We start from the raw sequence: 66,969 nt of genomic DNA on the forward strand, positions 1-66,969 counted from the left end.
ATTAATAATTAATGTATTGCACTAAGGTATTACATACCCGACGTGAGCCTTCATCCTATGGCATGAGAAGGAGGGGTTAGTCACAGAAATATTATCACCAGACACTGCCTTTGAAGAGCTACTGACCTGACAGAGGCATCAAAATCTGTAAGCATTCATTTTCTCCTTTAAGAGACTTGATAGATTAAAAGAAAACAATAAGGCTGAGCGAGGTGGTAAAAGAAAACAATAAGGCTGGGCGAGGTGGCTCACGCCTATGATCCCAGCACTTTGGGAGGCTGAGGCAGGCGGATCACTTGAGGTCACAAGTTCAATACAAGCCTGGCCAACATGGTTAAACCTGGTATCTACTAAAAATACAAAAATTGGCCAGATGTGGTGGCGCACACCTCTTTTCTCAGCTACTTGGAAGAATGAGGCATGAGAATCACTTGAACCTGGGAGGCAGAGGTTACAGTGAGCCAAGATTATGACACTGCACTTCAGCCTGGGCCACAGAGCAAGACTCTTTCTCAAAAAAGAAAACAATAAGATGAATATATCTTGTCATTAAAAATATCTTAATTTTGTATTACACACAATAATTACATGAAAAAATAAAGGCTAGAGTAGAGCTCTTTAAAAAATAGTTTGGTTGGAGATTCACAGTGAGTTTGCTCAAGAAATGATGCTTACCAAATTATAGTATGCATTGTTTAATCTTGAATACAAAGCTATTTAACTTTTGCATCAGTTTTATGGTTGAGGGACTAGAGCACATGATTAAATTTACAGATAATAGCAAATTAGAATAAATGGTTATTACTTGGGAGGACAGGATTAGAATTCTAAATGACTTTGTAAAGCTGCAGAAGGAGGCATATAGACTAATGAGCAACAGCATTGAGAAATGTATGGGGAAGTATACTTAGGATTTTTTTTAAAGCTACACAAACAAAATATAGCAAATTCCTGAACAAACTTTTTTTTAATTAATTAATTTTTGAGGTAGGGTCTCACTCTGTCGTCCAAGCTGGAGTGCAGTGGTGTGACCTCAGCTCGTTGCAACCTCTGCCTCCTGGGTTCAAGTGATTCTCGTGCCTCAGCCTCCCGAGTAGCTGGAATAACAGGTGCACACCACCATGCCTGGCTAATCTCTGTATTTTTAGGAGAGACAGGGTTTCGCCATTATGGCAGGCTAGTCTAGAACTTCTGGCCTCAGGTGATCTGCCCACCTTGACCTATCAAAGTACTGGGATTACAGGCATGAGCCACAGTGCCCAGCTGAACAAACTTTTTTTTAATGTGGAAACTGCCATTCATCACAAATTGAACACACATCAGAATGTATGACAATTATGTTTAAAAAAAAGTTTTACTTTGGACATGGTTTAACAGTGTAATTGGAAGGAAACAGAAAGCAATATGTTTTTCTGCTACATCTGGTGCCATGCAATCTCTCTGGGATCCAGGTTCACTCTAAGTTAGGAGCAGTGGTTCTCTGAGGACATTTGAATACAGAACTAGTAAATCTGATACATTTCTCCACTGAGTGAAAGTAATGACACAGAAGCCATCACCACACACACAGAGAGAGACACACACACACACACACACATCTCTAAAACTGGGGTCTAAGTCAATGCAGTACTTACAAAACATTTATGCTGGGTGCAGTGGCTCAAGTCTATAATCGCAGCTATTCAGGAGGCTGAGGCTAGAGGATTGCTTGAGCCCAAGAGTTAGCCCAGGCAACGTAGCAAGACACCATGTCTATAAAAAATAATAATAAAAATTGTCACCAGGCACAGTGGCTCATGCCTGTAACCCCAGCACTTTGGGAGGCCGAGGCAGGTGGATCACCTGAGGTCAAGAGTTCGAGACCAGCCTGGCCAACATGGTGAAACCCCGTCTTTACTAAAAATACAAAAACTAGCTGGGTGTGGTGGCACACATCTGTAATCCCAGCTACTCTGGAGGCTGAGGCAGGAGAATTGCTTGAACTCAGGAGGCGGAGGTTGCAGTGAGCCAAGATCACATCATTGCACTCCAGCCTGGGCAGCAAGAGTGAAACTCCTTCACAAAATAATAATAATAATAATTGTAAGAATATTTACATATAAAACATTGCACCAAGTACAGTATTTTAGGTAATAAAATACATAGGGTGTGGTCCCTGTGGATGAAGAAAGATTTAGAAGGATTAAAAACACAGTAATAGGACAGGCACAGTGGCTCACGCCTGTAATTCCAGCATTTTGGGAGGCCAAGGAGGGCAAATCACTTGAGGCCAGGAGTTTGAGACTAGCCTGGCCAACATGGTGAAACCCCGTTTCTACTAAAAATACAAAAAATTAGCCAGGCATAGTGGCATGCTTGTAATCCCAGCTACTCGACTTGGGTGCCTGAGGCACGAGAATCACTTGAACAGGGAGGCAGAGGTTGCAGTGACCCGAGATTGCACCACTGCACTCCAGCCTAGGCAACAGAGCAAGACTCTGTCTTAAAAGAAAAAAAAAGCAATAATATGCATTTCCCTCCTTAATTAAATGGTGAATAAGCTTCATTTATTCTATAACTAAAATTAGTGGCATTTGCCAGTTGTACATATGTGTCATATGATTCTTTCAGGGATAATATGAGGTATTGAATGTTAATAAATGTAGAAATATTTATAAAAAGCAATGTAATACTTACAGCAACATCAAACACATTTATAGTAGTTTTGATGAGTTAGTCACAAGGATTGTGCCTTTGTGATATCAAAGGATCACAAAGCTGACAGCCTTCCAGAAGATTATGGCTAGTTAAAAATCAATAACTATATTTAGGCTGGCCACGATGGCTCATGACTATAAGTCCAGCACTTTTTTATTTTTTGAGACAGAGTCTCACTCTTGTCAACCAGGCTGCGATTCTCCTGCCTCAGTAGCTGGGATTACAGGCATGCGCCACCATGCACAGCTAATTTCTGTATTTTTTGTAGAGATGGTGTTTCACTATGTTGGCCAGGGTGGCCTCGAACTCGTGACATCAGCTGATCCACCCACCTTGGCCTCCCAAAGTACTGGGCTTACAGGCGTGAGCCACCACTCCCAGTCTGTAATCCTAGCACTTTGGGAGGCCGAGGCCGGTGCATCACCTGAGGCCAACAGTTCCAGACCAGCCTGGCCAACAAGATGAAACCACGTCTCTACCAAAATACAAAAATTAGCTGGTCGTGGTGGCAGGCGCCGGTAGTCCCAGCTACTCAGAGGCTGAGGCAGGAGAATCGCTCGAACCCGGGAGGCGGAGGTTGCAGTGAGCTGAAATCCTGCCACTGCACTCCAGCCTGGGCAACAAAAGCTAGATTCTGTCTCAAAAAAAAGGAAAAGGAAAAAGAAAAAACAATAGCGATATTTAATTTTGGCACCGGTCATTTTATCACTCTGCTTTACTGGTATTTGAAAACCAATCACAAAAGTTTAAGGATATCCCATTAATTTCCCTGAGACAGTGAATTATATAACAAGATTAGATTAAAACAGTGGTATTCAAAAACATCTGAACTCAGGAATTTTCACGGGGAACAAATCACCATTTATATTTTATCCATATAATTTTATCCTGTTTTAAAATTGATGTATGACTTTACAATATTTTTCCACTGTAACATTTGTGTCAGTTGTGATAACTGTGTTTTATCTGCAAGGATAATAAATACTCTAAAGAATTTCTTTATAGTATTTCCTACTTTACAGAAAATAAGTATCACTACAAGAAAATGCAGTCTTAATTTTTATTAGAAAAGGTTTTATTATATTATTTATGTAAATAATGATAAATACAACATTTAAACTATAACATATTTGATAGTCTTAGCAGCATAGAGTCTTTTTGTAACATAGGGTCCCCCTAAAGCATTCCAATTTAAAATTTTCCTCAAAGCAAAAAGCTCTATGACTTAATTCTGAGGACTGGCACTTCAACTGGGTAACATGTCAAATGAATTAGAGAAAGTGGGAAAAGAGAGAATAAGAGTAGTGATTGGGAATTAAGGTTAAATATTTTTAAAATTAAAATTAAATATTTGTTAAATTAAAATTACATTAAATATTTTTAAAAACTAAAATGAAAGGGGCGTCCATGGATTCATGATGATAATGTGAATGAATTAAAGAGAATAATGTTCTTAACCATTCTTAAGTTTACAAGTATTTTTAAGAGGGTGGGGAGAGTAGAAGTATTTCCTGGTCGAGGCAAAACTCATCTAACCATGGTTTTCAAGTTTTCACTAGAGCAGTGATTCTCAAAATGTGGTTCCTGGACCAATAGCATCAACGTCCCCTGGGAATCGTTAGAATGCAAATCATCAGGCCCTATTCCAGACCTAGTGAACCAGAAACTGTGCAGTGGAGCCAGGAATCCTGATTTAACAAGCTCTACAGGTGATTCTAAAGCAGGATAAAGATGAAGAACCATATTAGTAGCACCTGGGAGATTTCAACACTACCAATGCCCAGGCCCAGGCTCAGACCAATTAAATCAGAATTTCTGGAAACAGGGTTTTGGCATCAATATGGTTCTCAACGCTCCCAGTAGAGAACCATTGCCTTAGAGAGTAACTTTTCACCCCAGAGAAAAAAGCCAACTGGCTGAGTGCCAAAACTAACCCTCACTCAATGGATTAGTTGAATTCTGCATTTGTTTGTTTTACTTCTTTTTACAATGAAAGTTTTTCCTAAAAGAAGTGTGAAACCACAAGCTGAGTACAATCAGTCAAGGTTGATTAATTCCACTTAAACCATTAACACCCTTGTCAGCAGATCAGAACCCTGAGGAAACAGGGACCCTACAGTTTAATTTGTGTTTATATGGCAAGGGGGAAGGAGGGTGACTATCCTAACCCGTAGGGCACAATGAGGACACCTCAACCGCCAAGAATCTGGAGAAAGGGCCACGGCCCTAGTGAGAGAGAAGTTGGGGAGAATACTACCAGTGGAATATGGGCAGGCCCAGACAGGAGTTTAAAAGAACAAAAAAGCGGATGTGGTGTCACAGACAAATTTTACTTGCATCAGTCAGAGTTTACCTGAGGCCAGTCTTGTATAGCCAAATGGAGATTAGCAAGAAAGAAAGATAAATTATCTCTGAAATTATTTTGCAAAATAGTGGGAACATTTTTTAAATTTGCTGACATTAAATGTACATGCAAATTTTTAGAGGTTTATCTTAGCGAGGTTTATCTTAGCAAAGTTGTGCCTAATCACCACCATGAAAACTTCTTTGGAATATGAGCCTTGGTGTTTACCAGTAGGGAAATGACAGGTTGTTCAAAAGGAAATGTTTCCCAAGTTCTGGTTGGAAGCTGGCATCAGAGAAAGAGGGAAATCTAGAACTGTTCTTAGTTTCTCTAGCAACAAGATTTCAAAAAATTGTACTGAAAGTTCAGTACAATTTCCACTCTTCATAAAAAGAATAAACTTGCAAAAACTGAGACTGAATGATTTAGTAATTGAATTATAAAAGATCAATGTTGGATATTCTGTGTTTTAAAACATAATAAAAATTAGATTAGTTTAATTTGAATTCAAGACACTTAGTGATAAAGTTACATGTTCAGTATTTGAAGCTGTAGCTTTGCATAAGCAATAAATAATTAATAGGATTTTGAAACTTGGTCCAAGCATATAAAATAGTGCAAATACCAAGAAATTGCATGCAAAAAGAAAAAAAGAAGTTGAGATTGCAAAAGAGATTTTCTTATTTTTTAAGATAGCATGAAAATGTGCTTTAGTTTTTCCCTACAATAGTTCAAAACATTTAGCTGTCCCACAATCACACGGAAGGCTTGTTAAAACACAGATTGATGGGCCCCACCTCCAAAGTTCTGATTCCAGAGGTCTGAAGTCCAAGCCAATTTTGCATTTCTAACAAGTTCTCTGGTGATGCTGATGATACTAGGTGTGGGAACCGAATTTTGAGAAGTAATAATTTTTATTAATTTTTTTTATTTTTATTTTTATTTTTGAGATGGAGTCTCACTCTGTCACCCAGGCTGCAGTGCAGTGGTGCAATCTCAGCTCACTGTAACCTCCTCCTCTTTGGTTGAAGCAATTCTCCTGCCTCAGCCTACCACGTAGCTGGGATTACAGGTGTACGCCACCATACTCGGCTAATTTGTGTTTTTTTAGTAGAGTAGAGGTTTCACCATGTTGGCCACGCTGATCTTGAACTCCTGACCTAAGGTGGTCCACCCACCTTGGCCTCCCAAAGTACTGGGATTACAGTCATGAGCCACCGTGCCTGGCCTGAAAAGTACTGATTTAGAATAATGAATACATTCTAACCTGTAGAATTTGTTTAAAATTACATAACATGTAATATTAACAAAGAGATAAAGAGTAATTCAATAAGTATACTTGACCTATCACCTAACCTGAAGGATTAAACATTACAATGCAGTTAAAATCCTCTGTATCTCCCTCCAGGATTCCATCCTACTTCCAACCTCAACCATAAGGGTAATCACTATGCTTCATGTTTAATCATTATTCTTTATGGTTTGCAAATCAACAAGGAACAGGAAATCTAAAAGAAAATAGGCAAAGGATGGCCAGGTGTGTTGGCTCACTCCTGTAATCTCAGCACTTTGGGAGGCTGAGGCGGGCAGACCACGAGGTCAGGAGTTTGAGACCATCCTGGCCAACATGGTGAAACCCCGTCTCTACTAAAATGCAAAAAATATTAGCCAGGCTGTGCCTGTAGTCCCAGCTACTCGGGAGGCTGAGGCAGGGGAATTGCTTGAACCTGGGAGAGGGAGGTTGCAGTGAGCTGAGATCGTACCACTGCTCTCCAGCCTGGCAACAGAGCGAGACTCTGTCTCAAAAAAAAAAAAAAAAATTGGCAAAGGATATGAATAGGCAATCCTCAGAAAAAAAACTCAAAAGTTTGGCAAATGTATGAAGATATGTTTAAACTTAATAATCAGAGGTATACACATTTTAAAAAAAATAATACTATGACATAACCCTTTAGATCCATTGATGGACAAACATTGGAAAGTTGGATAATGCCAAGTGTTGGAGGGTTTGGGGGTGGGGGTAATAGGAATGTTCATGACTGTTGGTGGACACTGATACAGCCTTCCAGAAGACAATCTAGAGTTTCTTGGTCAAATCAATATACCTATGCACCATGCTTCTGCACTTTAGCTCCTGGGTATCCATCCCTAAGACATTTTGAACATCCAAAGGGAGACATGTTTGAGGATGATGATGGAATCTGGTGTACATGATTGGGGAGTGAATAAACAAAATGTGGTAGATGCACTTACTGCTTGAACAACCTACCACCCAGCCATTAGAAAAAGCAGGAGCCCAGATGTGTATAGAATCATAGTTAGATCTTAAAATCCAGTCCTTAAAATCCAGATGTGTATAGAATCATAGATTGATCTTAAAATCCAGGCACAATGGGTCACACCTGTAATCCCAGCACTTTGGGAGGCTGAGGCAGGCAGATTGCTTGAGGTCAGGAGTTTGAGACCAGCCTGACCAATATGGTGAAACCCCGTGTCTACTGAAAGTACAAAAATTAGCCGGGCATGGTGGTGCATGCCTATAATCCCAGCTACTCAAGAGGCTGAGGCAGGAGAATCACTTGAACCCAGGAGGCGGAGGTTGCAGTAAGCCAAGATTGCTCCATTCACTGCACTCCAGCCTGAGTGACAGATAGAGACCCTGTCTCACAAATGAAAAAAGAAAAGAAAAAAGTCAGATGCAAATGAGATTTCTATCACAATACCATTTATGTAAGTTAAAATGCATGCACACAAAACAGGATGCACATTAAACACTTCAGAATGGTTATGAGGGTGGCAGGGAGATGTAGAAATAGCAAATAGGACCCCGTCTCTACTAGGACCAAAATGGTGAAACCCCATCTCTGCTAAAAATTCAAAAAAAATAGCAGGTCTTGGTGGCAGTCACCTATAATCCCAACTACTCGGGAGGCTGAGGTAGGAGAATCGCTAGAACCCTGGGGGTGGAGGTTGCAGTGAGCCAAGATCACGCCAGTGCACTCCAGCCTGGGTGACAGAGCGAGACTGTCAAAAAAAAGAAAGGAAGGAAGGAAGGAAGGAGAGAAAAAAGAAATCCTCACAGGATGAATAGTGTGCCATAAACTAAGGAGTATAATTAACTCAACATGAGTTCTATATAGTTTAAAAGAAATTTGCATCTCATCCTAGAAGAGAGAAAACAATCAAAGCAGGTTTTCTTCTTCCATTACTACTATCAGTATCTCCCATTGCCTCCCTCTTAGCCAGGTATCTTAGCTAGATTCCCATTCTCTTTGGATAATTTTGCTAAGGAAAGGTTTGGGAGGCCAAGGCGGGTGGATCATGAGGTCAGGAGTTCAAGACCAGCCTGGCCAACATAGTGAAACCCCTCTCTACTAAAAATACAAAAAAATAGCCAGGCATAGTGGCCAGTGCCTGTAATTCCAGCTACTTGGGAGGCTGAGACAGGAAAATCGCTTGAACCCGGGAGGCAGAGGTTGCAGTGAGCCAAGACCTTGCCATTGCACTCCAGCCTGGGCGACCTTGTCTCAAGAAAAACAATTTAAGTCTGAAAGGAATCTAGCACTAATAAAGGAATATCAGATTTTAGGACTGATATTTCCAATCTCTTTGCATTCATATATCACTCCTTGACTGATGAACTTACCATATATTTCACCAAGCAATTAGAAGCAATCAGAAGGGCAAGCCCCTACTGTCTCCATCCAACTCCATGAAAAAAGATGCATTTATTAATAGATTTACCATCTCTTCCTACTACTGTGAAATGTCACTACTGCCTTCTGAAAGCCAACCTCCTTACACCCTTAATGGCTTCACCCCTGTTTCTCTTTCACATCATCAATGTTTCCCTCTGTACTATGTCATTTCCATCAGCTTACAACCATTTCCTAGTGTCTCCCATCTTTTTTGCCATTTTAAAATATACTGGTAAAGACACATAAATTTTTTACATAGAATTTCCTCCATGTTTTAAAAGCTCTCATTTGGTGGATAAAGAAACTGTGGGTGGTGTGTGTGTGTGTGTGTGTGTGTATATATATATATATATACACACACACACACACACAATGGAATACTACTCAGCCAAAAAAGGTATAAATTAATGGCATTCACAGCAACCTGGATGACATTGGAGAATACTATTTTAAGTGAAGTAACTCAGGAATGGAAAACCAAACATTGTATGTTCTCACTCATAAGTGGGAGCTAAGCTATGAGGATGCAAAGGCGTAGGAATGACACAATGGACTTTGGGGGACTCAGGTGGAAAGGGTGGGAAGAGGGTGAGAAATGAAAGGCTACAAATTGAGTTCAGTGTATACTGCTCGGGTGATGGGCACACCAAAATCTCACAAATCACCACTAAAGAACTTACTCATGTAACCAAACACCACCTGTTCCCCAATAGCCTATGGAAATAAAAAAAACCTCTCTTTTGAACTCAAAAACTACTAAATCTGACTTAATAATCTACTGCCTTTCCAAGTCACAGTAAAACTTTTCAAGAGTCCAACCTCTCCGTATTCCTTCTTCCCATGTTGCCTCTCTCCAATCTCTCTTCAGTTCAGTTTTTGACCCAAGAATCAATGATCTAACCTTATTCCATGTAATTTCTCCTTGGCGCTTCACATGGTTGACCGGTTTTCTCCTTGACTGAGTTTTCACTGACCCGACACTCGCTGGTTTGTCTTCCTTCACCGACTGCTTTTTTGAAATCTCCTTTGCCAACCTCTCTGCTGACCTCTACCTATTAAATCCACACTTCTTCACAAATCCTACATCCTTTCCTTTGCTCTATATACAAAATACATCCCATATTATCACCACCTCCACCCCTACCTGATTCATCCAAGCCATGATCATGTCTCCTAAACTACTGCTCTAGCCTCTTATCTCGTGTTCCTAACCCTTGCAAACCATTCTCCATAAAACAGCCAGAAGCATCCTTTTATTTTTATCTTCTTGAACTTGCAAACTACAAATTTAGGATAGTATAATGAGTTCCACTACCCATCACAACATTAATTAACATATGGCCAATATTTTTTCAACTACATCCCCCACTGCACCTTCTCTTGGCTGGATTATTTTAAAACAAAGCTGTGTCATCATTTCATTCACAAATTAGAGTGTTCCTTTGAAGCATAAGCCAGTCATGTGCTAGGGTGTCTCATGTCTCAGTTTGCCAGACTTGTCCCTGTTTTAAAACTGAAAGTTCCTTATCCCAGGAAACCTCTCAGTCCCAGGCATTTTGTGATCATTCAGACGTCAACCAAAATGAACCCTCCTCAGGGAAGATCTGAAAACTTATTTTTCTTTCTTTCAATTATATCATCCTGCAGGTTTCCTTCTTGGCACCTTTCAAAAGTTGCAATAGTCATATTGAAATATTTGGGTCTTGTTTACTGTCTAATCCTCCCACTAAAGTGTAAATATAAGCTCTTTATGAAAAGGGATCTTATCTAACTTATTCACCATTTTATCTTGTACTGAGAACAGTATCTGACAGGAAGAATAATAATTGTTCATTGAATAAATGCATCTATGCATTAATAAGGCAGAGTGTTGATGATTGAATGTGAGGAAGGATATATCACATGAACATGGAAAGAAGATTGTGACCTACACACTGTGCCCATTCACCCAATTGGTTCCCCAGTCAAGAGCCCAATATTTGAGAAATAAACCCTAATCTTTACTGAAAGACCTGGGGCAAATCATGTAATGCCTCCTAAGTCAAGTAAAACTTATAATGACATTCTCCTACCTATCTGCCTCTAGCTTAATTTCCAACAACTTTTTACCCAGCTCACAGTGTAATAAGAGTTTCTTTTAGATCCCCAAACAAAGTAGATTTCATTTTACTCTTCGTGTTTATTTGTACACAAAAGCATTGATAGTCCCTTGTTATTGTTTTTAAGAGTTGTTTATAAACTTTTTTACAAATGTAAAGAAATGGAGTAGTCCAGAGTTTAATGAACTTTCAGATTTCAACCATTCATTTCCTTCCCCACATTGTAATTCTCCACCCCCAACCCCGTATTTCATGTAGAGGAGTTTCCTTTTCTGCCTATGAGCTGGTATGCCCTAATTCTACTTACAATGGTGGGGAGTAAAGACTACCAGACACTGTGCCTCGGACAGTTGTCCAGAGGGCTTTACCACAAATCAACTTAGTTTTGTAAACATTCTTTGATGTAATTTGAGATATGAAGAAAAGATGCAAGAAAAATATAAGGAATTCCTACAAACTTTTCACTCAGATTCCCTGAATTTTAACATCTTGCCAACATGTTTCATCATCCTCTCTCTACGTATGTATATACACTATTTCTTTCCTATACTGTTTGCAAGCAAGTTGCAGACATGATATCCTTAACACTTTAGTGTCCTAAAACCCCAGGGTCCAAAAACAGGAATATATATTCTTTTATATAACTGCTGCACAATTATCAAAATCAGGGAATTAGCATCAATACAATAGTCTTAGCTCATCCACACTAGCTAGAATTTATCTAGTTGTCGAAGTAATATCCTTTATAGTAAAATAAAAACCTGGGTCACAGACTGGCTAGAGTTGTCATGTCATGTTTGCTTTGATCTTAATAGTGGGTCAGTTATTATTTATCTTCTATATGACCTTGACGTTTCTGATTAGTACAAGCCAATTATACCAAGAATGTTTCTCAGTTTGGGTTTTTCTGATGTTTCCTCATGATTAGATTCAGGATACACATATTTGGCAGGAATATCTCTGAAGTGATGTTATTTTCTTCTCCACGTATCCTATCAGGAAATGCTTGATGTTAATTTCTCCCATTACTGAAGATATTAACTTTGGTCACTTGGTCAAGGTGATGACTACCAGATTTCTAAAATAACTACTTTTCCCTTTACAATTAATGTCTCCGAAGAGGTACTTTAAAGTTATATAAATACCATATTACATATCAAACTTTCATCCACTAGTTTTATCATCCACTGATGATTCGATCCCAAATTATTACCATGATAATTTCCAAATGGTGATTTCTAATTCTGCCATTTCTTCAACATGGACCAATTGGCATTCTACTGTAAGGAGGTTTCCCTTCTTGCTCAAATACTTATTTAAGTATGTACTCATTGATTCTCCTTTTATTCAGTGAGTTATAATCTGTTTCTATCTTTTCTTATTTTGATACTCAAATCGTCCCAGATTTGGGGCAATTGGAAGTCTCTTCAAGCAGATTTTGGTGTCCTTTTCATGTCTTTTTCTTCTTCTGCCTTTGAGTACTTCCTTAATCTCTGGCTCAAGAAATTTCCGGGCTCGGAAATTTCTTAGGCTGGCTGTGGTGGCTCATGCCTGTAATCCCAGCACTTTGGGAGGCCAAGGCAGGTGGATCACCTGAGGTCAGGAGTTCGAGACCAGGCTGGCCAACAGGGTGAAACCTTGTCTCTACTAAAAATACAAAAAATTAGCTGGGCGTGGTGGCATACGCCTGTAATCCCAGCTATTTGGGAGGCTGAGGCAGGAGAATTGCTTGAACCTGGGAGGCAGAGGTTGCAGTGAGCCGAGATTGTGCCATTGCACCCCTTGGGCAATAGAGCAAGACTCTGTCTCAAAAAAAAAAAAAAAAAAGAAAGAAATTTCCAGTCTTACCTTGTACTTTTCCTGCCCCAGCCCTGGAACCAGACATTTCTCAATAAGGCCTGTTTCCTTTTAGAGGAAAACAGTATTTAGGAACCAAAATCTGAATATTATTAGACGTGCTCAAGATTCAATCCAATACACCAAGATTCATTCTAGCTTTCCCATGTTCCATATTTGTATCTACTTTTCTCTAGCAGTGAGAGACCTGGTTCTAAGAAGAAAGAAAAAAAAGAAAAGAAAGAAAAATAAAAATAAAACTGGTTCTGTTATTCAAAATATATTTACTCATTTGCTTAAAACAAGAATATCCAGCAAGTAGTTTCAGAGTTTTACAAATATTAAAAATAGAACTATTATATGATCCAGCAATCCCACTTCCGGGTATATATCCAAAGGATATGAAATCAGTATGTTGAAGAGACATCTACACTCCCTTGATCCTTGCAGCATCATTCACAATAGCCAACAAATAAAGAAAACATAGATTTAAAATCATATACATAACATGTATATACAGTATATACACACACAGGAATACAATTTAGCCTTAGAAAAGAAAGAAATACTGTCCTTTGCTATGACATGAATGAACCTGGAGGACATTTTGCTAAGTGAAGTAAAACAGGCACAGAAAGACACATACTCTATGATCTCACATGTGAAATATAAAAAAGTCAAAATCACAGAAGCAGAGAGTAGAATGGTGGTTGCCAGGGGCTGAGGGTTGGAGGAAAATCAGGAGATGTTGTTTAAAGAGTACAACATTTGGCCGGGCGCAGTGGCTCGTGCATGTAATCCCAGCACTTTGGGTAGCCAAGGCAAGTGGATCACTTGAGGCAAGGAGTTCAAGACCGGCCTGACCAATATGGTGAAACCCCGTCTCTACTAAATACATAAAAATTAGCCTAGCTTGGTGGTGCATGCCTGTAATCCCAGCTACTTGGGAGGCTGAGGCAGAAGAATCGCTCAAACCGGGGAGGCGGAGGTTGCAGTGAGCTGAGATCGTGCCATTGTACTCCAGCCTGGGCAATGAGAGCAAAACTCCATCTCAAAAAAAAAAATAGAGTACAACTTTTCAGTTAGGATGAATAAGTTCTGGAGATCTATTACCCACCATAGTGACTATAGTTAATAATAATGTGTTACACACATGAAAATTTTGAATAGATTAGATCTTAAATTTTCTCATCTCAAAAAAATATGTAAAGTGATGGATATGTTAAATAGCTTTATTTATTTTGCAATTTGTATGTGTATATATATAAACATCACACAGTACACCATAAATATATTTAATTTTTGTCAATTACTCTTTAAACCTTAATAAAGTTGAGAAAACATCCTTTTTTAAAAAGTTTTGGATTAAAGTAGTGATAGATGGTTTTCACTTATTTCCCATCAAAAGTTTATTTCAGCATTTCCCTTTCACAGGCACCATTTTGGCTCTGCCCTACTCGGATATAATAAGATTAATCACACTCAAGAGAATGCCTTTCAGGATTTCAGAAGTTTACAGGCTAGTAGGAGGGATTTTTTTTTTTTTTTTTTTTTTTTTTTTTTTTGAGATGGAGTCTTGTTGTGTCACCAAGACTAGAGTGCAATGGTATGATCTCAGCTCACTGCAACCTGCACCTCCCAGGTTCAAGTGATTCTCCTGTCTCAACCTCCCGAGTAGCTGGGACTACAGGCATGTGCCACCATGCCTAGCTAATCTTTGTATTTTTAGTAGAGATAGGATTTCACCATGTTGGCCAGGCTCGTCTTGAACTCCTGACCTCAAGTGATCAATCTGCCTTGGCCTCCCAAAGTGCTGGGATTACAGGCGTCTGCCACCTTGCCCAGCCAGGAATTTTTTTTTTTTTTTTGAGATGGAGTCTTGCTCTGTCGCCCAGGCTGGAGTGCAGTGGTACGATCTCGGCTCACTGCAAGCTCCGCCTCCCGGGTTCATGCCATTCTCCTGCCTCAGCCTCCCGAATAGCTGGGACTACAGGTGCCCGCCACCACACCTGGCTAATTTTTTGTATTTTTTTTTTAGTAGAGACGGGTTTCACCATGTTAGCCAGGATGGTCTCGATCTCCTGACCTCATGATCCGCCCTCCTTGGCCTCCCAAAATGCTGGAATTACAGGCGTGAGCCACCACGCCGGGCCCTGGGGGGGATTTGTTAATGCTACACAGACCCCAGATTTATTTCTCCACCTTTGTTCTTGCGCTCTCCAACACTTATTTATTTAAAAACCACAAATTTTATTTAAGGCTTTCTTGCTTAAAACCCTTAAAGTTCCCCATTATCTCACCATTTCATATTCCCTAGTATGGAATATAAATTCTTTCACAATCAGGAACTTGTTTAATTCCCTCTAGGGATTCCCTGTTTCTTTTCTGCCCACCTCCCCCATATTCCAAAACCCACTACTCTTCCACAACTCAGCTCCGAGGTCATAACCTCTTCATGAAAGCCTTTTTTGAATCCTAGGTCTCAGTTAGATGACCCTCTCTGATTTCCCTTAGCATTTTCTATTTCCCCTACTATAGCACTTTCTGCATTACTGTTATTTATCTGTTATAATCTGAAGCCAGGCTTTGAATCCAGATTCAAATTACTTGCTGTGTGACATAACTTTTCTGTACCTCAGTTTCCTCATCTGCAATGTAAAGAAAATCACAATATCTACCTCATGGGTTTGTTGTTAGGATGAAATGAATTTATACGTAGAACAGGCTTAGAATGGCACCAGGCAAGCACTTTAAAGTGTTCGCTACTCACAGCAGTATTTATATGTCCTTATGCCACATTCCTACATAGATGCTCTCAGTTTTCTTATTTGTCTCCATCGTAGCAGCCTGTGAGCTATGTAGAGCCTGTGACCATGTCCTGTTTTTCCTTCTATTCCTCTCTCCAAGCACAGCCCAGGGTACCAGGGTACATGGTAGAAGTTCAGAAAAGGTTTATCTAGTTAATGTAAACACAACCCTGATTTAATTTTTTAAGGAAAATTTGTATTATTATAATTATTTTTATGTACAGAAAACTCAACAGTGTACATTTAACCCAGCTTAGTTGCAAGTTCTTGAGCCTTTGCCTTTTCGAGCTTGCCAATGCAAGCCACAGACTTGGGACCCAGGACATTGCCTCCCCAGTGACAGTGGATCTCATCGTATCTGTCGTTGTAATCAGTCCTCATAGCTCCCACTAGCTTAGCCAAAGTGCCTTGGTCTTCCGAGTTAACTTGTGTGAAGGCGACAGCGGTGCAGGTCTTCCTGTGGACTAGACATCCCAGTCTTGCCTCCCCCGTGATAATGCAGTAAGGGACCCGCATTTTAGGACACAGGGCAGGCAAGAAGACAACCAACTCGATGGGATCCGCGTCGTGTGCAATCACCACCAGCTGAGCTTCCTTGTTCTCTAGCAAGGTGGTGATGGTGTTAACTCCTGCTCGAAGGACAGGTGGTCTCCTAGTGGGGATGTCCCCTTTGCCAGCAGCTTTCTTTTTGGCCAGGGCCAACAGCCTCTGTTTCTTCTCTTGCTTAGTCTCTGATCTGTACTTGTGGGCCAGCTGAAGTAGCAGAGCAGCTGTTTGGCGGTCCAGGGCCTGGGTGAACTGGTTAATCTCAGGAGACACTTTCAGCCACTTACAGAGGATGGCTCTCTGCCACTGCAACCTGATATAGTGGGGCCATTTCACAAAGCTGGTTAGGTCTCTTTTGGGCTGAATGTCCTGTCCAATGTCAAAATTCTTAGGCCGTTTCACAAACAGGGGATTCACCACTTTCTTAACCTCCTGCTTCTTCACGACAGCAGGGTTGGAGCCACCTTCTTCCCCTTGGCCTTCTTTCCTTTCGGCAGGAGGAGAGAGCCTGATTTAATTGTTTTTAAAGGTGATAAATGTTGACAAGATTTGAAGTGTTTTTTTTTTTTAAAGAAAACCTTTATGTGATATATATACACAATGGAATACTATTTACCCATACAAAAATGGAATCCTGTCATTGGCAGTAACATGGATAGAACTGGAGGACATTATGTTAAGTGAAATAAGGCAGGAACCGAAAGTTAAACACAGATTGTTCTCACTCATATGTGGAAGCAAAAAAAAAAAAAGTTGATCTTATAGAAGTAAAAAGTAGAACAGGGTATACTAGAGGCTTGGAAGGGTAGAGGGAAGAGAAAAATAGGGAGAGATTTGTTAAAGAATACAAAATTGCAACTACATAGAAATAAATTATAGTGTTCTGTAGCATTGTAAGATGCCTATAGTTAACAATAATATTCAGTTTCAAATTGCTAGAAGGAGGATATTGAATGTTCACAACATAAAGAAGTGATAAATGTTTGAGATGATGAATACACTAATTACTCTGATCTAATTAATCACTGTATGTTATAGGTGTCATATCACTATGTACTCCATAATATGTGCAATTATTATGTGTCAACTTGAAAACTTTAAACAAATAAAAAATTTTAAAAGAAAAACTTTAAAACTGAGAAATGTGAGCCAAACTAGGTAATCCTCAGTGATTGGTTTTTTAATCTACATAATAGATTCAAAACAAAATGCTTCATGAGCCCCTCCCTGGATTACAATTAACGGCAGTGTGAGAAAAAGATTATGTGATTAATCAGAGATAATGTAATCAACCAGGGCAGTGTGCCCGCCCTCTTTCTGGAGTATAAAAGGAGTTGTGAGAGGCTTGGGTCACCATTTGGTGAGCTGAGGGTGAAGCTACAAAGGTTGAAGCGTTCTTCAGACGACTCTACCTGAGGGTGAAGCTACAAAAGTTGAAACGTTCTTCAGACGACTCTACCTGAAGAAAGAACACTGCTACAGAGAGGGGTGAGTAGGCCACACCAACTTTCATGATAAAGGGCCTGTAAGAGCACCTCGAGCCTTGGTTGGGGTGCATATGTGAATAGGAGGTTCGTTTTTAAACATTTCTATAGTGATATTTGTTTTTGGTTGGTTGGTTTGTTTCATTTTGAATTGAGACAGGGTCTCCCTCTGTTGCCCAGGCTGGAGTGCAGTGGCGTGATCTCAGCTCACTGCAGGCTTCACCTCCTGGGTTCAAGCAATTCTCCCAGACCCAGCCTCTGAGTAGCTGGGATTATAGGCACCTACCACCATGCCCGTCTAATTTTTGTGTTTTTAGTAAAGACAGGGATTTCACCATGTTGGCCAGGCTGGTCTCAAACTACTGACCTCAGGTGATCCGCCTGCCTCGGCCTCCCAAAGTGTTTGGATTACATGGGTGAGCCACCGTGCCCAGCCCCATAATTTTTTTTAAATAAGCTTTATTTTTGCTTTGAGAATCTAATTGTACATACTTGACCATAATTACCTGGACCTCTTGGAAAATGTTGATAGGTTTTTTTTTTATTTATGAAAGTATTACAAGCCACTGTGGGTAATTTGTTGTTGTTGTTGTTTTGAGATGGAGTCTCCCTCTGTTGCCCAGGCTGGAGCACAGTTGCTCAATCTCTGCTCACTGCAACCTCTGCTTTCCAGGTTCAAGTGATTCTCCTGCCTCAGCCTCCCAAATACCTGGGACTACAGGTGCGCGCCACCACACCTGGCTAGTTTTTGTATTTTTAGTAGAGACGGAGTTTCACCATGTAGGCCAGGCTGGTCTCGAATTCCTGACCTCAGGTGATCCGCCTGTCTCGGCCTCCTAAAGTGCTGGAATTACAGGCATGAGCCACTGCACCCAGCCGCTGTGGGTAATTCGGACAACAACAACAAAAAATAGAAAATAGAAAATAAAACGTCCACAATTCATACTGATTCACAAATAGTCACTATATACATTTTCACGTATTTCTTTCCAGGCTTTTTTCCTATGTACAAATATTTTTCCTCAAAACTAGGATTCTGTCATATTAAGTTCATTTTTTGTTATTATACTTTAAGTTCTAGGGTACATGTGCACAATGTGCAGCTTTGTTACATATGTATACATGTGCCATGTTGGTGTGCTGCACCCATTAACTTGTCATTTACATTAGGTATATCTCCTAATGCTATCCCTCCCCCCTCTCCCCACCCCACAACAGTCCCCAGAGTGTGATGTTCCCCTTCCTATGTCCAAGTGTTCTCATTGTTCAATTCCCAATTCCCACCTATGGGTGAGAACATGCAGTGTTTGGTTTTTTGTCCTTGCAATAGTTTGCTGAGAATGATGGTTTCCAGCTTCATCCATGTCCCTACAAAGGACATGAACTCATCATTTTTCATGGCTGCATAGTATTCTATGGTGTATATGTGCCAGATTTTCTTAATCCAGTCTATCATTGATGGACATTTGGGTTGGTTCCAAGTCTTTGCTGTTGTGAATAGGGCCACAATAAACATAAGTGTGCATGTGTCTTTATAGCAGCATGATTTATAATCCTTTGGGTATATACCCAGTAATGAGATTGCTGGGTCAAATGGTATTTCTAGTTCTAGATCCCTGAGGAATCGCCACACTGACTTCCACAATGGTTGAACTAGTTTACAGTTCCACCAACAGTGTAAAAGTGTTCCTATTTCTCCACATCCTCTCCAGCACCTGTTGTTTCCTGACTTTTTAATGATTGCCATTCTAACTGGTGTGAGATGGTATCTCATTGTGATTTTGATTTGCATTTCTCTGATGGCCAGTGACGATGAGCATTTTTTCATGTGTCTGTTGGCTGCATAAATGTCTTCTTTTGAGAAGTGTCTGTTCATATCCTTTGCCCACTTTTTCATGGGGTTGTTTGTTTTTTTCTTGTAAATTTGTTTGAGTTCTTTGTAGATTCTGGATATTGGCCCTTTCTCAGATGAGTAGGTTGCAAAAGTTTTCTCCCATTCTGTAGGTTGCCTGTTCACTCTGATGGTAGTTTCTTTTGCTGTGCAGAAGCTCTTTAGCTTAATTAGATCCCATTTGTTAATTTTGGCTTTTGTTGCCATTGTTTTTGGTGTTTTAGACATGAAGTCCTTGCCCATGCCTATGTCGTGAATGGTAATGCCTAGGTTTTCTTCTAGGATTTTTATGGTTTTAGTTCTAACATTTAAGTCTTTAATCCATCTTGAATTAATTTTTGTATAAGGTGTAAGGAAAGCATCCAGTTTCAGCTTTCTACATATGGCTAGCCAGTTTTCCCAGCACCATTTATTAAATAGGGAATCCTTTCCCCATTGCTTGTTTTTGTCAAGTTTGTCAAAGACCAGATGGTTGTAGATGTGTGGTATTATTTCTGAGGGCTCTGTTCTGTTCCATTGGTCTGTATCTCTGTTTTGGTACCAGTACCATGCTGTTTTTGGTACTGTAGCCTTGTAGTATAGTTTGAAGTCAGTTCATTATTTTTAACATTGTTTTATGAGCATAACCTTTTTTTAATGTATATTCTTGGGAACTATGATGTAGGTAGTTGCACAAGAGTCTTCATACAGATGTACCAAAACTGTATTTAACTAGTCACCAGTTGCAAAGTAGTAGAGAGAATGTATATCTGTGTATATTGATTATATTCAAACATTTTTTCCTCCAAAGTATACAATTCAAATTTGAACTACAAATTTTGCCTCATCAAATAAGTTCTCAGTAATTGTGTGATACAGCTTAGTTTAACATAATCTGTTGATGATGTCAAAGCTCTGCTTTTAACACAAGGCTGAAATTTTGTACCCAAAACCATGCTTCAGGACCATAAAGTAACAGGATGCTGTTAGTGACTCAGGTTCAGATAGAATCTCCTGTGGTCACTGAATGATTTTCACACACAATTTTGTTCTCCATTACTGTGTGTTCAGTAGTGAAAGCCAAAGGTCAATGTGCTTCCTCCTTATAAATAACCAGTTACATGGGTGGCCTAAAAATAAAGTTCTTCTTGGCCAAGACAGGTTAATGAAAGCCAGTTTGGTATCCTGTCATGCAGTATAGCTATTTTAGTGTCTCAGTGTAGCTAATTTGTCAGCCTTCCTGGACATTAGCACATATTTAGATCTTGATGTTCTAACTAATGAATGACAGCTAAGGAATGTGTAGCTTCCTGGTAAAGAATTGATTGCATTATCACTGATTAGGTTGGGGGAATTGGAATTTAGTATCTTTGTGTATAGGAGCAGGAAAGGTAAATTAGGATTTAAAATTCACTGAAGGATTGTAGGAGAAGAGAAAGGAAGAGGAAATTGTGGCAGGAACATAACCAAACTAAACAAAAGCATTGCCCAGCCTGGGATTATAATTGTAATGGAGTACAATTAACGTATTTGAGTCAGGTTATTCAAAAGGTTATGGCTACAGTAGTTTAAAACAGAAAATACGAAAGAAAAATAGCAGGGCATCAAAGTTAGTGATATCAGTTGGCCTTATTTTAAGAGGCTTATAACCACACCTGAAAATTTCCAATTACTAGTCTAGAAATTTCCGTAGACATTGACTATATCTGAGGAGGGGAGGAGTAATTCAGTGCTTTAATTTAAATTTAAAAACATTCAGAAGACTGAAAGCACAAATATTCAAAGTAACAGATGGTAGCCTCCTCTCAGAGGCAATAAAAAGACTTTACAATCCTCACCAGAAGTGTATTTAGTTATAATTCAGTTTTGCAGTTTCTTTTTAAGTATATTCCATTACGGTAGGAATTTTCTCTATTCTTGTCAAGCTTCTGGTCTCTCTTAAACCTCAAAGCATATGAAAAGCATTCTATTCATGTTCTTTTATCATAATACTGGGAGTATCTTGTCCAGAACTTGACCAGAAATTCTTATACACTTTCTTCTAGACTGTAGTCCCAAATCCTTAGAAGACTGTTTCAAGGGCTTTACCTCCACTCCCACATTACAACCTTCCAGGCTGAATTAGGTATCTCTTCTCAGCCTTCCCATAGCACACAATAAGGAACATCTATTACATAATTTAGGCCGGGTGCAGTAGCTCACACCTGTAATCCCAGAACTTTGGGAGGCCAAGGTGGGTAGATCACTTGAGGTCAGGAGTTCAAGACCAGCCTGGCCAACATGGTGAAACCTGTCTCTACTAAAAACACAAAAATTAGACAGGGTGGCCTGTAGTCCCAGCTACTGGAGAGGCTGAGGCATGAGAGTCCCTTGGACCAGGGAGGCAGAGGTTGCAGTGAGCTGAAATCACACCACTACACTCTAGCCCGGGTGACAGAGTGAAAGTCTATCTCAAAAAAAAGGAACAATTTATCAAGCTGTATTGGCACTGTTTACATATGGGTCACTTTTGGGGACAATCTTACTCTTATTTATGTTTGTATATCCACCTCTTAGCCAATGCTGGTGTATAGTAGATTTTCACAGAAATTATGTCAGAATCATACAAAGAGACAATTGTGTTTTTAGCAGCAATGTCAGAAGTTCTGAAGCACATGGTGTGGTTTCTGTTAACATGTGGTTGATATCAGAACACAGCCAAGCAAAGCAGCAATTATTCCATGTATTCCTGGAAGACTCATACCTCCATTTCTTTTCATCTTTCCACTCCCAAAACAATTGTTGTTCATTTCTGGTAATATAAGAATAGTGCTAACTGACCCTTTCTTCTTCAAAGAAGATCTAGTTGGCTCAGCAAAGAAAATGGGTTCTGTAGATCTTTAGAGGCTGCCCTGAGTAGAGGTACATGACTCTCCAGGGCAAACATTTCCATCATTAGAGGATTGAGTCAGATTTTTAGAATGAAACAAGGACCTTTGGAGAGTTCCCTGGAAATTAGAATATTTGATAATTCAATATTGTTGTCACAGCCATTAGATTAGGTCTAGACTAATAGGAAGGAAAATCCTTGAAATTGCTGAGGCCAAAAAGTATCTCCCTTTCTCCAGTGTCTTCAGTTATCCATTTGTATAAATGGCAGGAGGCCTGGGTTACCAGAAGTATTACTACTGCCAGTGTAGCTGCTGCTGCAATCATAGTTCCTGGCACCACAAAAAATCTCTGTGCCTATTGTAGTAATTATGAAGGATTTTGTCTCCCTGAATGACATATCAGCTTTGTATTACCAAAGGCATACATCCACTCTGTCTAGCAATGGTGAGTCAACAGAAAGTATGCAACTCACTTCTCAATTAAACTTTTTTTTTTTTTTTTTTTTTTTTTTGAGACGGAGTCTCGCTCTGTCACCCAGGCTGGAGTGCAATGGCGTGATCCCGGCTCACTGCAACTTCTGCCTCCCCAGTTCAAGCGATTCTCCTGCCTCAGTCTCCCAAGTAGCTGGAATTACAGGTGTGTACCAGAATACCCAGATAATTTTTGCATTTTTAGTAGAGACAGGGTTTCGCTATGTTGGCCAGGCTGGCGAACTCCTGGCCTCAAGTGATCTGCCTGCCTCAGCCTCCCAAAGTGGTGGGATTACAGGAGTGAGCCACCGTATCTGGCCTCAATTAAACTTTAATATTATTCAGCCTTTCTTTGGTATAACACAATAAAGAAAATAGAAATATTTTCCCTAAATTTCCAAAAAAATTACTCCAGTTTTCAAGTTCACATTTTGCAAATCTAAAAATCTAATCACTCTATACAAGAAAATAGTTTATTTTCTTAATTTTAAAAAAATTTTTACTGTGATTTATTTATTTTGAGACAGGCTCTTCCTTTGTTGCCCAGACTGGAGTGCAGTGCCACAATCACAGCTCACTGCAGCTCTTCCTCCGGGGCTCAAGGGTTCCTCCTGCCTCAGCCTCGAGTAGCTAGGAATACAGGTGTATAACATCAAACTTTTTTTTTTTTTTTTTCTTGCCTTTTTCTTTTTTTTTTCTTTTTTTGTAGAGACAAGGTCTCACTATGTTGCCCAGGCTGGTCTCAAGCTCCTGGGCTCAAGTGATCCTGCCATCTTGGCCTCCCAAAGTGCTGGGATTACAGGCATGAGCCACTATGCTCTGCCTAATAAAACAACTTAAAGATATTATGGCAAACTTGCCCTAGGTGTGCCTTGTTAGGTATTTTCTCAGGGTGTGGTTTCTGTATGCCTCATAATGCATAATGGGAGGATGATACCACAGGGGAAGTTAAGTCCAAAATTCTCTGAGCAAAGGCTTTGCCAAAAAGATCAGCATGTCACTATTGCTTTGGGTGAATCTGTACTACATCAATAATTTATTCCTGAGTCACTGATACTGCTTGTCAGTTCTTGTTATTCATTTCAAAGAATAAAAAGTATGATTATTCTAAACAGTAACGTAAAAGTGAGTTGTTAATCGACTTTTACAAGAAATGCCCAAATATAACAAGGAGAAATTAGTAAACAATCTGTAGCACTTAGGTGATACTATCCAAGATAAACCCATCTATTATCATCATCACTTCTTGATTTCATCCTCTAATCTCATTGTCTGCTGCCAGATCCTATTTCTCAGGGTTTCTATTTTCTACCAAACACTAGCACAGTCATCCAAACATCCTGAAATCAAGCATGAAACAATTATAGCATGAAATATGCTAGTTTCTTATTAAATACTTATTATGTGCCAAGTACTGTGTTAAGCACAAGGAAATTAATAGAACACAGCCTTTGCCTTTGGAATTCTTCAAAGGGTATAAGGGAGATAGATGACATTTAAAAACTGATTATCATCATGGGATGAATGCTGCAATAGAGGTATTTGCAAGGTACAATGGAAGTACAGGGAATGGAATACCTGTGTTGATGAGGAAGTCAGGAAAATTTAATTTAAAAATTAATATTAGGTGTGGGCATGGTGGCTCATGCCTGTAATCCCAGAACTTTGGGAGGCCAATGCAGGTGGATCACCTGAGGTTAGGAGTTTGAGACCAGCCTGGCCAACATGGTGAAACCCTGTCTCTACTAAAAATACAAAAATTATCTGGTGTAGTGTCCGTGCCTGTAATCCCAGCTACTCAGGAGGCTGAGGCACGAGAACCACTCCATATATACATATATGGAGGTTGCAGTGAGTCGAGATCGCACCACTACACTCCAGCCTGGGCTACAGAGTGAAACTCCACTTCACAAAAATAAAAATATAAATTAATATTAGGTTTTAGGGGAAGCAGCAAGAGAAAATTCCAGGTAAAAGGAATTGCAGATACAAAGCCATGGAGGTCTGAGAAAGTGTGGCATCTATGTTAGAAATCACAATTGGTTTCAAACATCCAGAAAGCATAATGGAGTGGAACAGGAGGTAGGGCTATAAGGCAGTCATGATCTTGAAGGGTCTTAAATATCTTGCGAAAGAGTTTGGACTTTATCTAAAAGTCAGTGTAGGATCATTGGAGGATTTTGAGAAAGAGGATATCAAGATCAGATATGCATTTTTTAAAATGATACTGAACATATGCTTTTTTTTTTTTTTTGAGACAGAGTCTTGCTCTGTCACGCAGGCTGGAGTGCAGGGGTGCAATCTCGGCTCACTGCAACCTCCGCCTCCTGGATTCAAGCAATTTTCCTGCTGGGACTACAGGCACCCGCCACCATGCCCAGCTAATTTTTGTATTTTTAATAGAGATGGGGTTTCACCATATTGGCCAGGCTGGTCTCGAACTCCTGACCTTGTGATCCACCCACCTCGGCCTCCCAAAGTGCTGGGATTACAGGCGTGAGCCACCGCGCCCGGCCACATATGCATTTTTTAAATGCAGGGTGGATTAGATGGGACAAGACAAGTCATTGAATTAAGTTATTGCAATACAACTCAGAAAATATTGTGGAAGGAAGTAAAAGGGGAAAGGAGGGAGGGATGGAGGAGAGAAGGAAGCAGGGAAGGAAAGAAGGAACAAATGAACAAATAAGGCTTTTGACAGTAAAAAATTAGAAGAAGGGGGACAATCTCTGAGCCACTGCTCTCCAGACTCAATAGAATGTGGTAGCCAGTCAGACAGAAAAGAAGAAAAGGGAGGAGTCTAGTAAGATTGCCACGTCTGTGGCTTGAGCACCTGAGGGACAAAGGTTCCAGTCATTGTCTCATGATAACAGTAAAATGAACAGGTCTCATGGGGGAAGAGAGATTATTGGCTCAGCCTATGCCATGTTGAATATGAGGTGCCTCAGTTCATCCCATGGAAATATAAATACATCCAGAGCTCAGAAGAGAAGACTTTACTGGAAGCACATCTTAGAGTCATCTTTGAATGTTTGGAAGTTGAGACCAAAGAAGTCCTCTAAGTAAGTCTGAAATTGTAAAGTGTATAAGAATGGCAGAGAAAGAATAGAAAATATTCTTTAAAATACCAACACCTATAGGGCAGGGAGGCAGAGGAAGACAAGCCATCCCAGGGGCCCCCAAAAGAGAGTTTCAAGAAAGAAATAAAGATATGGAATGAGTCTCCTCATCTGTCAAGTAGGATTGTTGTAAGAGTTAGATAATGCTCCTAAAGTGTCTATTACAATGCCTGCACATAGTAAGCACTGAATAAATGTTGAAGGGTGGTTAGCTTTAAACAGGACATATCAAAGGCCATAAGGATGGCTTGACTGTATGGAGGCATGAAGGATAGATCATTTTGCTCACTCTGCTCCCCTTATCAGTCAAAAGAACACTGGAGAGATGAATCACTGATGTTCACCATGTCCATTAGCGGGAAATTAACAAGTTTAACTTCACCAAAATCAGTTCATATTTACAAATAACATGCTAATGAGGAAAAATATCTTATAAATACTCCCTTGTAACAAAGATTATTAAAGCTGTTCTACATTAATTAAAAGGATCATAATATAATGATACTTGTAAACAGCAGAGACTTAAGTGGAGTTATTTGGGGGAAGCGATAGTGTATAAAGCTATTTGACAGTTTCATTTCCACTCTTACTTGTAAAAACAGCAAATTTACTTTTCACAATGAACACTAAATAAAAGAAAAATGGCTTAAACGCAACAAAAAAAATCATTTGGTTTTAAAAATGAATTTCACGGCCAGGTGCGGTGGCTCACACCTGTAATCCCAGCACTTTGGGAGGCCAAGGCGGGCGGATCATGAGGTCAGGAGATGGAGACCATCCTGGCCAACATGGTGAAACCCTGTCTCTACTAAAAATACAAAAATTAGCCAGGCATGGCGGTGTATGCCTGTAATCCCAGCTACTCGGGAGGCTGAGGCAGGAGAATCACTGGAACCCAGGAAGCAGAGGTTGCAGTGAGCCAAGATCGTGCCACTGCACCCCAGCCTGGGTGACAGAATGAGACTCCATCTCAAGAGAGAAAAAAAAATGAATTTCACAGCCAGTTATGTCGCTCATGCTTATAATACTAGCACTTTGGGAGTCTGAAGCAGGTTTGCCCAGGCTGGTTTCGAACTCCTGGGCTCAAGCAATTCTCCTGCCTCAGCCTCCCAAAGTGCTGGAATTACAGGGGTGATCCACCGTGCCTGGCCAGAATGGTGTTTTTTCTTGACAACAGCAACCCAGGATGGACATACCAGGAATATATAATATTGTGAAAGATCACGGAATGGCCTCATTCATGAAAGACTAAGGAAGGTACCCCATAGTAATGCATTTCATAACATATCTAACCAATTTCCACAGTTTTCATCATTTACAATAGTGCCTCTCAATAAAAATGAATTACTTGAAAAGTGAAAAGTACCAGCCTGGCAAACATGGGGAAACTGTGTCTCTACTAAAAATAAAAAAATTAGCAGGGTGTGGTGGCAAGCGCCTGTAATCCCAGCTACTTGGGAGGCTGAGGCAGGAGAATCACTTGAACCCAGGCAGCAGAGGTTAAAGTGAGCTGAGATCACGCCATTGCACTCCAGCCTGGGTGACAAGAGCAAGACTCCATCTCAAAAAAAAAAAAAGAAAGAAAAAAAATGAAAAGTAAAAAACAGAACACAAAGCCTTTTTTTTTCTCTCGAGACAGAGTCTCATTTTGTTGCCCAGGCTGGAAGGCAGTGCACACGATCTAGACTCACTGCAACCTCTGCCTCCCGAGTTCAAGTGATTGTCCTGCCTCAGCCACCCTAGCTGGCATTACAGGCGTGTGCCACCATGGCCCACTAATTTGTGTATTTTTTTTAAGTAAAGATGGGTTTTCGCCATGTTGGCCAGGCTGGTCTCGAACTCCTGACCTCAGGTGATCTGCCCACCTCAGCCTCCCAAAGTGCTGGGATTACAGGTGTGAGCCACCGCACCCAGCCACAAAGCCTAATTTAAGCTAATTTTTGAAATTAAGTTCAATAGAAATAAAGTTACCCTGTCAAATCGCTGTAAAAGTTTTTAAATGCTTGTTCTCAATTTCTATGCTTATCTCCTCTCAGACCAGTAACAGTTCGTAGATTGGCACCAGTTCACAGACTACACTTAGAGTAGCATTAGTCTAGGGAACAACTTCTCTTGAAGTAGCCATCAGAATGAAAAGGAAGGGCAGATTTTCAGTAAAGCATTGCATAATCATATTTTATGATTCACTTTTACTAAACTCATGGAAGGATGAAATATAAGCCCAAATGCCAGTGCATTTGTAATGGAATAATTCCTTTAAAGGATCTGAACACGTAGGAAGCCAAATTAATAATTGAAAGCTTGTTTGTTTAGCAAAGAACCAGAGCATAAGAAAGTAAATAACCTTAAGGGATATTTCAAGGCCATGAGCACAGCCTAACAGAGTGATGGAAGCAGGGACTCTTGCAGTTAAGCCACTGGGATTTGAATTCCAGCTGCATCACATAATACTTGTATGACCCTAAGCTCTCTGAGGCTGCATGTCCTGATTTTTATAATGGGAGTAATATCAATCTGGAGAGATTTATGAAAGGATTAATATAGTGCTTAATACAATACCCAACACATAGTAAGCACTCAATAAATGTCAGTCAATGTTATTAATACTATCCTATAATAAGGTATATTTCTACAACAACCAGCATGTTCAGTACAGATTCGATGCCTCTTCCCTAGACAGTGCCTGATAAACACTGACAACCTCATATCTTTAGACGTTTCTATTCTGTGTACCCAGTCATCATCTTCCTTCTGTTCTCACAATCTTCCTCTGGGCAGATAAAATAAAATTGATTTTGTTTCCGCTTACAATCACATTCCAGGGCAGCTTCCCTTAGGTTATTCCCAAGTCACCTTGGGTTTTAGATGTTTCCAAACGTTTAGAGGTGATTTCTTGGTTTATAGCCACAAACATGATATATAAACAACTTTAATTTTCCAGGGAGCTTCTCACTGGTTGGGCATTATATTCTCACATTTGATGGCAAATAAATACACATTGAAAGTAAATTATAATCAGATTAATTATCCAAGAACATGGAATCAGAACGAAAGTGATTATAAAGTTTTTGACAGCTGCTGTCAGGTTAGGATAACCTGGTGCTTCTATCTCTGCTGCAGAGAGTACAATAAGGCTACAGACCTATCGGTGCAAACTCTTTGAGCATTTATCTGAAATGATTTTTCCCCAACTGTAAGAATATCATTTTTGGAAAAAATATACAAAATATAGGAAGTTATAAACAAAAAATGGTTTATCATCACATCACCCAGTGACACCCATAAAGTATTTAAATGTCAGTTATTACCTTTTAACATTTTAGTTTATTTCTTTCTATTTTTTATAACGTTTCTTTTTATTTAACATTACAATTATTTATTTATGTTAAAGACATTAAGATATTTTCTTTTTCTTTTTTTTTTTTTTTTTGAGACAGAGTTTCACTCTTGTTTCCCAGGCTGGAGTGCAATGGCGTGGTCTCGGCTCACCACAACCTCCGTCTCCTGGGTTCAAGTGATTCTTCTGCCTCAGCCTCCCGAGTAGCTGGGATTACAGGCGCCTGCCACCACACCCAGCTAATTTTGTATTTTTAGTAGAGACAGCGTTCCTCCATGTTGGTCAGGCTGGTCTCGAACTCCCGACCTCAAGTGATCCAACTGTCTTGGCCTCCCGAAGTGCTGGGATTACAGGCGTGAGCCACTGTGCCTGGCAAGATACTTTTAATATCCGAAAAGTATTTCATTATATAGATACTTCAAGTGATATCACCCACTATGAGTTGATTTTTTAACTAGTTTCTATCTCAAAGTCTGAGTATTCTAATAAATTCAACAAAACAGTGCAAATATGTGTTTAGCACGTAGCTTGGAAAACAATAAAAGCACAATAAATTTTAGCTATTCTTGCTGTTATTGTCATCTATCAAGAGTTTAATTGTTCTCTTAATACCTAAATATACAATTTTTAGGAGTCCCACTGCTATATTCTCAAAACCCTCAGAAATAGTGTCTTTCTCTAAGCATACTTTGAGTGCCTTTATTTATTTTAAGTTTCTGGTTTATTCCTTACAAACATATTGCTAATGAAAATGTGAAATTATGGAATTTTTCATCAGTGTGCCTATACATTCAGCACCACAGCATAAAATAGGCTCAAAACCATGGCCTTATATCTCTGTTTGGCCTTTGACAATTTTTGGAGGCAGTGTGGCATTTTGTGATGTAAATCTTCTCCATTTTATTTCCATATTTCTAATCTCTCCACTTTTCTCTGCCTCCACTGTCCTGATCATAGTCAACACCAACATTCTCTTCCATTTGACAAGACAGGAAATCTCAAGTGTTTCACCCTGTTAAAATAATTCTACTCTAGGGCCTTCTCCAATCCATTCTCCACAGAACAGAAAAACAATTTTCTTAAAACACATTTCCTGATATGTGGTGTGATTCACTGTCAGCAAAATAAATCCAAATTTTTTCCATGGCCTACAAGGTCCCACGTGATCCAGTCCCTGCTAGATGTTCAGGCTTATTTCCTTCCCTTGTATTGCTGCAGTCCCTCAGGTCTTCCAACTCCTTGAGTACCAACCAAACTCCCACCTGAAATTCTGTGTTGTCATTTCCTCTACCAAAAATATCTCTCTTTCTCCCCCTCTTTTTGTGATTCATTCTCATCATTTAGATCTAGATCTCCTGGGAGACACCACCCCTGACTTCACTGTCTAAAGTAAGTCACCCCAGCCATTCTGTTGACCTCCTTCACAGCACAGATTATAAATATATTCTATGCTTATTTACTTGTTATTTTCTCTCTTTTCTCACCTGTATATAAATTTCATTGGGGCAGAAAACATGTTTATGTTGTTCATAAGATAGCAGAGTGCCTGGCATATGCTAGGCATTTAACACATATGTGTTGGGGAAGGAGGGAAGGTTGACAGCCACAGCTATGGATGTAGGTGAAAACCCCAAGGAAAGTGGAAAGTGAGTCCAGGAGGCCCTAGGACAAAACTCCAGTGAACACCATTGTTAATAGGATTGGGAGACTAAGAACCCTGCAAAGAAAACTTAGAAAAACTGGGAATAGGATGCCCTAATAGAATTTTATGTGGGAAAGTAATATGATAGTACCCAAATAAATAGTGGTTGAGTATTTACTATGTGCATTAATATGTCTGAGGATTAAAGAAATACATTATAGGACAACTATATTTAATGGTGGCTCACGCCTGTAATCCCAGCACTTTGGGAGGCCAAGGCAGGCGGATCATTTGAGGTCAGGAGTTCGAGACCAGCCTGGCCAACATGGAGAAACCCCATCTCTACTAAAAATACAAAAATTAGCCGGGTGTGGTGGCAGGTGCCTGGTAATCCTAGCTGCTTGGGAGGCTGAGGCAGGGGAATCACTTGAACCCGGGAGACGGAGGTTGCAGTTAGCCAAGATTGCGCCATTGCACTCCAGCCTGGGTAACAGAGTGAGACTCCGTCTCAAAAAAAAGAGAGAGAGAAATTTCAAAAGGCTTCTATACTCATTTTCTCTTATGTTCAGTATCTTCCAACCATGAATGGAACTATAGAAATACACGAAGATAGCAACGTTTGTTGAACATCCCTAGTTAAAAAGCAACTGTGTTAGGATAAGAAAAAAGCATAACTATTGTAGCTTTTGTTAAATAAATGTTATTATGCTTGCAGGAAATTGTTCAACAACATTTCTCCTTATGTAAGGCCTGCCCTAGTAATGCTGCTTAGGTCAGTGTCTGTCTGGATTATCTGCAGCCTAAATGCCAACTCTGTAAATTAAACCTGTCAAGTGACAGCTTTGCCATAGCATGCATATCCAACCTTTAAAATTTATTTATACTCCATTCCCTTTCTCTAGCCAGATTAAACTCTCCTTTCCTAAGCTATTTTTGCCTCAGTTCAGACTGTGGCATAATTCAACATGTTCTAAACAATCACATGGAGACTGTGGCCTTCCTGATTTTCAATTCCCCAAATGATTTTTATTCAGGCTATACAACGGCAACAGAAATTTCACCAAATTTACTAAAATAAGAAGAGTCTTCTCAAACTAGATTCCTCCAGGTACCAGTAGGCAAAGCAGTCATGAGTTATTGATAGATTCATAATAAGTCCTTTATTCAGTGCCCCAAGGAAATGGTGCCTTTCAGCATGCAAATGAAAAGTATTCTCTTCTAATCTATCTGTCCATCATTTCTTTTTTGTTTTTCCTTGAGAGAGAGGGTCTTTGGTCTGTTGCCCCAGATGGAGTGCAGTGCCATGATCACAGCTCACTGCAGCCCTAAACTCCTGGGCTCAAGCAATCCTCCCACCTCAACCTCCCAGGGAGCTACAACTACAGGAATGCACCATCATGCTCAGATAATTTTTTTTTTTTTTTTTTTTTGTAGAGACAGGGTCTGACTGTGTTGCCCAGGCTGTGTCTGTCACATCTGAATACGCACACTAAGCTCCTACAGAAGTAAACACTATATTAAGCAGCAGAATTACTAATGTGAATACACATTCTCATTTGATTTGGAGACTACCTAGGCAACTTTCAGGTTTATATTTAAATTGATCGCAATTAGACATGAAAAAGGGACAGAGAATGGGCATAATAGAGATCGATTCAAGAGAACTGTTTCTTAAAATAGACTTTAAAAAAAAAAGTTGTTCAAAACTGCCTTAATCAATTTTACAGAGAAAATATTACCTCAAATGGTTTGATATGATGACTTGATAAGATGTTACTTCTGATCCAGCAGGATTCATTTATTAATATAAATATTTACATCTGTAGTACCCTCCTAGGTGGGTGACTGTTTCTATATGTCTGACTCAACAAAACACCGTAGCCCACAGGCAGCTATTGGCCTTTGGACTTTGTCCTTAGGCCAGATTCCTTAAAAGGCTTGTTGTGACAAGCTTATTTGCTCATTGGAAATTTCTGTGTCTAAATTTCCCACAGAAATTAGGATGTAGCACTGCTACAGCATTTTGATTTTTCATCAAAACTTATTCAAAAGACTTTTGATAAAACTTTAAATCAATGTCTTAAGGAAGAAAATTAAGTCACTTTTTAACATAGAGCATGTTTTAGTTTTGAACAATATTTAAGCTCTGCAAATTATATGTTCATAGAGATTTAAGCATAGGTATACCTTGGAGATATTGCAAGTTCAGCTCCAGACCACCACAATAAAACAGATATTACAATAAAGGAAGCTACATGCATTTTTTGTTTCCCATTTACACTATATTGTTGTCTGTTAAATGTGCATAGCACTATGTCTAAAAAATGTACATACCTGTTTTGTCCCACTGAACCCATAGCTGGAGTTGCCTTAAAAGCAGCAGCAGGAGAATTCCTACAGGAGAGTATCCCAAACCATTTGGAGACAGGGCTGGTTTGAGATTTCAAAAAAAGAAGCTCTAAATGCCAGAGTGATCAGTCCAAGACCTTTATTAAAGGAACCTGCAGGGTGTTGCAATGTATCATTGTGATGGACAGCAAGAGAAAAGGGACGTTTTACCCACATTAGTCTGTAGCCAGGGGGTGAGGGGATGGAGTTTACATGAAAATTTAAGGAATTCGGCTCAGGGTCGAGGTCAGTTTCTTTCCAGTAAACCAAGACACTATTATCAGTGCCTGGGAATGTTCAAACTGGTTTGGGTTCAAGCCAGCTGAGGAAAACCTATGGCTACAGCTGGCTGGGTCACTGTGATTTTGGTCAGGACACAGAAAGGAAGTGGGGAAAACGGGTACCCTAGAATACCTTAATTTAAAAATACTTTTGCTAAAAAATGCTAACAATCATCTGAGCCTTCAGCAAGTCATAATCTTTGCTGTTGGAGACTCCTGCCTCAATGATGATGGCGGCTGACTGACCAGGGAGGTAGTTGCTGGTAAGGTGGCTGTGGCAATTTCTTAAAATAAGACAATGGAGTTTGCTGCATTGATGACTCCACAAAAAATTTCTCTGTAGCAGGCAGTGCTGTTTGATAGTATTTTTACACACAAGAGAACTCCTTTCAAAGTTGTAGTCAGTCCTCTTAAAACTCACCCACTGCTTTATCAGCTAAGTTTATGTGATATTCTAAATCCTTTATCATTTCAACAATGCTCACGGCATCTTCACCAGCAGTAGATTCTATCTCAAGAAACCACTCTCTTTTCTCCTTCATAAGAAGCAACTCCTCATTCATTCAAGTTTGATCATAAGATTGCAGTGATTTAGTCAACTCTTCAGACTCTGTTTCTAACTCAAATTATCTTGCTATTTTCACCATAGCTGTAGTGATTTCCTCCACTGAAGTCTTGAATGCCCTCAAGGTCATCCATGAGAGTTGGAGTTAACTTCTTTCAAACTCCTGTTCATGCTGATACTTTTACCTCCTCTCATGAATGTTTTTAATGGCATCTAGAATCCTTTCCAGAATGTTTTTGGTTTACTTTGCTTAGATCCATCAGAGGAATCACCATCTATGGCAACTTATAACCTTATGAAATGTACTTCTTAAATATTAAAATCTGAAAGTCAAAATTATTCCTTGATCCATGGGTTGCAGAATGGATGCTGTGTTAGAAGGCATGAAAACAATATTAACCTCCTTGTACATCTCCATCAGAGCCTTTCAGTGACCGTGTGCATTGTCAACGAGCAATAGTATTTTTAAATAAATCATGTTTTATCAGTAGGTCTCAACAGTGGACTTAAAATATTTAGTGAGCCATGCTAAACAGATGTGCTATCAACCGGCTTTTATTCTTCCACTTATAGAGCACAGCAGAGTAGATTTAGCATAATTTTTAAGGGTCCCAGGATTTTCAGAATGGTAAATGAACATCTGCTTCAACTTAAAGTCACCAGCCACATCAGCCCCTAACAAGAGAATTGCCTGTCCTTCGAAGCTTTGAAGCCAAGCATTGACTTCTATAACTATGAAAGTCTTGGATAGCATCTTCTTCCAGTATAAGACTGTTTTGTCTACATTGAAAATCTGTTATTTAGTGTAGCCACCTTCATCAATGTTCTTGGGTAAATCTTCTCAATAACTTTCTGCAGCTTCTCCATTAGCACTTACTGCTTCACCTCTCATTTTTATGTTAGGGAGAAGGCTTCTACTCTTAAACCTCATGAATTCACCTCTGCTATCTTCAAACTTTTCTTCTACAACTTCCTCACCTCTCTCAGCCTTCATAAAAATGAAGAGAGTTAAGGCCTTGCTCTGAATTAGGCTTTGACTTAAGAGAATGCTGTGGCTGGTTTTCTATCCAGAACTCTAAAACTTTCTCCTTATCAACAACGCGGCTGTTTCACTTTCTTACCATTCCTGTGTTACCGGAGTGGCACTTTTAATTTCCTTCAAGAGCTTTTCCTTGGCATTCACAACTTGACTGTTTTGGGTATGAGGCCTAGTTTTTAGCCTATCTCTGCTTTTAACTTGCCTTACTCAGCTTAATCATTTTTAGCTTTGATTTAAAGTGAGAGATGAATGACACTTCCTTTCACTTGAACACTTAGAGGCCACTGTAGGGTTATTAATTGGCCTAATTTCAGTATTGCTGTGTCTCACTGAGGGATTGGCTGATCAGTGGAGCAGTCAGAATATATACAACATTTATCAAATAAGTTTGCTATCTTAAATGGGTACAGTTTGTGGTGGTCCAAAACAATTCCACTAGCAACATCAAAGATCACTGTTCACAAATTTCCATAACAAATGCAATAATAATTTAAATTTTGAAATATTAGGAGAATTACCAAGATGTAACACAGAGACATGAAATGAGCACATGCTATTGGAAAAATGGCTCTGATAGACTTGCTTGACAAAAAGCTGTCACAAACCATCATTTTGTTAAAAAAAAAAAAACAATATTTGCAAAGCACAATAAATGAAGGTATGCCTGTATACTACATATTTATTTTTAATAATCATATAAGAAAATTAATTGGATATAAAATAGGCTGTTCTAAAACAGCAAGAGGAAAATAAACTTTAACAATGCTGACAGGAGCCACGGCATACTTGAATTTTTAGGACTCTTGTTAAATATGGGTATGGGAACTTACCCTCTGCACTAGTATCCAGACACTTACTAGATTATGGCCCATTGGGGTATTTGCCTCTATTAAGTATATTTGCTAGACTGTCATTATACCTTGCAATCTAGTGTCTTTTTCTAGGTTGATATTGTCACATTTAATCTATTATTTCAATGATATTACTCTTGCTATGTTAAATGTTTTTATCAGACTTCCTTGTAGCCCCAACCAATCTGAGAAGATTGAAAATCAGGGAATCCTTTACTCCTTTTGTAAACTTGGTAAAATGGAATCAATGTTTACTAGATCTGCTTGCTGTTCTTGTGAAGATTTCTCTGTTCTTCTTCATCAAGATTTGCCAATCTTCCTCTGCACTCTTGCCCTCTGCAGTCTTTCATCTTCCATAAAAATATCGCTTATAATATTCTTTTTTGAAATGAAGTCTCACTCTGTCTCCCAGGCTGGAGTGCAGTGCCACGATCTCGGCTCACTGCAGCCTCTGCCTCCCGGCTTTCCAGTGATTCTCCCTCCTCAGCCTCCCAAGTAACTGGGATTAGAGGTGCCTGCCACCATGCCCAGCTAATTTTTTGTATTTTTAGTAGAGATGGGTTTCACCATGTTGACCAGGCTGGTCTTGAACTCCTAACTCCTAACCTCAGGTGATCCACCCACCTTGGTCTCCCAAAGTACTGGCATTGCAGGCATGAGCCTGTATGCCACCACACTCAACCTCCTTATAATACTCTTCTAGTCTTATTTCCCAACTGCTGGCTTTTATATTTTGAATTGTCAATAGAAAGCCCTGCCTATCGTGATGAGGTTAAGGACACATGTTTTGCTGAGAGAAGTAACTTCCAGCTGAGAATCTTGTTTAGCAGGAGGGAAAATCCTTTATTTTAGAGCTTCTCCTGGAGCTTAGAGTAAGCATTGGCTTTTAGAGGTGTTTTCTCCCTTTTTGATGTCTGGAAGCACTATTTTCAAGTCTGCTAGAGACCCGCTTTAAATAAGTACAGGTGCTAATGCTCTGAGTGCAAGTCTGTAAGGGTTAGTGAGTCCTCAAATCACAGGAGTCTCCTGACCAATGCTGGGATGTTCTACTGTTCTTCAAGAATCTGCAGCTTAAAAGTATTAAACTAAATACAGCAGACACCCTCAGCATAGCAGTGAACCACAATGGCAGCTGACAAGCAGGAACATTTAATGGATTGGTCAGCAAGACCACACTTATATCTTGTTTAAAATGTGTCCTTTCCTTTGGGAGGCTGAGGCAGGCAGATCTCTTGAGGTCAGGAGTTCAAAACCAGCCTAGTCAACATGGAGTTTTCTAAAAGTACAAAAAAATTAGCCAGGTGTGGTGGCAGGTGGCTGTAATCCCAGCTACTTGGGAGGCTGAGGCAGGAGAATCGCTGGAACCCAGGAGGCTGAGGTTGCATTGAGCCAAGATTGCACCACTGTGCTCCAACCTGGGCAACAGAGCAAGACTCCATCTCAAATAAATACATAAAATAAAATGCATCATTTCTCTCAACAGCAAAAGCCTTATTTTTTTCATCCTTTAAATATGTTACTTTCATAAGTAGGATAAGATGGTACCTTGTCTGAGAGGCTAAGACCCCCAGGCCACTTGAGAATTTGAGAGCTTTTAGAACTTGATGAGCATAGCTGACTGAATACTTCGTGTCAGCACTGCTTGTGGTAATTACAGGATCTGTGGATCACAAGGCTCACAACTTGTATCACAAGTTCTACAAGAAAATTGGCTAACACATATTTGGCTCTGTTAATCATTTGCTGAGTTTATATCTTGTCCCACCAAATGTATTTTTTGAAATGTCATTACATGAAAAGGTTCACTATTCCAATTATCTGTGTTTACCAACTTTTGGAGTAAGAGTGGCTGATTGATTGAATATGTGCTTTTTAACTACACTATTATATACATTGGCCAAGCTTTTTATATTAACCCTACCCATGAAGTATCACCAATATGTCCCCCAGTGTGAACTTGACATTTGTCAAAAGCCTTTTGCCATATAAAAGTTGTTAGTTCTTATATATGAAATCTGTCCCTTTTTTTCGACTTGAGTTCCCCAGCCTGCTTAGCTTTGCCCCTACCACCCAAGATTTTTAAGCTTCCTATATTTTCTTAGAATTTAAGATTTTAAAGTCTTTACTTTTTAAAATCATTTATTTGTAAAGGGACATATTTCTCAAGTGTGCTAGTTTTCCTTGATTTTAATGGATTAAAATGTGTCGTAGGTGAGCCATTTTCTTCAAAATGACGATGAGTTTTTGTTCCTTTGAAAGCCTGGCCCAGGATTTTGTTTTTGTTTTTTGAAAGTTCTTATTTTACTTACAGAGTTAAGAAAGTTGAATTAACTATACAACCAGTCTCTAAATAGAAGTTCTAATAAATCCTAAGATGCTGCAGGGCACTGAAAGAGGACAAAATTTGATCCCTAAAGCCCTCTCCAATCTCATACTCGGTGAAAATAACAAACAAAAAGCTTCAGTGTTAGTGGAAAACTGAGTTCTTAAAAAGCAGGTAAAGGTCTTGTTTACTCCTTCCCCAGAGCTGAGGAGAAAGGGTTTTCAGATTATAAATAACAGAGTTGCCCTTGTATGGCACAGAATTGCGATAAGACTTTACTTCTTAGGGGCTTAAATAATGAAGTCAGTAAAAGAGGACTGAAAACGAACATAAAGAAGAGCTTTAGCTTTGACGCAAAGAATTACATCAGTGCTTGACAAAACTGAGGATTCTTAATTTCTAAAAACGCTTTCTTTAAGCACTTCCTAACCTTTCATTATCTGAGACAACATATCAAGTGAGCAGCAGTATAAAGGATGCATGTGATTTCGAAATGCCACAATTGAGCCAACTGCAGTTGCACGCGTACGTAGTATAGAGAGGCGTGATCAAAAAAAGAATATAGGGAGCATAGGGCTTCGTCTGCATCAAAAGATACTCTCCCCATCTTCTATAGCCTTAAGTTTTGCGTAGGTAAGTTTCTCCCCGCTTGAAAGCGCCCCCAGGGACAAGAATTCATCTTGACCAAGCCTAAGGCCGTGGCATGCAAGGTGTTGAGTCACCGGGTACAGCGGTCTTGCGACATAAATATTATTTGATGACGAAGGTGCTCGGGGCCCAGGTGCCAAGGTAAACCACTGGCAAAGATGACCGTGGTTAAGGCAGTAGAAAGGGTCGAGACGCGGTTCCAGCCCTAGAAGGATTGCATTTTACGATTCAGGCAAACTTCGAGTCTCCTCATGTGACATGTGTGCACTCCTGGATGGTTTTAATTATGAGAAACGTGGTTTGCAGCATGATTCCTTCCAATCGATAAATCGGAATCTCTCTCGCTCCCACCCCTTCTTAACTTCAGGCTTCCTGCATCCCGGAGACCCCCCCGGCAGCCCCTTCCCTCCCCCGCCCCGGGGATGCTACGGCTGGGCGCTTAGCCATTCATCAACCGGTTCACACCGGCGGCGGCCGCCGCGAAGTGACGTCCGGAGGGGGCGGGCCTCCGCCCCCGCCTGTCGTCTTCTGGCCCGCGGTTCCAGGCCGCGATTGGTGGCTGGAGGGTTGCACGTAGCGCCGGCTATAAAGGGGAGGGCTTGTGACGCAAGGGCGCCTCGGCGCGTGTATTGGCTCCTTCGGCTGCGGGCCGGCTCGGCTACGCGCTCTGCTCGGAGCCGCTCACTGCATGGTAGAGTCTGGTGCCCCCGCCGCCGCCTGCATCGTCGCCACCGCCGCTCCGCCACGACCACCGCCGCCTCCTGCCCTGCAGCCACCGCCACCGCCTGTGTCGCCGCCGCCTCGGGACCGGCTGTATGATTAGGCCACAATCTTCAATGAGTAAACATATTCCTGTGAGTAGCCGTCGCATCGTCGCCTCTCGGGCTGGAAATCCACGACCGGCCCCCCTATCCCCGCTGTCGCCTTTGTTCGGAGCCCGGCGTCTCCTCTAGATTGCCCCGGGTTGCGGTTCCGGTGGGTCCCGGGTGGGAGCCGGCGGGTTATGTATGGCCCTGTGGCCGGCCGATTGCGGCCGGCTGTGCGGAGGCAGATGCCGGGCCCCTCGGGGCTGCAGGGTGGCGGTTGGCCGCCGGAGGCACCGGCTTTTGAGTCCCTCCCGAGCCCGGAGCGACGGGGGCGGCGCGGTCCGGCTTGTGCGGCGGCCGGGGACAGTTTCGGCTTCCGCAGCGGGCCGGGTGGGTGGCACAAAAGCCGCTTTGTGACCGCCGCCTCCGCCCTTGGCCCTTTGATCTGGCGCGACCCGTCCGGGCATGGCAGGCTCCGCGGCGTCCCGGGGCCTCTTTGTTCGGCCGGAGGAGAGTGGCTGCACTGGGAGCGGGAGACGTGGCCCGGGGTGGGGCGAGGGCTGCGCGTGTCACTGCGGAGCCGGATACGGGGAGGGCGCGGCGGTGGCGGGTTCGCCTCCAGATCCGGGCGGGCGTGGGGTAGGCGGGACAGCCAGGCACGGGTGGTAACGATCTGGTTCCAGAGCTTCTCGGAGCTCTGGGGTGGGCGTGGGACAGCCACTGGGTGCAGCTAGACTCTTGTGCTCGACGGCCGGGACCCGAGTCTCAGACAAAATGGCCTCGGCGCCCGCGCCTGACTGAAGGCGCGGCGCGAACCCGTGATTGCGGCGCGGAGAAGGGGCGCAGCGAGCGTGCTCGGGCGCACACAGCCGCGTGCGCGGGGCGGCGGCCCTCGGGGGCATTCCGCGAGCTGCACCCCTGCCCGGGCCAGAGTGGGGTTCTGCTAGGTGAGAACTTCGGCCCTCCGCCCCGCCCTCCTCCCAGGCTCCACCTGGTAATTCGAGCTGTTCCGGATTTATCGCCCCACCTCGGGCTCGTGATAATGGGAACAAGTCTAGTCTTGTCCTTTCTCTGGGCCAGTCGTCGAGAAATGGCCTGGGTTGGAGCGTCTTGGAAACTGACAGGGCTACTGTTAGTTACACTGATGCGAAGGACTTCCCGTCCGGGCACCAGCATACATTTCCCCTGCCAATTTTGGAAGGGCCCTGGATGGCGCCTTTTAATCGGGGACTGTTTAGAACTATTCCTGAACTCTGGTGTAATATGTTGTTGCCTCCTGTTGGTTTGTGGCAGCAGTAGCCAACCAGAGCCAGAATTCTGAGGGTTTTTTATCTTCTGTCCGCGGAGCCCCCTACCAGTCCACGAGTATTAAGTTATTTACGCTACGATTGGAACTGTTGACCTGCTCGACATCCAGATCCTGAGGCAGTGCTTCCTGTTACTCAGTCAGTTGAAAACTAGAAAACTAAATCATTCCCAAGAGTGAGCAGCATTTTACACATACTTTCTTAGGTGCCCTAAGACCTAAATAGATGTGGAACAGACTATACAACGAATTATTTGACAAAAGAGTTACACACATTAATTGGTTTGACTCTGCAGTATAATAGTGATTTAAGCTTCTGCACAGAGATTACTCTTTCCTCCTCTCCCTTCTTGTATATGATTGTGATTCTAATGCAACTGATATGTGGGAGGGAAAAAAATTCCCCATTATGGATAGTTTTTCCTGTGGGTAGGAGATTGGGAAGGGAGGAGTGTCTTGGGCAGAACAGAAAGCTATCGGTGGTCACCACTGCTTTAACAGACGAGTCCCCCCATCCACTAGGTGGCTCCACTCAGTAAAAATAACCAGTTCAGGAAAGGAATTCTTAATATAGTGCTTTCTCTGCTTCCTGATGAAAGTGCTTACTTACATGAAGGGATATGGCCAGACTAGGTTGTAGCCGACAGGAGTTTTAGCTATTAAATATGGAAATAGTGGTGTGAAATACTGTCTCAAATTAGCTTTTAATTGAAAAAAAAGGTAATACCTAGAAATTAGAATACTGTGATGAGTCATTATAAAGCTTTTAAAGATCATTGTATGTCGTTGGGAAAGTGTCAGAATACACTTTTTATTCTACGGAGGTAGTATTTAGAATTTGGGGTGAAAGTATAATGAAATTATTTTCAGATTACTACAATCTCTATTCACTGTAACTGTGATGTCTTTGTAATTTAGACACTTAATTTTTTAACCCAGCTGACCAACTAGGTGAAGTAACCTCTGAGGGCTTGTTTGAACAAACTTGTGGTAATGAAGGTTACCTTTCTTATGGGACCTTTTGATAAATGACTGTTAATGCTAGTTCTGTGTTTTACCAGAAAAGTAGACTGAGTTTTTGACTTGATGTTTTCTGCAGTAATCATCAGAATTATTCTTCAAAGTTTAGCAAAGTTCTAGAAACTATAACTAGCATGGGACTATTTAAAGGTGTAAAATGGAAATGGGAGCAGATCGTTTGAATTTTAAGACTTCAAATGCTTAAATTTAAGCATGGAAACTAATGGAACCTTTTGTTAAAACATTTTTGGTAATGCGAGTACACATGAAGTGCTTGAGGCAGTGGCTATGAATTACTGCTCTTGTTAACCTGTTATTAATACTTTTCTTAGTGCCCTCTTTACTCCCAAGTACACAGATACCTTATAAACTATTTGGAAGACTAATTATTAACATCAGTGTCTTCCATGTACATATTTTAAAACTATGCTGTGACTATTGGTTTAATGTTTGATATTGGCATAAAAATGGTTTAGTTCTTAAGGGGGAACTTAGAGAAAATATAAATACATTCATATTTGTTTATATTTATTGGTTACAGTAGTTACCTTGCTTTTGAAAACTACCACTTCCACCTTCAACATCCCTTTGTCCGCCTTCTCTGAGTTGGATTTCAGTGTTGAGTTGTATATGTGAAATTTTGGTTTTAAAATACAAAAGAACATTATTAAAATTATGAATATTTTCTTTACAGTTATAAATGAGAGTTCTTTCCTTTTTAGATTCCTAAGCATACATTCTTATGATATTTCATATAACAAGTTGATTTTCAGAGACTTATTTTCCTCGTCTTCAGTTTAATGGGAATGATAACAGATTGTTAAGGATAAAATCAGATTCTAAATATAGAAGGACTTAAATCAGTCTAAGAAAAGGATATAAAAGCATAAAGTTGGAAAGGAACTTAGATGTTTCAGTTTATGAGTTAAGTAAATTATGCAAGACTAATAACTTCAGAGTTATCTGGAGTTTGTATTAATGTGTAAAAATGTTTTTGTTGGAAAAATCAACATAAAGTGTATGTAATTACAATGTAAAGAAAACAACTATCGAAAGGGATAATTATTAGAATCATATAATTATATATTGCATATAGATAGTATATATAGAGAGAATATAACTGTATAGATAGAATATATATGAATATATATATGAATTTCACAAAAATGTAACAATGGGTTTGGTTTTTTTTCCTGAGGAATCTTGGTAATAGATCATGGATTTCAGTTTAATCTATCTGACTGCTTGTTTTATACTGATTGATTTAATCTGTACTCAACCCCTTGAGTTTTGCAATTCAAGTAAAAGTTGATGAAGCGGCTCAGGCCCTGCTTTAGAAAAATAGTTGTGTACTTAAATACTGTAAAACCCTAATGTATTTCTTTTGAATTGGAAAATAACTTATTCTCTCTTTCTTTCTGTCTTTTCCTTTTAAACAGCAATTCTGTGGTGTTCTTGGTCACACATTTATGGAGTTTCTGAAGGGCAGTGGAGATTACTGCCAGGCACAGCACGACCTCTATGCAGACAAGTGAACTGTAGAAACTGATTACTGCTCCACCAAGAAGCCCCTATAAGAGTGGTTATCCTGGACACAGAAGTGTTGAATTGAAATCCACAGAGCATTTTACAAGAGTTCTGACCTGGATGGGGTAAACCTCAGTGCACTTCTTTTCTGTTGGCCTCAGTATTACTGGATTGAAGAATTGCTGCTTCTTGTTAGGAGGTTCATTTCATTTATCATTACTTACAACTTCATACTCAAAGCACTGAGAATTTCAAGTGGAGTATATTGAAGTAGACTTCAGTTTCTTTGCATCATTTCTGTATTCAATTTTTTTAATTATTTCATAACCCTATTGAGTGTTTTTTAACTAAATTAACATGGCTCGAATGAACCGCCCAGCTCCTGTGGAAGTCACATACAAGAACATGAGATTTCTTATTACACACAATCCAACCAATGCGACCTTAAACAAATTTATAGAGGTAAGATTTGATATGTTTTAGTAGCTTAAATTGATTGCAATATAATAGTGGAACTTATAGCTAACAAAATAAATACTACTTTGGAAAAAATGAGATGGTATACCTACAATTCCAGTTCCCAGAAATAAATGTCAATGTCTTCTATAGGTTAGAGGTATATTTATACATTTTGAGAAGGGCATGTGCTTGAGTTAATAGTTCTTGCACCTGAGTTTGCTTGAATTGGTATGTGGACAGTAAAACACTATAGCTCTTACTTATCTTGTAAGAAATTTACATGGGAAAGGTTGCCATTTATGGATTTTTTATATATCTGCTTAACCTAATGACTTAATACCATAAACCAAAATTGGTTTGTCTTGAACCCCATCTGATGCTTAGAATCCAATTTTCAACTACAAATTCTATTCCTTCCTAATGGTAGCTATGTAGCCAAAACTCTACCTGCCTCTTTTTAGTAGGAGAAAGGAATTGAATGCCGGATAATATATTGGGATGTGCACATGTTTTATTTTATAAATACCTACAGTTGTTAAGAAATAGCAAATAGGCCTCTCAGAACATATGGAAATACTTTTTTTTTTCTTTTTTTTGAGACGGAGTCTCGTTCTGTCACCCAGGCTGGAGTGCAGTGGCATGATCTCGGCCCACTGCAACCTCTGCCTCCCGGGTTCAAGCAATTCTCCTGCCTCAGCCTCCCAAGTAGCTGAGACTACAGGCGTACGCCACATTGCCCAGCTAATTTTTTGTATTTTTAGACAGAGTTTCACCATATTGGCCAGGCTGGTCTCAAACTCCTGACCTCAGGTGATCCACCCACCTCGTCCTCTCAAAAGTGCTGGGATTACAGGCGTGAGCCACCACGCCTAGCTGGGAAATACTTTAATGGTACTTTAATTTTTATTACTGTATAGTATATATAGACTAACAGTATATATAGTATATATAGACTAACAGTATATATAGTATATATAGACTAACAGTATATATAGTATATATAGACTAATATATATATACTAACAGTATATATAGTGTATATAGACTAATATATATATACTAACAGTATAGTGTATATATACTAATATATAATATATAGTATATATATACTAATATATAATATATATAGTGTATATATACTAATATATAATATATAGTATGTATTATATATAGTATATATATTAGCACATATACTATTAGTATATATTATATACTATTAGTGTATATTAGTATATATACTATATATAGTATATAATATATACTAAATATATATAATTTATATATATTTGTATATAAATTATATAGAATATATAATTTTTATTACCATATATATAAAAAATAAATGTCAGGAGAGTTATAATTAGTAATAATGCATTTTGAAGCCTGTAGTTTTAAATGGTATGTGGGCTTTTTTACTGTAGTTAAGACTTCATTCGATGTATTTTAAATGAGTAAAGTTTAAGGAGTGAGTATAATTGAGTGAAGTCAGATTACCCGATTAGTTATAAATAATGCCTTTAGTTACATTTGCTTTTGTCTGCATTGCTGCTAGCCCCTTTTGGTTAATGTTTCATCCCAATCTGGTATTACCATGACTGTAAACAACTTCAGTGTATGAAGGGGGCACACGATTTAAAAAAAAGAAGGAAAACTTTTCCAGTTTATTAAAAATATGTATGGTATTTAATATTCACTTTTCTTTTTATATTCTAGCATTGTCACTTAAAACAAAATTTGCTTTTGTGTTAAACATAAATAGATTCTGGCATTCTTTAAATGATTTTCTGTTAACCAGCATACTTACTGATCAGAGATTATCAGAATATAAAATGTTGAGTTATAGTGATGTGGTTAAACATTAAGATTGTTTTAATGTACGTTTTATCCAGGAACTTAAGAAGTATGGAGTTACCACAATAGTAAGAGTATGTGAAGCAACTTATGACACTGCTCTTGTGGAGAAAGAAGGTATCCATGTTCTTGTAAGTATTTAACAGTTCTTATGTGTTTATGGTGCTATGCTACAAAAGTTTATTCAAATAGTAAATTCAAATAAATATCTATTTAAGTCATAAATAGACCTCAAAAAGCTAAAAACAAATTTTATATTATTGTGCAGAAACTTAATTTCTAAATAAAGGTGAAAAGCTAAGCAAGGATTTGAAGTTGTGAAACATTTTTGTAAAGATTGAGCATTTAGTCACATTTGGTAGACAACAGGGTTTAATAAGATGTGATTAAACATTAAAATGGGAATGCTTTTGAAAACATTTGCATGTTAGAAATTTAGAATGATTACTACGGTGTTTATATTAATGATCTAAAATGTTGAAATATTCTTTTGACTTAGGATTGGCCTTTTGATGATGGCGCACCACCATCCAACCAGATTGTTGATGACTGGTTAAGTCTTGTGAAAATCAAGTTTCGTGAAGAACCTGGTTGTTGTATTGCTGTTCATTGCGTTGCAGGCCTTGGGAGGTAAATGAATTTATCAATTTGATTCTAGGTAAAAATCTGTGTTGATAATGAAAATATGGAAACTTGAAAAATTCTTATAATTTTTTAATATAAAGTCAACATCTGTCATAGGTATTACTTAAATAGGAAGCGTGGTAGATAATACTTCTGAGTTGGGAAATGTTTGGAGAAATAAATTTACAAAGATCTGATTTTGAAAAAACTATTTATCAAAATTCTTACCTCACCAGAGCTCCAGTACTTGTTGCCCTAGCATTAATTGAAGGTGGAATGAAATATGAAGATGCAGTACAATTCATAAGACAGTAAGTAATGGATTCTCTTTTCATTTGCACTCTCTTTCATTTCCTTGTTGAGTGTCAGTGAGTTTAATAGCCTAATAGTCCATCTAATCATTATGATTATTTTTTGAGATAGTAGTAAAACCAGGAAATCAAGATCTTACATTCTTTTTTGCATTTCATGCAGATGCTCATATTACTAAGATTCTAATCCAACAAGAGTTTTTGAATTATTATTTTGCTTTAAATACTTGATTGAATATGTTGGTTATTTTGTATTTTTATTGAGGTATAATTAAGATACATTTAAAGATACAATAAAATGCACAGGTCTCCAAAGGAGACCAGTTGACAATAACAGCCAAATTAACCATCCAGTACAACACATAGAATATTTTGAGTGCTGTAGAATATGCCTTTGTGGCTTTTGTAGTCATCTTCCCTGATACCAGAGTCAACTTCTGACTTCACTATAAATTAGTTTTGTCTTTTCTTGAACTTAACGTGTAAATGGATTTGTGAGTCGACTGTTGTAACCAATACTCAAACGAAGATATATAGAAAATTAACTTTTTATGATTTTTTCCATTTACACTGATGTGCCTGTTCATATTCCTTTCTGCATCAGGTCACAGCCTAATTAATCAAAAGATAAATTGCCACAAGAGAGGTGATGGTTGTCTATAAGACAGTAAATATTACTGTAGGGGGCTTTTGCCTTGTTTCATTTTTTTTTTTTTTTTTTTTCCTCCCAGAAAGCGGCGTGGAGCTTTTAACAGCAAGCAACTTTTGTATTTGGAGAAGTATCGTCCTAAAATGCGGCTGCGTTTCAAAGATTCCAACGGTCACAGAAACAACTGTTGCATTCAATAAAATTGGGGTGCCTAATGCTATTGGAAGTGGAACTTGAGATAGGGCCTAATTTGTTATACATATTAGCCAACATGTTGGCTTAGTAAGTCTAATGAAGCTTCCATAGGAGTATTGAAAGGCAGTTTTACCAGGCCGCAAGCTAGACAGATTTGGCAACCTCTGTATTTGGGTTACAGTCAACCTGTTTGGATACTTGGCAAAAGATTCTTGCTGTCAGCATATAAAATGTGCTTGTCATTTGTATCAATTCACCTTTCCCCAAATCATGCAGTATTGAGTTATGACTTGTTTAAATCTATTCCCATGCCAGAATCTTATCAATACATAAGAAATTTAGGAAGATTAGGTGCCAAAATACCCAGCACAATACTTGTATATTTTTAGTACCATACAGAACTAAAATCCCAGGAACTATGAACACTAGACCTTATGTGGTTTATTCATTCAGTCATTTCAAACATTGAAAGTAGGGCCTACATGGTTATTTGCCTGCTCACTTTATGTTTACATCTCCCATATTCATACCAGTATACGTCAGGTTTGCTTAACCATCGATTTTTTTTTTTTTTTTTTTTTTACCAAGTCTTACAGTGATTAATGTGTTTCCATAAATCTCACTTTGTGCTGTATTAAAAAAACCTCCATTTTGAAAATCTACATTGTACAGAAGCACATGTCTTTAATGTCTTCAGACAAAAAAGCCTTACATTAATTTAATGTTTGCACTCTGAGGTGCAACTTAACAGGGAGGGCCTGAGAAAAGAATGGGAGGGGGCTATTAATTATTTTTAGCAAAATGTTGCCTTTGTCTTGTGCAAACATGTAGAATATGCTCTTTAATTTAGTAAAATATTTTTTTAAAAGGTAGAGATGCTTTGTTATTGTAATCATAAACTTCTTGAAATTCTTGTAATTTTTTTCCCATACTTATCAGAAGTGTGTTTACCAACTTATTTTTGTTTGAAAGTGTGATTTTTTTTTTCCTTCCCAACCTCTCTTGCAAAAAAAAGAAGTGGGTTTCTGCTAATGAATTGAGCAGACATCTAATATTTTATATGCCTTTTGAGCTGTGTAACTTAATATTTGGATACTTGACAATTTGTTTTATTATGTAATTGATAAAATGGTGATGTGTATTAATGTTAGTTCAGCCATATATTTATACTGTCTGGGGATGTGTGGTTATAGTTCTGTGGGAGAAATAATTTTGTCAGTGTTCACCAGCTTGTAAAAACTTAGTGCGAGAGCTGAAACATCTAAATAAATAATGACATGCATTTATCAGCATTGAGATTGTTTTGCTTAAAATTAACTTATTTTATAGAAAACAAAATGAATTGTACTTAATGTGTGTCCTCATCTTTTTACAAATAAATGAAGGATTATAAATGATGTCAGCATTTTTAGTAAACTTTTGGACAAAATTTGTTAGGGTCATTCATGAAAACTTTAATACTAAAAGCACTTTCCATTATATACTTTTTAAAGGTCTAGATAATTTTGAACCAATTATTGTGTACTGAGGAGAAATAATGTATAGTAGAGGACAGCCTTGGTTTGTAAAGCTCAGTTCCACTAGTTCATGGTTTTGTGCAACTTCTGAGCCTCGGTTTTCTCCTTTGCAAATTAATAATTACATACCTTTATATGTTTTGAAATTAATTTAAATATTAGTATTTGGTACATGAAGGCTTAATGTTAAGTTTCCTTTAATGATCCACAATAATCCCTTTGATAGTTCATGTTAATCTAAATCTAGATGTCTTTATCTAATTTTTTTTGAATAGCAGTTATAAATGTAAAGGACTCAAAGTTTAAGTAAAAAGTAATACTCCACCTTGTGTTTCAAAGAATTTAGTTCCACCTCTTCATACCAGTTTAACACTTAATATATTCCATTGGATTTTAGACGGCAAAAGGAAGAACAGGGGCCTTTGGAGGCCCTTGGTTATTTAAATCTTGGATTATTTGTGATAATAATCACAAATTTTTGGCTAATTGTTTAACCTGAGCTGTTTTTTGTTTTTTTTTTTTGTTTTTTTTTTTTTTTTTGGAAATACAGCCTAGTCTTGAGAACATAATTTTATATAATCAATTACTAAATGTTAAACTATTACCACACAGCCCATAAAACAGCATTTGCGTTTATTGAGAGAGAGGATGTGCCATCACGATTAATGAAAAATATCTTTTGAGTTTGAAAAGAAATTAATTTGCAGTGTTTGGATTGTATATATGGTGCTAAAAATAAATTAATTTACTTTATAAACCTTATCTGTACATTATACGATGTGATGAAATTTGCTTTTTATCCAAATATTTTGTATCTTGTAAATATGGCTAATTATAGGAATGCCTATAATACATCTTAGATTCCTTATATCTAATAAGAGTTCAAAGAGTTATGAGTTGAAGTCTTGAATGCAAGAAACTATCTGATGGTGTTCTAAAATTTGGTTACTTGGGTTTGGATACCCTTAATGGGATGATGTAAATAGAGGCTAGTTACCTAGGCTTGTCTATAGAAACCATAGTGTTGTTGATGTAAGTAATGCAGTTACTGAATCATAAGAAAATGCCATCTCTTTTTAGTTGAAGGAAAACTCTGGAAGTAGGTGCCATTGGTCATTCTGCAGTGCACTGCAACCATTGTTTCCCCTAGTGCCCTCTTTTCCCTAGGGCATTGCTCTCCTATTCCCACGCCTTAACACAGCTCTATACCTAGAAGCAGCCAGCCCAGGCATGCAGTCACATTTAATCACATCCCCCTTCTAGAGTGCTTCAAAATGATGTAGTCCCTCAACTTGGCTAAAGAATCTCAATCTCTTGAAATTTATTTTTTTAATGTCATATTCATCTGGTAAATATCTACTGTTTGCCAGGCATTTAAGAGTATGGCAAAGAACATAAAAGATGGTGTCACCAGATTTTGGTCACCAATGAGTACCCGACCCGTTGCCATGATTAAGAGAGAATGCTTTCTATTGGAGTTTCAGGAAATATAATTTGAGAATACTTTAAAGGGAAGTGGAAGTATAAGTGAATGATATTTTTCTTTTACATGTAAACAAGTTATTTCAAAGTAAGTTTTAAACAAAATACATGAAGTAGTGTCTGCCATACATGTTAATATTCTACATTCTTGCTTCCTTAAATTAATATGTTTGTGTGTATATATGTGCCTCACACCTGAATTGAAAATTAAAGACTGGTTTAAAAGTGACATTTAATGTTTCTCCATTACATTTGGGGTAACCAGCCTAAGTGGAATCTTGGAAGGAAAGTAAGGGAAAACTTGTATTTGCCTTCAATGAATTAAACCAGTGATGTTAACGTATGAATGAAAGGATTGATGGTGATTTTATAATTATATATATTGCTGCAGTAACCAGTTAATATACTTAAATTGATAGCTACCATTTATGAATGATTTTATTTTCAGGTAATTTTTATAATTTGATGCCCTTCCAACAGTCTTGTCCCAATTTTATAGTAAGAGAGTTGAGCCTCCAGATAGGGGACTAGCTAATAAGTGGTAGAAGTCAGGGATTCAAACCTGTGTTTGAGCCGGTCCACTACACCACACAGTTATGTAAATAAATATGCATGACTTTTTTTGTTTTTTGTTTTGAGATGGAGTTTTGCTCTTGTTTCCCAGGCTGCAGTGCAATGGCCTGATCTTGGCTCACTGCAGCCTCCACCTCCTGGGTTCAAGTGATTCTCCTGCCTCAGCCTCCCAAGTAGCTGGGATTACAGGCATGTGCTACCACACTTGGCCAATTTTGTATTTTTAATACAGGAATTTTGTATTTTTAGGAGAAACCTAGCTGTCATAGAAGGCAAAAAGGGATTTAGAGTGTCTCATGGTGATTAAAAGCTTGACTAAGAAATCATACATGTCACTTAACTCAGAAATGCAATTCTATCACGTGCTGAAAGGCCAGAACTACACAGAATTAATCACCTCCACCTCACAGTTTAAAAGAGTACATCCACAGCAACATTTTACATAACTGAAATGCCCAACATAAGGGGTTAAAGTTTCCAGGCAGCCAAAATAGATGTCATGAAATTCAGGCACTAAAGTTGAGAAGCACATGGGTAGCAATTAAGATACACTTGTAAACCTGATACCGAGACAAATTTGGAATCAAAAACTAAACAATATAAAAAGTACAGCCACTTGGGACAAGTCAATGCTATGACTAATAGCTTTAAGCTTATACACCTCAATTGACCATAAGGAAATCAATATTTCATACACAGCACAGAACAGTTAGATGCTTAAAATGATTGACAATAGTCATCAAGAATATAAACCATTAAGTTTGGCTTTGTGCGTGTGTGTGTGTGTGTGTGTGTGTGTGTTTAGTTTAGTACTGCATTTACTTTTTTTCTTTTTTGAGACAGGGTCTCACTTGTCACCCAGGCTGGAGTGCAGTGGTACAATCTTGGCTCACTGCAGCTTCAACCACCTGGGTTCAAGCAATACTCCTACCTCAACCTCCTGAGTAGCTGGGACTACAGGTGTGCACCGGCACACCTGGCCAGCTTTTGTATTTCTAGTAGAAAAGGGGTTATGCCATGTTGCCCAGGCTGGTCTCAAATTCCTGAGCTCAAGTGATCTGCCTGCCTTGGCCTCCCAAAGCGCTACAATTACAGGAGTGAGCCACTGCACTCGGCCAAGTTTGGTTTTGTGGGGGTTTTGTTTGTTTGTTTTTAATAGAGACGGGGTTTCAACGTGTTAGCCAGGGTGGTCTCATTTCCTGACCTCGTGATCCACCCGCCTCGGCCTCCCAAAGTGCTGGGATTACAGGTGTGAGCCACCGTGCCTGGCCGGTTTTGTGGTTTTTAAGGCAAGAAATTTTATAATCAAATATTTTCAAGGGATATTCTTAGATATATTAGAGAAATGGTCTCATGAATAAGTTTGGCAAACACTGGGCTAACTTAGACATTATTTACTTCAATATTAGAGCCTTTAATATGCTGGTGTGAATTTGTAATCTTTCCAAGAGAACAATATTGTATTTATCCATTGTATCAATCAGTGTCCCAGAAGAAGACAGATTGTTCACTCACAGTGGATAATTAAGCATTTAATAGAGAAACAAGAAAAAAAGAATTTCAGGCCAATATCCCTGACGAACATTGGTGTAAAAATCCTCAATAAAATACTGGCAAACTGAATCCAGCAACACATCAAAAAGCTTATCCTCCAAAAAAAAAAGTTTATCCTCCACGATCTAGTTGGCTTTATCCCTGGGACGCAAAGCTGGTTTAACATATGCAAATCAATAAATGTATTATAATGCATCACATAAAGAGAACTAAAGACAAAAACCACACGATTATCTCAATAGATGCAGAAAAGGCCTTCGATAAAATTCAATAGCTCATCATATTAAAAACTCTCAATAAACTAGGTATTAATGGAACATACCTCAAAATAGTAAGAGCCATTTATGCCAACTCCTAGCCAATATCATACCGAATGGGCAAAAACCAGAACCATTCCCTTTGAAAACCGGCACAAGACAAGGATGGCCTCTCTCACCACTCCTATTCAACATAGCATTGGAAGTTCTGGCCAGGGCAATGAGGCAAGAGAAAGAAATAAAGGGTAATCAAATAGGAAGAGAGCAAATCAAACTGTCTCTCTTTGCAGATGATATGATCCTATATCTAGAAAACCCCATCATCTCAGCCCAAAAGTTTCTTAAGCTGATAAGCAACTTCAGCAAAGTCTCAGGATACAAAGTCAATGTGCAAAAAGCACGAGCATTCGTATACACTAACAATAGACATGTTGAGAGCCAAATCATGAGTGATCTCCCATTCACAACTGCTACAAAGAGAATAAAATAACTAGGAAAACAACTAACAAGGGATGTGAAGGACTTCTTCAAGGAGAACTACAAACCACTGCTCAAGGAAATCAGAGGACACAAGCAAATGGGAAAACATTCCATCCTCGTGGATAGGAAGAATCAATATCATGAAAATAGCCATACTGCCCCAAGTAATTTATAGATTCAATGCTATTCTCATTAAACTGCCACTGATATTCTTCATAGAAATAGAAAAAACTACCTTAAAATTCATATGGAACCAAAAATGAGAGCTTCTAAAGCCAAGACAACCCTAAGCAAAATGAAGAAAGCTGGAGGCATCGCACTACCTGACTTCAAACTATACTACAAGGCTGCCTAAACAGCATGGTACTGGTACAAAAACAGACACACAGACCAATGGAACAGAATAGAGATCTCAGAAATAAGACTGCCCATCTACAACCATCGGATCTTTGACAAACCTGGCAAAAGCAATGGGGAAAGGATTCCCTATTTAATAAATGGCGTTGGGAAAGCTGGCTAGCCATACGCAGAAAATTGAAACTAGACCCCTTCCTTAAAAACTTGAGTGTAAAACCCGAAACTATAAGAACCCTAGAAGAAAATCTAGGCAATGCCATTCAGGACATAGGCACAGGCAAATATTTCATAATGAAAATGTCAAAAGCGATTGTAACAAAAGCAAACATTGACAAATGGGATCTAATTAAAGAGTTTCTGCACAGCAAAAGAAACTATCATCAGAGTGAACAAACAACCTACAGAATGGGAGGAAATTTTTGCAGTCTATCCATCTGACAAAGGTCTAATATCCAGAATCTACAAGGAACTTAAACACATTTACAAGAAAAAACACAACCCCATCAAAAAGTGGGCAAGGGACATGAATGGACACTCTCAAAAGATGACATTTATGCAGCCAACAAACATGAAAAAATGCTCATCATCACTGGTCATTAGAGAAATGCAAATCAAAACCACAAAGAGATACCATCTCACACCAGTCAGAATGACAATTATTAAAAAGTCAAGAAACAACAGCTTCTGGCAAAGCTGTGGAGAAATAGGAACACTTTTACACTGTTGGTGGGAATGTAAATTAGTTCATTGTGGAAGACAGTGTGGCAATTCCTCAAAGACCTAGAACCAGAAATACCATTTGATCCAGCAATCTCATTACTGGGTGTATACCCAAAGGAACATAAATCATTCTGTTACAAAGATATATGCATGCATATGTTCATTGCAGCACTATTCACAATGGCAAAGACATGGTATCAACCCAGATGCCCATCAGTGATAGACTGGATAAAGAAAATGTGGTACATATACACCATGGGATACTACGCAGCCATAAAAAGGAATAAGCTCATGTCCTTTGCAGGGACATGGATGAAGCTGGAAGCCATTATTCTCAGCAAACTAACACAAGAACAGATAACCAAACACTACATCTTCTCATAAGTGGGTGGGAACTAAACAATGAGAGCACATGGACACAGGGAGGGGAACAGCACACCCTGGGGCCTGTTGGGGGGTGGGGGGAAGGAGCGTATCAGGATAAACAGCTAATGCATGCTGGGCTTAATATCTAGGTGATGAGTTAATAGGCAGCAAACCACCATGGCACATGTTTGCCTATGTAACAAACCTGCACATTCTGCACGTGTATCCCAGAACTTAAAATTAAATTTATAAAAAGGAAAAAAGCATTTATTTATTTATCTATTTATTGAGATGGAGTCTCTCTCTGTCACCAGGCTGGAGTGCAGTGGCACTGTCTCAGCTCACTGCAACCTCTGCCTCCTGGGTTTAAGTGATTCTCCTGCCTCAGCCTCCCAGGTCGCTGGGATTACAGGCATGCGCCACCACACCCAGCAAATTTTGTTTTTTAGTAGAGATGGGGTTTCACCATTTTGGTCAGGCTTGCTCAAACTCCTGACCTCAGGTGATCCACCCGCCTCGGCCTCCCAAAGTGCTGGGATTATAGGTGTGAGCCACTGTGCCCGGCAACTAAGAAGCATTTAATAAAGGGAAGCCAACAGGAATGTTGTGATACAGTTGCCACCTCCCAGCCTAAAGAGGCAAGGGAGGGGCACCAGTTACTGGGACTGAAGAGAAGAGCTAAATGGATAGGACTTCCTCAAAGAAGCTGTGACCTTAGTTGGAAGATACAGCCAACAAACAGCAATCCAGGTGGAGACCGATAAAAGACCAAGAAATATTCAGCCTCATTTCTGCATCCCCTTTGATGTCCTACTAGTCTCTCTCTTCCCCTGTCTCCCCAGGCAGAGAGCAAATGAACCTGCTGTCTATACAGATCAGCCTTTTGGGGACAGAGCAGAATAGAGAATAGCATGTGGGAAACAGAAAACATCCTGTACCACTGCAGATGCCTTTTTTTTCAGATGACTGCTTGGGATTAGTGTTCTACAGAACACACTGGGAAAAGCTGACATTATTCATTTTTTAAAGATATCCAAACTGACACACACATATACACACATGTTCCATTTTTTTAGAGGTGGCAATACACACATTTTTTGGAAGTGATAATACAGTAATGTGAAATAGCTCATTCATTCAATTTCAATTTAATTATTTTATTTTATTTTTTTGAGATGGAGTCTCACTCTGTCACCCAGGCTGAAGTGCAGTGGTTGTGATCATGGCTCACTGCAACCTCTGCCTCCTGGGTTCAAGCAACTCTCCTGCCTCAGCCTCCTGAGTAGCTGGGACTACAGGCATACGCCACCACGCCCAGCTAATTTTTATGGTGTTTTTTTTTTTATAGTAGAAATGAGGTTTCACCATGTTGGCCAGGCTGGTCTTGAACTCCTGATCTCAGGTGATCCTCCTGCCTTGGCCTCCCAAACTGCTGGGATTACTTTTAAAGAGTTTCTGCACAGCAAAAGAAACTATCATCAGAGTGAACAAACAACCTACAGAATGGGAGGAAATTTTTGCAGTCTATCCATCTGACAAAGGTCTAATATCCAGAATCTACAAGGAACTTAAACACATTTACAAGAAAAAACACAACCCCATCAAAAAGTGGGCAAGGGACATGAACAGACACTCTCAAAAGATGACATTTGGCCAGGCACGGTGGCTCATGCCTGTAATCCCAGCACTTTGGGAGGCCGAGGCTGGTGGATCACGAGGTCAGGAGATCGAGACCATCCTGGCTAACATGGTGAAACCCCGTCTCTACTAAAAATATAAAAAATTAGCCAGGCGTGGTGGTGGGCACCCGTAGTCCCAGCTACTCGGGAGGCTGAGGCAGGAGAATGGCGTGAACGCGGGAGGGGGAGGTTGCAGTGACCCGAGATCACGCCACTGCACTCCAGCCTGGGAGACAGAGCAAGACTCCGTCTCAAAAAAAAAAAGATGACATTTACGCAGCCACCGCACCTGGCCATTACTTTCCAATCATGAAAAAAAAAATAAAGATTTTATAGTGAAATGATAAAAAGAATTGCCCTTGGGATCTTCTTTAGTTACAGGCATGAGCCTCTGCACCTGGCTGTCAAGTGTTGATTTTTGGGGGAGTGACAATATAATGTCCATTTCACTTCTGACTTGCAGAATATGACCACAAACTTGGTCATTTTTTGCAAAAATATTTCAGGACTTTAATTTTTCCAAAGGCCAGCCTTAGCCAGTTATTATTTAGAAAATTTTGTCTTGAAGCATCTAATACAGCATCCATATAAATTTTCATTTGTTTCCATTTTTAATTGACTTAACTCTGCCAGATCCTTATCTGACAATAACTTTTGTTGTTATTTGAGCAGTTCTCAAACATCACTTTCATTGACTTTGTCAGTCTAAACAACAGAGAGAGGCTCTCTAAAAGAAAAGGTACTTATTTGGGAATAGGGCATTGCAGTGAGATTATTCACGCCAGAGTAAACTATGTGCATATTCAGGGAGGTAAAGGAATACAAAGGTTTTTAAGAAAAGAATAAGGATGACATAATTGTTTTCAAATAATTATCTTTGGCTGCAAAGATCAATAACAAGGGTGACGTCAGTCCAGGATTGGATAGGCAGTTGCTGGGCAGATGTCCTTGCAAAAGAATTTGTTGTGTAAGGTTGCAATGGCCTTTGTGCAAGGTTGGTTTTTGTAGAGTCTTTGTGATAGTCTTTGTTATCAAGCATACAAGCATGAGAACCCTCTCTTCATGGCCTTTCCTGGCTCTAGAGTTTTGTTGCTGTTGTTGTTGTTTTAACATTAATGATTGCATTTTGATTCTGACAACTTTCACAACTTCATAAAATTCAGCAACTTAAATTCCAGTTTCACTTGTTTACATTGTGTTATTGGCTACATTCATTGGCAAGACCAATAAATAGGTTTAGATATACTGGACACTGCTAGTGCTAAAATAAAGACCATTTTACAAGTGGACGTTCACTAGAACTTCATTAACATAGGAACTCAAAACAATGAATATACAGCTAAAAGCCCCTACATTGAAGGAATAAGCAACAGAGTTCAACTAGATCAAATGGGACTTGGATAGGTGTGATTCATTATAATTCTTTTATTCAGTTACCTGTTTATTAGAGACGTGCCCACACTAGAGGCCAACAAATAGTGTTGATAAGATGATGCCACAGAACTTCACCAGTAACTTCCACTTCTTGTCAATGAAGAATCCATCCTGAGAGAACTAACTGAACAGCAAGTTTCTTTAATTATCATCATAATGCAAAATCTGTAACATGATAAAATCTGCAACCAGGCTTGCCCCCAGTTTCAGCATACTGTATCTAAATATCTGTTTCCTTTGCAAGGAAACTGTTTCAGAAAAATCTCTACTGAGGTATTTCCCCTAACTTGAATGCAATCATAAGAAAAACAGACAGTTAACTGGGCGCAGTGGCTCATGCCTGTAACCCCAGCACTTTGGGAGGCTGAGACAGGTGGATCACCTGAGGTCAGAAGTTCGAGACCAGCCTGGCCAACATGGTGAAACCCTGTTTCTACTAAAAATACAAAAATCGGCCGGGTGTGGTAGCACATGCCTGTAGTCCCAGCTACTCAGGAGGCTGAGGCAGGAGAATCACTTGAACCTGGGAGGCGGAGGCTGCAGTGAGCCAAGATCATGCCACTGTACTCCAGCCTGGGTGAGACAGAGCAAGACTCCATCTCAAAAAAAAAAAAAAAAATCAGTTACCAGGCGCGATGGCTCACGCCTGTAATCCCAGCACTTTGGGAAGCTGAGGCAGGCAGATCACAAGGTCAGGAGATCGAGGCCATCCTGGCTAACATGGTGAAACTCCGCCTCTACTAAAAATACAAAAAATAATAATAATAATAACCAGGTGTGGTGGCACGTGCCTGTAGTCTTAGCTACTCGGGAGGCTGAGGCAGGAAAATTGCTTGAACCCAGGAAGCAGAGGTTTCAGTGAGCCGAGATCATGCCACTGCACTTCAGAGCGAGACTCCGTCTCAAAAAAAAAAAAGAAAAGGAAAAGAAAAAACAAAATCGGACAGACTGCTAAGAAAACAGCTCTGTAAATGTTTGTTCTTTTCTGTTTTTACTAGTTAGTATTTTACATCTATGACTTAATTTTTATCATGTATGCTAGGATTTTAAATTTTCAGTCTTGAGGGAGCTATTCAGTATTTCAACTTGCTAGAATCCAGAAATCATGCATTAATTCCATAGACACTCATTGCATGAACATTACATCCTATGTATCAGGCAATGAAGACAAAGTGGTGAGGACAAACCCGGTCATTGCCTTCGTGGAATTTAGACTAGCAGGTCGAAATTTAAACATGAACTACTGGCTATAGTATAATAAAAACAAGTAATCTAAACCAAAACAACTTCTCCTTAAAGGTTCTGGATTGCAAAAGAAACATATTAAAATGCCTCTGCTGCAAAAGTATATTCAAATAATTTTCATGGGTAGCTAGCTATCAGCTGGATGCTATTAAGACACAGATTTAAAGAAAGCAAATATTCCTCTCCTTCTCTCCCCTTTCTTCGGTCTCCCTCTCCTTCTTTTTTCGGTCTCCCTCTGTTGCCAAAGCTGGACTGTACTGCCATGATCTCGACTCGCTGCAACCTCCCTGCCTCGGGCCTCTGTGATTCTCCTGCCTCGGCCTGCCGAGTGCCTGGGATTGCAGGCGCGCTCCGCCAGGCCTGTCTGGTTTTGGTATTTTTGGTGGAGACGGGGTTTCGCCGTGTTGACCGGGCTGGTCTCCAGCTCCTGGCCTCGAGTGATCTGCCCACCTCGGCCTCCCAAGGTGCTGGAATTGCAGACGGAGTCTCGCTCACTCAATGCTCAATGTTGCTCAGGCTGGAGTGCAGTGGCATGATCTCGGCTCGCTACAACCTCCACCTCCCAGCCGCCTGCCTTGGCCTCCCAAAGTGCTAAGATTACAGCCTCTGCCCCGCCGCCACCCCGTCTAGGAAGTGAGGAGCGTCTCTGCCTGGCCGCCCATCGTCTGGGATGTGAGGAGCCCCTCTGCCCGGCCGCCCCGTCTGGGAAGTGAGGAGCGCCTCTGCCCGGCCGCCATCCCATATAGGAAGTGAGGAGCGTCTCTGCCCGGCCGCCCATCGTCTGGGATGTGAGGAGCGCCTCTGCCCGGTCGCCCCTTCTGGGAAGTGAGGAGCGCCTCTGCCCGGTCGCCCCGTTTGGGAGGTGAGGAGCGCCTCTGCCCAGCCGCCACCCCATCTGGGAGGAAGTGAGGAGCGCCTCTGCCCGGCCGCCCCGTCTGGGAGATGAGGAGCACCTCTGCCCGGCCGCCCCCTCTGGGAGATGAGGAGCGCCTCTGCCCGGCCGCCCCGTCTGGGACGTGAGGAGTGCCTCTGCCCGGCCGCCCCGCCTGGGAGGTGAGGAGCGCCTCTGCCTGGCCGCCCCGTCTGGGAGGTGAGGAGCGCCTCTGCCTGGCTGCCACCCAGTCTGGGAGGAAGTGAGGAGCGCCTCTGCCCGGCCGCACCATCTGGGAGGTGAGGAGCGCCTCTGCCTGGCTGCCCTGTCTGGGAGGTGAGGAGCGCCTCTGCCTGGCTGCCCTGTCTGGGAGGTGTACCGAAAAGCTCCGAAGAGACAGCGACCAACGGGAGCGGGCCATGAGGACGATGGCGGTTTTGTTGAAAAGAAGGGGCGGGGGGGGGAAGTGTGGGGAAAGGAAGGAGAGATCAGATTGTTGCTGTGTCTGTGTAGAAAGAGGTGGGCATAGGAGACTCCATTTTGTTCTGACTAGGAGAAATTCTTCTGCCTTGGGATGCTGTAGATCTATGGCCTTTCCCCCAGCCCCCTGCTCTCTGAAACATGTGCTGTGTCAACTCAGGGTTAAATGGATTAAGGGCGGTGCAAGATGTGCTTTGTTAAACAGATGCTTGAAGGCAGCATGCTCTTTAAGAGTCATCACCACTCCCTAATCTCAAGTACCCAGGGACACAAACACTGCAGAAGGCCGCAGGGACCTCTGCCTAGGAAAACCAGAGACCTTTGTTCATGTGTTTATCTCCTGACCTTCTCTCCACTATTATCCTATGACCCTCCCATATCCCCCTCTCCGAGAAACACCCAAGAATCATCATTAAATACTTAATTAAAAAAAAAGAAAAAAGAAAAAAAAAAAAAAGAAAGCAAATATTGGCCAGGCATAGTGGCTCATGCCTGTAATCCCACCATTTTGGGAGGCTGAGGGGGTTGGATCAGCTGAGGGTCAGGAGTTTGAGAATAGCCTGGCCAATATGGTGAAACCCTGTCTCTACTAAAAATACAAAAATTAGCTGGGCATGGTGGCAGGCATCTGTAATTCCAGCTACTTGGGAGGCTGAGGTAGGAGAATCGCTTGAACCCAAGAGGCAGAGGTTGCAGTGAGCCAAGGCCTCACCATTGCACTCCAGCCTGGGGCAACAAGAGTGAAACCCCATCTCAAAAAAAGAAAAAAGAAAAGAAAAACAAAGCAAATATTTAGACATTAATTAAATAATACTTGTAGTTGTGCTAGTTAAATATGCTATGTATAAAAATAAATACAGCCAGGTTTGATAGTGCTCTTTGGTGCATCTGAATATTCAAACCCATCACAGAAATGCAGCTTGAAAAGTAAAAACTTGACAGGATAAACTTCCAAGTATAAATATTGGCATTAAGTTGCTTGCCTGGCTGCACATATAAATCAGGCTGTTCCTTGTAGAAGATCTAAAATTTACCAACAATTTCTATTTGAAAAATGAAACCAAAGACTAGAAATACTACTATGGTCCACCAGTCAGGTTTGGGTTTATGGTCAGGGGAAGGATGAAGGCTTGACCTAAGTCCATAAAACATTGGGTCAATGTGGTAGCTAGTTCCTAAGATGGCCCCTAACAGTCCTTGCCTCATTGTATTTATACCCATCAGAGGTCCCTTTTTCGTGTTGTATAAGAGTTAGTCTGTGTGACCATCAGAATATGGCAGAAGCGATGGTGTGTCTTTTCTGAGATTAGGTTATAAAAGACTGAAGCTTCTATCTTAGGCTCTCATTTTGCGGGAAGTTAGCTGCCACATCTTGCTGTTAACTAAGCAGCCTATGGAAAGGCCCATGTGGAAAGAAAATGAGATTTCTAGCTTCAGCCAGTGAGGAATGAGCTCAGCCAAACACCGAGTAAACTTGGAAGCAGACCCTCTAGACTTCAGATAATTGCAGCGACCTTCAGCCAGAAACATGCAACTAAGCTGCTTCTGGATTCCTGACCCACAGAAACTTTTTTTTTTTGAAGCAGGGTCTCGCTCTATGGCCCAGGATAGAGCGCAGTGGTGCGATCTCAGCTCACCGCAACCTCCGCCCCGAGTTCAAACAGTTAATTCCAGGCGCACGCCACCATGCTCAGCAAATAATTTTTGTACTTTTAGGTGAGACAGGGTTTCACCATGTTGACCAGTTTGGTCTCAAACTCCTGAACTCAAGTGATCTGCCCGCCTCAGCCTCCCAAAGTGTTGGGATTACAGGCATGAGCCACGGCTCCAGGCCTGGATTCCTGATGCACAGAAACTTTGAGATAAATGTTTGTTGTTATAAGTTGCAAAATGTAGGAGTAATTTGTTATGCATCAATAGATACCTAATACAACACCCCCCACCATACTAGATTATTTGAAGCAAACCCTAGAAGAAATATCATTTCATCTGAATATATTTCATTGTGGATTTCTAAAAAATAATTTCTTTTTTCTAAACATACCATCATATTATCACACTTAGAAATGAACAATAACTGCTTAATATAATCAAGTGTCCAATGTATCTAATCACTGCTCAAGTTTATCTCATTTTTTTTAAGTTTATTCAATTTAGGATTCAAATAATTTCCATACATTGCAACTGGTTGGTATATTTCTTTTATAGGTTCTTTCTCGATTATTTTTTTGCAATTTATTTGTTGAAAAAATTGGGTTGTTTGTCCTATAGATATCCTATATTCTAGATTTTGCCGACTGCATTCACAGGGTGCATTTTTTTATGTATATATTTTTAAAAACTTTTTTCTCAAATGGATTCTGACAGTTCAATGGTGCTATTGAACATGCTCCTCTCTCTTGTATTTTCTGTAAATTGGTAATGACAGAGACTTGTTCAGATTAAGAGTTTTTTGTCTGCTTGATAATATTGCATTGTAGGTGGCACTTTTATTAGGAGGCACATAGTGTTAGATAGCTCCTTTTTGGGAATTTTTTTTTTCCAAGACGGAGTTTTGCTCTTGTTGCCCAGGTTGGAGTGCATTGGTGCGATCTCAGCTCACTGCAACCTCTGCCTCCCGGGTTCAAGTGATTTTCCTGTCTCAGCCTCCTGAGTAGCTGGGATTACAGGTGCCCATCACCACGCCCAGCTAATTTTGTATTTTTAGTGGGGGTTTCATCATATTGGTCAGGCTGGTCTCGAACTCCTGACCTCAGGTGATCCACCCACCTCGGCCTCCCAAAATGCTGGGATTACAGGCGTAAGCCACCACGCCTGGCTTCCCCTCATCATCTATATGCATATAAGAAAGGCAGAATAAATGTATGATATGTGTTCTTTATCAGATTTCAAAATAATGAGTTGGTTTCCTCCTGTGCCCTGAAGATGATCAGTAGGGTTTTTTAAAACATCATTATGAATTTATGGCTTTAAACATATTTGTTGCACTTTAATCTATTGCAATAGATTAATCCATTATTCATATTAGTGGTCAAATCATCCCGTCTTTGAACAGTGGCAGCTTCTTCAAGTTGGCACCATGTGTGTTTGATATGATCCCAGTAGAATTGATCATTTCTTTGCTTTTTATTATGACATGATGTTTTAGCCTCATCATATACATTTTCTGGTCCATATCTAGAATCAGCCATTCCTCCAAGAAGCATCAATTCCATTTATTTGGAAATGGTATTTATAACACAGTCTGCATAATACGTGTTATTTTTACTGGGTTGGTCATTATCTCCAGGTCTTTTCAGTGGACAAAGGAAAAAAAAAGTACTATTTTAAAAGAAGCATAACCACAAAAAAAGAATGAAATCATATCCTTTGCAGCAACGTGAGTGGAGCTAGAGGTCATTATCATAAGTGAACTAACTCAGAAACAGAAAACCAAACACTACATGTTCTCACATATAAGCGGGAGTTAAACAGTGGGTACATATGGACATAAAGATGAAAATTATAGACACTGAGGACTCCAGAAGAGGGGAGGGTGGGAAGGGAGCAAGGGCTGAAAAATTACCTTTTGGGTACAATGTTCACTATTTGGGTAATGGGTAAACTAGAAGCCCAATATCCACCAATATACCCATGTAGCAAGCATGCACCATATCCTCTGAATCTAAAATACAATTTTTTTTTTTTTTTTGAGACAGAGTTTTGCTCTTGTTGCCCAGGCTGGAGTGCAATGGCGTGATCTCGGCTCACTGCAACTTCTGCCTCCCGGGTTCAAGCAATTCTCTGCCTCAGCCTACCGAGTAGCTGGGATTATGGGCATGCGCCACCATGCCTGGCTAATTTTGTATTTGCAGGAGAGATAGGGTTTCTCCATGTTGGTCAGGCTGGTCTTGAACTCCCGACCTCAGGTGATCCACCTGCCTTGGCTTCAAAGTGCTGGGATTACAGGCGTGAGCCACCTCGCCCGGCCAATAAAATACAATTTTAAAAAAGAAAACTACATTTTGTATGACTTTATGTATATGAAATGTCCAGAACAGACAAATCTATGGACACAAAAAGTAGATGGTGTTTGCCTAGGAATGGTGAAAGTGAAGGGACATGGAAGGGGGCGGCCGTGATGGCTAAGGGATGCAGAATTTCTTTTTGGGGTGATGAAAATGTTCTAATATTGATTGTGGTGATGGTTACACAACTTTGTGAATATTGTGGAAGACATTGAGTTGTACACTGTAAATGGACGAACCATACAGTATGTGAATTATATCTTAGTAAAGTTGTTTTAAAAATTCCAATGGCAGAATCAAGATAATTTTAAAAATTATCTATTTTGGATGTACATACTCCACATGATCTGAATATTTCTATGCTTTTACAATAATTTTAAATGAAAGGAGAATGAAGGAAATGCCTAACTTTTCAAATAGTTTGTAAATTAACCTAACACATTTGCATTTTAGAGAACAGCATAATGACTTTTCTGTACAAGTTAATCTGAAATTCATGAAATAGACACAAATTCTGTATCCATTCACAAAAGTGAAGATAAGAAATAAGACAATTTTCAGGAACATTCCCTTAAACATTCTCCTCTGATTTAACCTGGCTTGCCTTACCATGGCAATAGAGAAATCACTAAAATATGCTGTTTAACAGGAAAAAAGTCTCTCAATTTCTGTGAGGAGTGATGTATGATTCTGATCTCTCCTAAGGGTAAATATTATAATATTATATCAAAAAATTATGTAATTATAAGCAAAAGTGGCAGAAAGAAATTCAGAGTTTAAGAAGTAAGTGCATTATACTGGCCAGGCATGGTATCTCACTCCTGTAATCCCAGCACTTTGGGAGGCTGATGCAGGCAGATGGCTTGAGACCAGGAGTCCAAGACCAGCCTGGGCAACATGGCAAAACCCCTCTCTACAAAAAATACAAAACTTAGGTGGGCATGGTGGTCTGCGCCTATAGTCCCAGCTATTATGGAGGCTAAAGTGGGAGGATAGCCTGAGCCTGGGAGGCAGAAGTTGCAGTGAGCCAAGATTACACCACTGCCTCCAGGCTGGGCGATAGAGGGAGACCCAGTCTCAAAAAATAAGTGGAACAAAATAAGTGCATTATAAAGATAATTAAATTGTAGTATAAAATTAACTATACTGAGACTGGGTGCTGTGGCTCATGCCTGTAATCCCAACAATTTGGGAGGTCAAGGCAGGCAGATCACTTGAGGTCAGGAGTTCGAGACCAGCCTGGCCAACATGATAAAACCCCATCTCTACTAAATATACAAAAATTAGCTGAGCATGGTGATGTGCACCTGTAATCCCAGCTACTCAGAGAGCTGAGCCTTGAGAATCGCTTGAACACAGGCGGGGGTGGTTGCAGTGAGCCGAGATCCTTGCCACTGCACTCCAGCCTGGGTGACAAAGTGAGACCCTCTCTCAAAAAAAAAAAAAAAAAATTAATTATAATGCAAAAACAAAAAAAAAGATAATGTTACAATATCATACTGATACTTCCAACTCAAATTCAGAACTACAGGGATTTTAAAAAAATTTTAATTATTTTTAATTGACAATTATATATATTTGTGGGGTACAATGTGAAGTTTTGATATATCTACGTATTGTAAAATGATTAAATTAAGCTAATTAAATCCATCACCTCACATACTTACCATTTTTTGTGGTATATTTAAAATTTGCCCTGTTAGCAATTTTGAAATATACATTACATTATTAACTGTAGTCACCATGCTGTGCAATATATCTCAAAAACATGTTTTCTAACTGAAACTTTGTACCCTTTGGCCATCTCTCCATGTTCCCACCCCATAATTAATTATATTAATCATGCAATTAATTATATAATTAATTAAATAAGGCTAATTCATTAGGTGCCCCACAAAGGAATAGTTATTTCTTGAGCTCTGTGTCACGTGGTTTAGTAGCTCATTCAGAAAGGCTTTACTTCCAGTAACTAAGGAATAGAGAATAGCTGTTGTATTATTATTCCTAGATTTAGTCAAATAACTTGTTTAGACTCTGGTAACTCTTAGTGATGTTAGATGATGAAAATCAAGTGGGAAATTTAGTCATATTTCCATTTATTCCATAGGTCATACTTGAATGAGATAATTTGGATGAGTAAATCTTGATTGCCAATCCCTCAGCATTTCTACCTTCTTCCTTATACAGAACCCTGATTTGCTCAGGCATTGTGAAATATTAAGAGAATGAATCATGTTTGATCCAAGCAGTGGTTCTCAACCCTGGCTGCACATTATAATCTCTG

General features: G+C 39.8%; 2 protein-coding genes and 1 pseudogene across 3 annotated transcripts; 2 read left to right on the top strand and 1 right to left on the bottom strand.

Annotated features, from left to right (window-relative positions):
- Window positions 1-15,724: 15,724 nt before the first annotated feature.
- LOC129039063 (large ribosomal subunit protein eL8-like) lies at window positions 15,725-22,170 on the bottom strand (annotated as a pseudogene).
- Window positions 22,171-32,256: 10,086 nt separating this feature from the next.
- LOC129037985 (uncharacterized) lies at window positions 32,257-43,626 on the top strand. Its single transcript, XM_055019514.2, has 2 exons — window positions 32,257-39,769; window positions 43,487-43,626. Exons 1-2 carry the CDS (start codon window positions 39,731-39,733, stop codon window positions 43,580-43,582), a joined length of 135 nt encoding a protein of 44 aa, XP_054875489.1. The 5' UTR covers window positions 32,257-39,730; the 3' UTR covers window positions 43,583-43,626.
- A 271-nt stretch (window positions 43,627-43,897) lies between these two features.
- PTP4A1 (protein tyrosine phosphatase 4A1) lies at window positions 43,898-48,955 on the top strand. Of its 2 annotated transcripts, none has more exons than XM_054490416.2 (5): window positions 43,898-44,036; window positions 45,923-46,015; window positions 46,384-46,514; window positions 46,745-46,819; window positions 47,551-48,955. In XM_054490416.2, the coding sequence occupies exons 1-5, from the start codon at window positions 43,932-43,934 to the stop codon at window positions 47,666-47,668; spliced, it is 522 nt and encodes a 173-aa protein (XP_054346391.1). In that variant the 5' UTR covers window positions 43,898-43,931; the 3' UTR covers window positions 47,669-48,955. The 2 variants fall into 2 exon arrangements, with proteins under 2 accessions (XP_054346391.1, XP_054346392.1); XM_054490417.2 differs by having other exon boundaries at window positions 47,555-47,705.
- Window positions 48,956-66,969: the final 18,014 nt, after the last annotated feature.

Source organism: Pongo pygmaeus, chromosome 5, assembly GCF_028885625.2.
Source record: "Pongo pygmaeus isolate AG05252 chromosome 5, NHGRI_mPonPyg2-v2.0_pri, whole genome shotgun sequence".
Lineage (NCBI taxonomy): Eukaryota > Metazoa > Chordata > Mammalia > Primates > Hominidae > Pongo > Pongo pygmaeus.

What these genes read in the sequence shown, in the direction of transcription:
- PTP4A1 (XM_054490417.2), top strand. Translation starts at nt 43,932, where the DNA reads ATGGCTCGAATGAACCGCCCAGCTCCTGTGGAAGTCACATACAAGAAC. An exon ending in CCTTAAACAAATTTATAGAG is followed by an intron (nt 44,037 to 45,922) that starts GTAAGATTTGAT and finishes CGTTTTATCCAG; the next exon opens with GAACTTAAGAAGTATGGAGT. An exon ending in GCAGTACAATTCATAAGACA is followed by an intron (nt 46,820 to 47,554) that starts GTAAGTAATGGA and finishes CCTCCCAGAAAG; the next exon opens with CGGCGTGGAGCTTTTAACAG.
- LOC129037985 (XM_055019514.2), top strand. Translation starts at nt 39,731, where the DNA reads ATGATTAGGCCACAATCTTCAATGAGTAAACATATTCCT. An exon ending in CAATGAGTAAACATATTCCT is followed by an intron (nt 39,770 to 43,486) that starts GTGAGTAGCCGT and finishes CCTTTTAAACAG; the next exon opens with CAATTCTGTGGTGTTCTTGG.